This window comes from Alosa sapidissima, chromosome 22 (assembly GCF_018492685.1).
Source record: "Alosa sapidissima isolate fAloSap1 chromosome 22, fAloSap1.pri, whole genome shotgun sequence".
Classification (NCBI taxonomy): Eukaryota; Metazoa; Chordata; class Actinopteri; order Clupeiformes; family Clupeidae; genus Alosa; species Alosa sapidissima.
Window position 1 is genome coordinate 20023615 of NC_055978.1, and position 60000 is coordinate 20083614.

Below are 60000 nucleotides of genomic sequence, written 5' to 3' on the forward strand. Positions count from 1 at the left end.
ATGCAGGCAAATATAAACCCACCCACTGTTTCTCTGCTTTTTTGCCTCTCTCTCTCTCTCTCTCTCTCTCTCTCTCTCTCTCTCTCTCTCTCTCTCTCTCTCTCACACACACACACACATACACAAAGATACATATAACAAATTCACAGAGACACATGCAGGCAAATATAAACCCACCCACTGTTTCTCTGCTTCTGTGCCTCTCTCTCTCTCTCTCTGTCTTTTGCTTTCTCTCTCTCTCACCTCTTTATGAGACTATGAAAGGAGGCTTTTTATAGATGGCAAATGCCCCGAAGACAGTGAATTAGCCTGCTCCTTGATGTTCATCCCATCCGTACATTTATCATGTTGTATCAGCAGAAAATCCTAAATAAACCTTTTAAGGAGCATCTCTTAGTAACGCAGTAAATGTGCTTTTGATCTTGTGAGGCCGGTCGGTTTATCTTCTCCTTGAGAGCCAAAATGTTGAAGACCTCTGCCAAGCCTGCCAAGGTTTTTTTTCCCGTTCAGATTGTGGTGATAATCTCTCTCTCTCTCTCTCTCTCTCTCAATTTCAATTCAATTCAATTCAAGAAAGCTTTATTGGCATGAACGTTGCATGAACATTATTGCCAAAGCTCAATTACATGTACACATAAGAGGTAAAGAGGAAAAAATAGAACAGAAGATTAATTAGAAGTTTAACAGAATTGTGGAATTAACATACAGTATAAGAGGACATAAAGGTAGACATAGAAGACTTAAAAGTAAAACAACAATTCTAATAATAAAAACAAATATACAACATTGTAGGTGGTTGTGGCCTCACTGGCTGTCCCTCAGGTTGTGGCAGGCTCCTACAAATTTTGCAGCCAGAATGACCACATCCTCATTCTCTCCGAGGATGTAAGGCAATTTAGCCTCATTTGTCCAGGTTTGGAATTCAGGTGTTTTAAGGTGTTTTTGATCCATTCAATAAAGGGGTTTTAAAAGTCAAAAAGTCTCTCTCTCTCTCTTTCTCTCTCTCTCTCTCTCTCTCAATGCAAAGCCAGAGTGCATGATGGCAAAGGTAGCATCATGGATCATGGGAGGCATTTCATACCTTCATCCTCAGCTAGACCACATTGGGATTGCATTAGACCACAGATGTTTGACAAGGCTGTGCATCTCAGAATGAGAGTCACATGCTGTTGGACTGACAGAATCTTCACAGAGCAAGCACACAATGTGGCCTATAATTTGGCACATTCTCTCTCTCTCTCTCTCAATTTTTTTCAAATTCAAATTCAAAGGAGCTTTATTAGCATGACTGTTTGTATACAGTGTTGCCTAAGCCAGATAACACAGTAGAATAACAAAAGAAAGAAAATAGACATACAGCAATGCGGGTATAACATGTGAACATAGAATAAATAATAGCATATGAGTGTGTGTGTGTGTGTGTGTGTGCATGTGTGTGTGTGTGTAGGTCCGTGAGTACACATATATACATGTACACACATACATATACATATACATATACATATATAAAGTTCCTGTGCACAGCCTTCCAGGTGCTGGTGAGGTGCAGTCGTCAATAGATTAAAAGGAAAATGAAGGATCACCGCACACTGGTGGGATTTCTTTGCTGGTGGGATTACTTTTTATTTTTTAGTGAACAACGCGTTTCGCTAATGCTTCATCAGGTTCACTCTTAATCTCTACATGCCACTGACAGGTGATATAGGTGATTTACCAGGTCACATGACCACACCAATTAGTACAAGATACCACCCAATTAACAATCTGGGTTCATATAATCCAGTCTAAAGTCCTCACATCAAAGTTCACATACATTACATACATTAATATATATATATACATACACACATCTGTGCACAGGAACATGTAAGTGTTTTTTTGTTTAACAGACGTAAATAGCAAGAGTAATAATAGGATGTTGTGTGTGTGTGTGCGTGTGTGCATGTGTTTGTGTGTGTGTGATGTGTATAGTATGTTTCAGGTTGAAAGAAGTGCTCCTCTGTCTCAACCATTTCTGCCTGGCAGTGACCACATATTCTTTGTTCTCTTGGAAGCCAGGTGTTCCTGTGTCTGCCTGTTTCTACTGCTAGATTGTGGTCACTGAGCCTGCACTTGGTCAGGGTTTGCCTCTGCTTTGTATCTCTGACAGAGATGAGATACTCTGCCAATTCATATTCTCTTTTTAGGATCAGATAGGAATTAATTCTACTTTGGGTGGTAATTTGGTTTGTCCAATGTTCTAAATATTCTTCTTTTGCTTGATTCATTATTTTGTTGACTCTTATTGATGTTTGGGAAACAGACCTGGACTGAGCTTGATGTGTATTAGTTGTTGTTATTGAGTAAGTTAGCTTCAGTACCAGTTGGCTCAGAGGACTCTTTTCAGGGTTTATCTCCTCTCTATATCTCTCCCTCTCTCTCTCTCTCTCTCTCTCTCTCTCTCTCTCTCTCTCTCTCTCTCTCTCTCTCTCTCTCTCTCTCTCTCTCCCAACATTCCTCTATACAGTATATTCAGATATCTTCCTATTTCTCTCCAGTCTTATCATTCATCTCTATGTATTTAGCCTCTTTCTCTTAATTCGGCAACATACACTCCCCCCCCCAATCTCACCACTTTTATAGTCTACTCCTATCCCTCATTGCACCCCCCCTCCCCCCACACACACACCCCACCAACACCATCACACCCCTCACACTCCCCATCTTGAGGGCTGGGAGGTTTGCAGGATTCAGTGTGGGAGTGAGCTACTTATATGTTTACACAGCCTTTTCAGTCCTCTACCTACGCAGTGCCCCTGCGAAGAAAATGCCACACTTCTCATCATGTCATTTTCCGAAAATCTGTGTGTGTGTGTGTGTGTGTATGTGCAGCTGAGTCAGAGAGACAGAGACAGAGATTATTTACCTTATATCAGCTCATTGCATGGCTATTGAAAAGTTTGCGAGTCTACTCAAATGTCAAATAAATAATGTGATGCATTGAGAAAATATATCCATATAGGTTATGGGTACGACCAAACCACTGCCAGAGCATGTGGTAGGCAATGTTTAGATACTGTATTTGTCTTGGCTTTACAAAAAACAACCACCCAATTTTCTTCTTTTGCACTGTACAAACTATAGGCTCAATGATCTCAATGTGATAGCCTATATCTTTACACATTGAGCAATAGACTATAGATTATTCAATGGAATGGAATAACACGACACGAAGGTATGCCAACCGCCAATAAATTTAAAGAAGAAGAAGAAGAACACGACATGAATTTCACAGAACTGGGGTAATAGCAGAGAATGTCTAACTGTAATGCGTTTAGTCCTGTATGTCCGAATCAGCTGCAAAGAATGCTCTTCTCGAGACACCGTAGTTTGAAGTGCGGAAATATGACATTCTCTGGGCGAACTGAGGAAAAGTTGACAAACAAGTGTAAGTATCGCCTTTTCTTTGAATGAACGGCTTTGGAAATGTCATATACAGTACATTTCTTCCTATTTGAGGGTATAAATATGATTGATGTTGAAGTCAATCAGGTTCAGTGGGAGAGATTATTAGACAGTGGGACGTGCCACATCGGCTGCCTTCGACTAATCACTATGGAGTGCAGTCAAGCCCAAACCACGGTCTGTCAGCAAACTTTAATGATTTGTAGTCCTCGGTGGCTAAAAGCTAACTTGGATACATTTTAGATAGGCCTACGTCTTACGCGGTATAGCTTAAGTTTATCTTGTAAAGTAAAGACAATAAATGAGATGTCGTTGCAACAAACATTTACCTGACATGCTAAATTGAACCTAACTTTAGGTCAGTGACTGGTTAAAAAGTTTGGATGAGTAAGGGCATCTCCTAACAGCCACGTACACTCAACTTCTTTCTTTTTCTGCTTACAGATTTCTAACGTTACTTCTAAATTGTGATTGGGACAGCTATGCTAACTGTTGGTTTATTTTATCACATCTAACGTTAGCCTATAGCCACCTATCTGTTAGTAGTTTAGGCCCTGGATGATAACTTGGACAGCCTTATCTTGAACATAGTTTGTATTAACATATTTCTAAATTGTTATTTTCTTTAGTCGCTGTCATGTGAGCAAGAAGAGGCACCACCATAGTTGGACGACAAATTCGACTCCGTGTCGCCTTGTCTCAAACTCCACCTCGCTCTAAACCATGAGCAGCATGGAGGAAGTGGCCGAAGAGGATGCACCCGAGGATGCGCCGGAGGATGCGCCCAAGGAAGGGGACGTGTGGGGATCGTCGGTGCGCTGCCTGGGATACCTGTCTAGTCTGAACCTAATGGTGGCTGTCTGCTTGGGCATGTACGTGCGCTGGGAGCTCTCCTCTGAGCCCATGATCCTGGTCATCTTCATCCTGGGCCTATTCGTCCTAGGTATCGCCAGCATCCTCTACTACTACTTCTCCATGGAGTCGGCCAGCATCAGTCTCTTCTACCTGTGGTTCGGCTTCCTCCAGGGCCTCCTCTGCTTCCTCAACAGCCCTGCGCTGGACGCCGAGGTCAAGGAGCAGGTAACCAATTACCTCCTCCTGGCCAGCGTGTCTGCCCGCGCCCTCTGGGCGGTGACGGAGCGCATCGGGGGCAGCGTCCGCTACCGGCCGACGCTCCTCACCTCCGAGGAGATGCTGGAGCTGCTAGGCTTCGCCATCGCCAGCACCACCTTGCCGCTGGAGAAGTCGGCCGCGCTCCTGGCACTGGTGCTGGCCCTGGCTGCCACAGTGGTGGACTTGCGCATGAAGTCCCTTCTGGCCCTGCCCAATCTGGTTTGCTTCGCCGTGGTCACCTCGGCCTTCTTCTTCAAGGCCATGAGCGTCCGCACCAATCCGTTCGCGCTCGGCTGCTACCTGGGCCGACTGCTGTGCGACCCCCTGCTGGATGTCTACTTCAGTGGCCTGCCGCCGACCGACCGCTGGCGCCCGTTTCTCTCGCTGGGCCGCCTCTGGAGGAAGCTGTCCCTGCTGCCGCTGGCCCTGCTCGAGGGGGCCTTCTTCGGGCTGTGCGCCATCAAGCTGGGCCACCTGGAGCTGTGGTACCTGGTCATCCCGGGCTTCTGCGTGTTCGGGCTCTTCTGGGTGCTGTGCCACGCCGTGTTCCTGGCCTCCCTCTGGGGCTTCCACTCCAAGCTGGACGAGTGCCAGAAGGCCCACCGCGCCCAGGCGTCCGAGCTGCGGCCGCTCGACCGCGTCATGGGCGCTCGGGGCATGCGCCACTTCTGCCTGGTGTCCGAGAGACTGGTGTTCTTCAGCCTGCTGTCCACAGCCATTCTGGGTGCCGTGTCCTGGCAGGTAAGGGGGAACGGGGGCACTGGAGCTGCATATCAGTGGGCACATTGATCAAGACCGGCATACGAAGTTATTTTTTTTGTGTGTAGTGTAGTGTAGTGTAGTGTGTGTGTGTGTGTGTGTGTGTACTGTGTGTGTGTGTACAGTACTGTTCTCTGTGTGCTGGTCTATACAGTAGTTACTGTAAGAACCGCAGTATGATTAGGATCAGGCCTCAGGCTAGTTTCTCTGTTTATCATATTTTGTAATCTACTATGGGTGGATGACTGACGTATCCACTTCTGAGTGGAATCTGCTTCTGCAGGTTCGTCAATGGCACCATGTTGTTGCCCCGCCCTCACTTCAGGTCATTAACACCAGAGGAACCAGTGTAGTGAGATCATCCCCTCTACTCTCACTTACTCTCTCTCTCTTACTCACTTACACACACACACACACACACAGTTCACGTTCACACTCTCAATCTGCTTCAGCTCTTCTCACTTGCTCTCTTTGCTTCGGCTAAAAAGACCCCCCCCTCACTTTTCTGTTTCTCTCACTCTCTTTCTTTCTTTCTTTCTTTCTTTCTTTCTTTCTTTCTGTCTCTCTCTCTTTCCTCTCTCTCCTTTTCTTTTGTCACTCCTTTTTCACTCTCTCTCTCTCTTTCTGCCTTAGTGAGATCTCAGTTAAATGCTTCACTTGTCTTTACTGGTCACCTTGTCTAGCTCTGTATAATAATGCACATTTTAGCCTCCATTGATTGCTAGAGAAACGGTACTTTTTAAACATATTCAGTTCATTTCAGTATTATATTCAGACTATAGGCTATAGTGCCATAAAGTATGACTGTATGTCTCAAGGCGTTCTACAGGGCCCAGCTTGAACATGACACTTGATCACTTGATCCCCTGAGACTAGTGCACCATGACTCCTGTATTAGACAATAAAAAAAATCCCTCGTAGGATGAAAATTTGGGCAGATTCATGACTTGTGGGGGCGGGAGGCGTGCTGTGATCAGCTGGTTAAAGAGATTGATACATACTTTCAACAGAATAAGCATGTTGCCATGTCGACAGATACACAATACAACAAGCAGAGTTAGTATAGGATGAAAGCAGGGAGAGGCATTATTCAATGCAATGTAAACAAATTGCTATGATATATCAGTACTCTCACCAATCACCACACTCTTATTCAGGGGCCTGGTTGTGTATTATGAAGGTCCCTCTAGTGATTATGGTTCACCTTGGTAAGTATCTTGGTAAGTGTCTTGCACAATGAAGAACCTAGCTAAAAAACATTACTAATTGAACCGAAAGCCAGATTTTTGACAAGGTTATACCATACATTCTAACTGATGGGAGGTTTACAAATGAGGCTGTGATGATGGTGAAGATGCTGTTTGTTTTGCGCACAAATGGGTTGTTTTGTTGGTGTGGTGTCCGTGGCTTGGTGAGTCACGGCGTGCATCGTTGGAGTGTCAGATGAAGTGGTCTTTGTGGCTCGGAATTAAATGATCTCTCGCTGTTGGTCTGTACTGACAAAGACCGTCAACAAACCCTAGAGCGCCTCAAAATACACATGTGAATAGACAGTGCTGTCTTTTTCCTCTCCTCTCTCCCTCCCTCTCTCGCTCTCACTCACCCTCTCTCTCTCTCTCTCTCGCTCTCACTCACCCTCTCTCTCTGTCTCTCTCTCACACTCTCCCTCTCTCTCTCTGTCTCTCTCTCACTCACTCACTCACACTCTCTCTCCCTCTCACTCTCCCTCTCACTCTCCCTCTCACTCTCCCTCTCTCTCTCTCTCCCCCCCTCTCTCTCTTTCACACTCACTTACTCACTCAGTTATGTTTCCATCATTCCTCACTCCTCCCTTTGTCATTCTCTCTATGTGATTATGCAGCTCTGGGTAGTTTGATGAAGTGTTTTTGCGATGCTGCTCCCCCAACAAGCTGTCAAACTGTTTGGATTACTATCGTTTCTTTGTCCTTTTGTATTCGCAGACTTTGTCGCTTGTTCTGATTTCTAACAGTTGATGATTGATGATCGGCTCAGTGATTGATTGATAACCATGAGTGTAGGTCAGAACACTGCTGACACTGAGATGGCCATAGAGCTGACCTCTGGGGAAAATATTGGATGACCCATGTATACCGTCATGTCATTGTCATGTAGCCTAGAGCTGTAACATGATGTGCATTTACCAGTATATGGGGGGGGTGCTCCTCTGCAACGTAGTATGAGTTCATTTGTTCCCCTCTTTTCTAAAAGGCCACTGAGCTCATACGGAACCGTGACGTCTGCACTGGTGCATCCCATTATCAGCTCATGATGTCATGTCTGTCTGCCTTGCTTTGTTAGCATGACTGTTTGGATACCGTGTTGCCAGAACTAGAATATGTGAATGATAATCTAATCCTCTCTCTCTCTCTCTCTCTCTCTCTCTCTCTCTCTCTCTCTCTCTCTCTCTCTCTCTCTCTCTCTCTCTCTCTCTCTCTCTCTCCCTCTCCTCTCTTTCCTCAGCTCTCTAACGGGCTGTTCATGGGCGTGTTGCTGGTGGTGCTGCCGTTAGAATCCCTGGCCCACGGCCTCTTCCATGAGCTGGGCGGCTGCCTGGGAGGCACCTGTGCTGGATACGCCATAGTCATACCCACCAGCTACTACAGGTACACACACACACACACACACACACACTCACTCACTCACACTCTCACTCTCTTTCTTTTTCTCTCTCTCTCTCTCTCTCATTTGTTCACACAGACATTCACATAAACACTCTTGTGTTTGCTTATTATCTATTATTAAGAAAAACAAATGAAACGCTTGGTTCTGTTCCATACTGTAGAGTTATTCAGTATAGATCACTCAATCCTGATCCATCTCTTGGAAATGGAAGGGAATTTGTATTTGTGAGGGCATGCATTAAAGTTCAACAGAGCTCGGGTTTTCTGTTTAATGTTTCAGACACCAGATATTGTAAGAGCAGCTAGACTAGAATCTCAATCCATCTCTCTCTCCCTCTTTCTTTTTTTCTTCTTTTTTCTTTCTTTTTTCACTCTCTCCTCTCCCTCGCTCCGCCTCACTCTCTGTCACATCCACCCAACCCAAATACACAAACACTTAACTGAGTTTAAAAAGCAACTAATGGACATGCATGAACACAAGCTTGTTCTGTGAAGAGGGAGGCTTTAGCTGTCTGAATGTCAATAACTGGCTGTGTGTGTGTGGGGTGTATGGGTGTGTGTGTGTGGAGGGGGGGGGGGGGGGGGGGTGAGCAGAGCAGAGCAGCATGAGTTAGTGTCAGTGATTGGGCATGTGGGGCCATGTGCAAGCTGGGTGCTCAGTATTCCTCTGGCACCCCGTGAACAGGCTGAATGGCTGGAAGGCAAGCAGGCGAGGGCACACAAGTGGAATGCGGTGGAGTGAGTGTGTCTGTGTGTCTGTGTGTGTCTGTCTGTGTGTGTCTGTCTGTGTGTGTGTGTGTGTCTGTGTGTGTGTGTAATGTGTTGTCTGACAGGAGTGATCATGATTTCTACAATGATGAGTGCTTCTCAGGGACGGCAGAGGGGAGGTGAAGAGGGAGGAGGGAAGGAGAAGGAGCAGAGTGGCTGATAGAGAGCAGAGGTGGAGAGCTGAAGGGAAGAGAAAGGGAAGAACAGAAGAGAGAGGGAGGTGGAGAAAAGAGGTGAGAAGGTGAGAAAGATAGAGGAGAAGAGAGGGACATAGGAAAAGAGAGGGAAGAGGATGAGAACGGCTGACACAGACTAAAGACAGAGTAGGGCTGCACAATATGGGGGAAATAATTGTGTAAATAATTGTGATTTTTCTGACAGATCTCAGGGTTGTGATTTGATTTGCGGTTTCATTTTTGTACAATATGGGCTTTAAGTTGGGCCACTTCTGATTGGTAAGCATGCCTAGTGAATGAGAGGAACACCCCTCCTGATAGGTGAGCTTCACTGTCTGTCACACGAGGAGGATGACCTAAATATAAAAATCATAGATGAGAGAAGATGAACCACTATAACAGAGTTGCAAGCGGCATGATTAATTGCAGCCTTAGCTAAGTGCATCAGTTCAAATCAATTAATTGTGCATCCCTAGAACAGAGGTAGAGTACAATGAAGAGAATAGTAAAGAGGGATGGAGAGAGGAGGAGTGGAAGAGAGGCAGAGAGAGAAGAGAGGTGAGAAGGTATAGAGGATTGAGGTATGGAGGGAGATGATGAAGAGTAGAGCGGATAGTGTGGAAGGGAAAAAGAGATATGGAAGGTGGGAGATGGTTTGGATTGAAGCTGATGGAGAGCAGAGGGGATAGGGTAAAAAGGAGAGAGAGAGAGAGAGAGAGGGAGAGAGAGGGGGGAGAGAGGAGAGAGACAGAGAGAGACAGACAGAAGCAGAAGGGAAAGCGTAGAAGGGAAATGAAGAGAAAAGGGTGAGACCTTTGACGTTTATACACCAAGTAAAAAAACACTCCATATCCACCACAGGACATAGCCCCCTATTAAACATCACAGCCCCCTCTACACCTACCCTCACTAAAGCTCCTGGACCACACCACAGCTTTCCAAAGGCTGGGATATCATCCCATTAGCTTGCTCCAGCTTTTTATCCCATTCTTAAACATTAACTAGAGTGTAATGTTAGTGTGGAGAGAAGGAGAAAGGGGTGGTGTGAGCAAGAGAGAGAGAGAAAGTAAAGTGAGGAGAGGTAAAGTGTTTTTCTTAGATGAGCTGTTCTTTTATTTTACCCCCACCCTTGCTTTCTGAGGCCAAAGAGTCCAGTATAGCTGAAGAACACACACACACACACACACACACACACACACACACACACACACACACACACACACACACACACACACACACTAAAGACAAACGAGGAGTGTGACCAAGAGAGAGGTGGGCAGGGAATAGAGGAGAGATGACAAACATGTTAAGAGGCTGGAGGAGGTGGAGGAGGATGATAACACTAGCCCGATATACTGTACAGACATGGAGGCCAGTGGGTAAACGGGAGACGGTGGTAGTCTGTGAGAAAAGGTAGCTGGGATTGCTGCAACAGACAGATATACTGATGTCACTGACTTCATTATTGCTAACATCACTCGCAGGCAGACAGACAGACAGGCAGGCAGACTGACCTCACTCACTCACAGACTTATACTGTAGGCAGACAGACCTTACTCATTCACAGACATACAGGCAGACAGACAGACAGACAGGCAGACAGACCTCCTTCACAGACAAACAGATCTAACTAACTCACAGACAGACAGACATAAACTGCTGACATCACTTACTGCTCACAAACATATAGACAGATAGACAGGCAGACATTGCTGACATCACTGAGTCACAGACATACCGACAGACTGGCCTGAATGACATCTCTCAGTCTTGGCTTGCATCAGTCACAGGCACACACACATGGGCAGACAGACATAAGACGTGACTGACAGAGTTAGGATGTTCGAAAAGAGAACTCAGACCGAGACATGCAGACATTTCTGCATGAATAGATCAGTGGACACACACACACAGATACACTGTCAACAGAGGTCTTGTTAGATCCATGTTCACTGCCTGCAGCTTTCATCAGCTGTGGCTATCTGAGGTAAACTACACAGTGAAGGGGAAAACACTCTGCCCTTATCATAACACACACACACAGTACACACACACACAGACAGTACACACACACACACAGACATTTTCCCTCTCTTCTCACCTACTCTACTCTCCCTCTCCCCATCTCTAACACACGCATACACACACATTTAAACAGATCTAATTATGACCGCCGCGCAGCGAAGCTAGGTTTAGTCAGATTTTTTTTTTTTCTTTTTTTTTTCGCATGTCCAAATTTCCGTCAAGGATTCCCGGGACACTGTAAGACCGGGGTACACGAAACTTGGTGGGCATGTAACCCCACATGGATAGCATGGAACCTCCTGTTTTCATTTTGATCTGTAGCCCCCCCCCCCCGCTGGACTGGACCCCCCGAAAGGAGGGTAGGGCAGACACAGTTTTCTGTGAAATATCTCGAGAACCGTAGGGTTTAGGAGGACCATTTTTTTTTGTATGTTGATCTCAAAGGGCCATGTCAACCCATTCCATAACCACTCATTTCATGTATAGCGCCACCTAGTTAAACACAAAAAAGTAAAAATGAGGTGGTGTAATTGAAGGTATCTGTGACCTAACATAGTCAAAACTGCACGAAATTGGAAGTGTAGGATCAATATGACACCCTCTGAATGCACGCCAAGTTTTGTGGAATTCCGTTCATGGGGGGCCACACAATAAATTAATTTATGTTACTATACACCAACTGGCCTGTAGGTGGCCGAAGACAGTTTTCTGTGAATATCTCGAGAACCGTAGGGCCTAGGAGGTCCACCTTTTTTTTGTATGTTGGTCTTAAGGGGGCATGTCAACCTATCCCATTACCACTTATTTCATGTATAGCGCCACCTAGTTAAAATAGAAAGTGTGGGATCAGTATGACACCCTCCGAATGCATGCCAAGTTTCGTGGACTTTCGTTCATGGGGGGCCTTACAATAAAATAATTTATGTGTACATTTAGTGACCGTACACCAACAAGGATTCCCGGGACACTGAAAGACCGGGGTACACGAAACTTGGTGGGCATGTAACCCCACATGGATAGCATGGAACCATCGCTTTTCGTTTTGATCTGTAGCCCCCCCGCTGGACTGGACCCCCCGAAAGGAGGGTAGGGCAGACACAGTTTTCTGTGAATATCTTGAGAACCGTAGGGCCTAGGATGACCAATTTTTTGCGTATGTTTGCCTCCAGGGGTCATGTTAACCCATTCCATATGCACACATGTGCATAAACAGATACACACGCACACACAAACATTCACAGTAATCCTACGTATGACACATACTTACACAGTAGACATATATACGCATGCATGCACATGCACACACACAGGCACATAAACAGGCAAACACACAAGCACATGCACATGCACGCACACACACCCACCCACACACCCACATAATCATAAACATGTACATGCACACAATTCAAGAATTTCTCAGAATTATGAACAGGCAAGATGGGGGTGGGGTTGTATAAAATGTATATTACATGTGAAATCTATGAACTAATCATGTTTTGGTACTTGTTGTCTAGCAGATACCAGTGAGAATTGAGTGTGCATAATGCAATTCAGTGAGACAGTTAGAATCATATATGCCTTTCAGCGTGACTTATTTTTGTGGAAAACATGTGCTGGACTGGGCGGCGGTCATATTTTGTACCGCTCTGCGGTACATCTAGTTAAAAATGTTTTTTTTTTTCAAAAAATCTCTCCTCCTTTGATTTGGTCATTACAATATTTTCTTGACGGCATGCCATTTCTTTGTCTCTAATCTTAAACGTTCTCCCTCTTACTGTCTGTGTCAACTTCTATATGTGTTTGTGTGCGTGTCTGTCTCTATTTCTATGTCTAACTGTGTCTGGTTTGAATGTGTGTGTGTACACGTGCATATTTGTGTGTGTGTGTGTTTTTCTGTGTCTGTGTGTCTGTTTGAGAGATGAATGGCGTGACATGTTTATCAGAGCTTAATATTTTACCAGCCGCTCAGCCTTGACTCTTTGCTCTAATACTTGCACTTACCAGAGACTAATGTTCATGCATACATTCAGAAGGGTGATTACACACACACACACACACACACACACACACACACACACACACACACACACACTGGTGAATGTTTATTCATGTGTTATGTGTTTAAAGGGCGATGAATGTTTCGCCCTGACCTGTATACATACGGTCACAACACATATAATCTTTGCACACGCAAACATGCACACATACTGACTCGAGGATGTGCATTCAAAAACATTCTTTGTATGTTAGTTACCAAACCGTAATGCTTATGAATGCATTTAGAGGTGGCTTTGATGTCTAGCCTTCTAGCCCACCCCCCCCCCACACACACACACACACACACTAACTTGGCTACAATTGGTGACTCATGTCAACGAGTGTGTGTGTGTGAGGACGAGATGCTTCACCTTGATCTAGTCACAGTCTGCCTCTGCCTCCCCTGACAACCACCGCAGAACCAAATCTCTGAACACGCCGTGCCGATTTCCCCTCGCCCCCAACCATTAAACCCACAGTCATTCTCTTTTCTCTAAACCCACAGTCATTCTCTTTTCTCTAAACCCACAGTCATTCTGTTTTCTCATCCCCTCTTCCGTGTGTCTCATCCCTCCATGCTTCCATTCTTTTTCTTCTCTTCACAGCGACTCATCTTCTTCTCCACCTTCATTGCCCAGCTCGTCTCTTCATCTTTTGTCTTTTTTTTATTTTTATGAATGTTTCATTTCCCATCTGATGTACTTTTTAAATCACTTCCAGTAACACGCACGTCACTCTCCTCTTCTGTGTCTTCCTGCCACTAGTGTCATACCTGTCCACACACACACACACACACACACACAGACACAGACACACACTCTGTTCTCCCATCTCCTCTACTCAGCACTGATGGTCATCACAATTTGGCAGTAATGACACACACACACACACACACACATATTTAACGTTTAATTTGAACATCACATTCCAAAATGAAGGATTTAGATATTTCCAGACATACTATACACACTCTGACACTTGTGCAACATGTGCAGGAGCAGAACTCGCGCTCTATCGCCACTTCACACACACACACACACACACACACACACACACACACACACACACTCACTCACACTAATTTCCTAACACCCTCTCTCCGCCACAGTGCTGATGGCCAGCTGGTCCTCCTCCCCCCGGAGCAGGTACAGGAGCTGAACGCGCGCTCTACCGCCGCCCTGTCGGCCTTGCAGCGCCTCTTCTCGCACCACCTCATCCACACGTTCGGCTGCGACTACTCCACCAGCGGCCTGAGCCTGGAGGCCCTGCTGGTCAAGCTCAGGACTTTCCTGGAGCTGCGCACCCCCGAGGGGCCGCGCCACGACACCTACCTGCTCTACTACAGCGGGCACACGCTGCGCACTGGAGACTGGGCACTGGCAGGTGAGAGAGAGTGTCTGTGTGTGTGTGTGTGTGTGTGTACTGTGTGTGTGTATACTGTGTGTGTATACTCTGTGTGTGTGTGTGTGTGTGTGTATATATACTGTGTGTGTGTGTGTGTGTGTGTGTGTGTATACTGTGTGTGCGTACTAGAGTGTGGCTACCCGACCCGAGCCCGACGGGACCCGACGGGTTGGGTCGGGTTCGGACAAATATTTAGAAATTATAGTCTGGTTCGTTTCGGGTTCGGACACATGGGGGCGATATGCATTGGAAGCTTTACATTTAAAATTCCTTATTATGTTGGGTAACTAACAGGTCTGCTTTACATGATGCAAACGTTTGTTTTTGGAGAATAAAGTAAAATGTAATCTTTTGTGTGCAAGATTTGTTTATTGTGACGATACGCGTTGTCACGACTACATAAACAAATGTTTATGCACATTTCGCACATATGCACATAAGCACAGTCTTGGGTGACGGTAAAAAAAGTTGTTAGCCTATCAGGAGATTTTAAGATTATTTGCGTTGCATACTGTGGTAAAGACATAGGCCTAGGCTACCGGTAGGCTATGGTCGTCTCGTTCAACTGGATGAGGATTTCCTCGAGTTACCCCAATTAACGTCGATGCTGCATATGGATCAGTGACAGAGGCACTGTAGTTTCAAAGACTGTTTCATTTCAAGACTTTGCGTCAATGGGAAGACAATAGGCTATGCTTGCTTGGGCCTCTTGTGTTAATGTGCGCTGTGTGTGACCTGCGTGCGTGCACGCTCATCTGATTCTGTAGACAATTTGTTGTGTGTTCCGTTTAATGAGCTAAAAAGACAGGCTATCCACAAACGTGAACGTTTAATCACTAGCATGGGAATAACTGAGGCATCATCTGCGTCGGGCTCGGGTCGGGTTCGGACATTTAAAATGAAAATGCCTGTCGGGTTCGGGTCGTGTTCGGACGCAACTGTCGAATGCGGGCCGGGTTCGGACAGAAATTTGCGGCCCGATCCGCACTCTAGTGCGTATATATGCTGTACTTGTGAGTGAGTCATTAGGTATGTGGGGAAAGAGAAATGCTATGTCTTACAAAATGGTCATGTCGATTCAATAGCATAATATGTAAAGCTTCATTCATTCATTCATTCATTCATTCATTCATTCGTTCGTTCATGCCAATCAAACATCATTTGATATGAGGGATGGGGTAAACAACACCTACCTGCTCTCCTGCAGTCGCGCTAATGCTGGGCACCGCAGTCTGGATACTGGCAGGTAAGATGGGTCATATGGCTGTGTCATTAGTTATGTGGAGACAGAGAGGGGGGGGGGGGGTGGAGAGAGACTGAAAAAGGAACAAGAAGGATGGAGAGACCGAAAGGGATAAAGGGAAAGAGGCCCACATGGGCAACCACACACTGAGCACTGGCACATGTCACCCTGTGTAGATGTGTGAGGGAGAGAGAAAAAGAGTGTGTGTGTGTGTGCATTGGTAGTGGCATGGAGAATCACTACCTTCAACTAAAGTGTTGAGAACTGAAGGATTGGATTCCCTGGCCCCTACTCTGCTGCTGTTGCCAGATAAGGGCTGGATGGAGCTAGTTTATAGCCCAGCATGTCTCTATGCCATTAGGTGTGTGTACTTTGCTGCTCTCTATTTCAGTTTCATGGGGTGTTAATATTTGCTTCCTCGCAGAGAGGGAAAGAGAGAATTGGATGACTGAGTGTTTGATACCAGAGTTGAACACTAAATCATTTATTCAGTATCTCCCTCTCTTCCTAGAAGGGGCAGATGAGGTGCAGCCATTAAGGAGGGAGCCAGTTTGTTATAGTTTTTCTCATTTGTTTATGAATATATATACATACATTAGGTATAAAGGGTGTGATTTCTGGGGATGGGGGGGGGTAATTATTTACTACAACAACCCCCCCCCCCCCCAGAAATCTGCACCCTTTATACCTAATATATGTACAGTAAAGTGCTGAAATGTGAGAACAGTCTAGTAAATAATAATCGAACATCAGAAACGCACAGTCACTGTCAGCGGTCGCGCTGCTGACACAGTGGCAGCGTGATGACTGGTTCATTTGGCCTTGATCATGCACGACATTTCAGAATGCTGACTATGTGACCAATCATGGCTAGTTTCAGTGGAAAAGCTAGCTGGACAAATGAAAGAAAACGAGAAGGATTCAGTTAGGGATCGACCGATATGGTTTTTTCAGGGCCGATACCGATATCAATTATTACCAAAACAGAAGGCCGATAACCGATATGTAAAACCGATATTTCAGTTGTCAAAAAGGGGGGTAGATAGTAGCCTAGGCTATGGCGATATGCTGAAAATTTTCATTCAAAAGTATTTAATTATGCTAACTTTTCTTTCTTCTTTTAATATACAATTGTCTATCAACTAGCATCACAAGTGTAAATCCTGTGTATCATGTTAATCCAAGAGCTGACTGATAGCAATTATTTCCATAGGCATACACAATGGGCTATGTGCTTGTAAGTGACCCGTCACAAAAAGTGTTATGGTTGAATAGTTTAACAAAACAGTTTTAAAATAGTTCTTAGGCTATTTAAGCATGCAATTTGTGTCCATATGTAGGCTATAAGCTACACTTCTGTGAGCCTAAAAGGCACGTAATAGCCAGCTCAGGACGCAATTTAGTTCAGGTCTGATTAAATTACGGCTGACACTGGGTGCCTGTAGTCTTTTCTGACAGTCCGTCAAAAAGCAGCAACTAGACTTTTTGATGTTCGCTATCGCATAATTTAGGACTTGTATACTATGTAGGCCTAAGGGATAACGTCCGCCGAGGTGTCCCGTTATTCACAATTAATGGACGAGGCGGATGCAAAGAACTCCCGACGCGCAGCACCCGAGTTTGTAGGCTAACTAGTAAACGGTAGTCTATCACTAACGTGCATCAATCGAGAATTCGCTAAATGAAGGAGGTGGGTGCTTTAGGCTACTTATTGAGCCGGATCAAGGAGACAATAGCTTACAAAGTGGTGTTTTTTGTAACTTCAGTGTAGTAGATGATTGTGATTCACATTGCAACTTCAGCAATGTAAGGTAGGCCTACCTTCCTTACCTTCGAAAAATAGTTCCGTACAGCTGAAGCCCAGTCTACAGTAAGCCTCAGTGAGAATTCTAAACTTTCTCCGTGTTCAGTCTGCGATCCTGATTGGCTGCATTCGTGCTAACTAATAGACAACTAACAAATCAGACGGTGTAGTGGGCGGGACAATGCTCTCGACCACAGAGTAGCAAATGCAGGGAGTGAGAGACGCTCTACAGACAAAGTAGCGCGTTTCATTCTTTATCCATTTCAGTATCGGCTTATCGGTGGAAAAAATGACCGATACTAATTATTATAAAAATGCTAAATATCGGCCCTAATAATCGGCCCGGCCGATAATTGGTCGATCTCTAGATTCAGTGCAGCATATCGTCATATTTTAGAACCCTCGGAATCTGATAACTGACGCAACTGAGCTGGAGGAAGGACAACTCCACATAGAGTAGAACGAACAGGTTGTCTGAAGCAACTTACATTAGGTGAGAAGATACTTGCTGAACGTCACTGTGAAAATACGGCCCATGCGGTCCATACCCACACACAGGATCAGCGGCTAGGACTCACTGAGGTGAAGTGATGGGGTGAAAGACACAGTAAGGAAACATGGATTTTGGTGGAGAGTGCAGATTTATTTAGAGTGTGAAAATAGTGCCGACAAATAGAAAGCAAAAAAGACTTCAGACAAAACCAAAACATAATTCACTCATACTTAACTCAATAGCACAAAGTCACAGTTCTCAACAATCCTCTGTATCCAACCTCACAGCAAGTTGGCACTCTCCAGACTTCTCCTCATCTCACACAGGACTTCCCTCAATACTCTTTTAACAGTTTAAAACAGAAACATATCTAGGGGAAAAGAAGAGGTCCCCTTTTCAGTCACAAAATGTGTTGCATATTACAAATTGCTTGGCATCGCTTATTCAGTGGCTCTCTACCGGAACTACCTGTAGTTTGCGGAGGACGAAGACAAAGCACTCGTTTGATAAATCTGCCAGTAGACCTAGTGGAGAGAACTTTTAAGAAATAATCTGTAATGCAAAAATCAAATGGTGGTGGTGGCTATTTAAACTCTCTAGCGGGTGTTTTAATAGCTGCAAGAAATAGAGGCTTCATGGTCATGGCCCGTGTTCTGGTTCATAAATTATTTTCATAACTTCACTCTCCAAACTCTTCACTGCACTGTAGCCATTTAATTGCATGACAGTAAGCTATTTATTTTCTGTACAATACACTTTTTTTTTCCTTTTTGCAGCAGAATTACAGATTTGGCTACGGAACAGAATGTTTGCGAAGGAGAGAGAATGCACGAACGCAACAATTACAGAACTTGTAGGCTATTTGGTTACCAACAAACAATGTTAGCCAACTCACTAACTCAAGACTTCAAGGCCATCATATAAAACATTTTATTGAACAACAGGAACAGAAAGGATGGAGGCAGCAAAGGTAGAGGAATCATAAGTGTAGACTATGGACTTTTAGGCGGAGAATCAACAGCTCATAAGTCAATGGATTGAAATGTACATTTAAAGTAAAGAATTTCATCTGAAGAGTGGAGGGTTGTGGGCAGTGAGTGGAGTAAGGGAAAGGCCCACACACACACACATACACACACACACAAATAAAAAAACACCATTGCTTCTTTGTATCTAATGCACCACACCTGATTAAAGTCAGTGTTATTTACTGCCCTTAATTAGCCAAGGAAGGGGTTTGAAGGGTTGGAGTAAAGTGCTTAGTCAGCTTCATGCAGAACAGTGACGCGCGACACACACACACACACACACACACACACACACACACACACACACACACACACACACACACACGTTTACATTGCGTAATAATGACATGAAGAACTACTGTTCTAGTCTTTTTACTTGACACCGTTTACTACTAGTGGCCTTTCACTGTCTCTCACTGGCTGAAGCTCTGTCCAAGATGTGGACATAATTGTGTTAAATGTGCTGGAGCAGACTGTGTGTGTGCGTGAGCGTGCGAGCGTGTGCACTGCAGCTGAGTGCTCTGATAGGAACTGAAACGCGATCAGAAACTGTGAGAGCAGTGGTGATGGGGAGGGGCGGGGGGGGGGGGGGTAGTCGAGCTGTCAGATACAGCGAGCAAATTCCTCTCTGAACCATGACACCGTTGAACTCAGCCCGTTGTTTCCAGTCTCCATTACAGAGATGCCACTCTCTGTGCAACTGGAGTCGTCTGTGGACTCTGAAGCCTCAGGATGCGTCGTCCACATAAGTGTGTGTGTGTGTGTGTGTGCCTGTGCCTGTGCCTGTCTGTGTGTGACTGCACTGCATGTATCTGTGCTGCTGGAGTTGGAGTTATTTGTTGGTGTTAGGCTTCAAGCATGCGTTGTCCACACAGACTGTGTATGTGTGTCTGTGACTGTGTCTGTGTGTGTGTGTGTGTTTGTGCTGTGTTTGAGTTGGCTGTTGTCTCGTTGGCCTCAAGCATGCGTCATCCACACGACTGCAGAGTCTTTTGGCCCGTCTGACCTGGCTCTGGTATGGCCTACATTGTTGTTTTGTGAACAGAGGGAATACAATATAGTACAATGGAGGCTCTGCTATCTGAATATATAATTATCCTCCACTGATAGACGCTTGTATTGGTGGACAAAGAAAACAACACACTAAACCAATACCAAATGAGAAACTAAAGACAAGACCAGAACATTCACAATATGTCACTCGGAGCAAAACAGCTACACTGTCTCCCCACTGAGACGGCCCATGCATTGCACCAGCAGCTTATCAATTAATAACAACTGTCGGCCTGGAGAACAAGCACTTGGGTTTATTGAGTTCATTGTTTGAGTTTGGAGTTGTGTAGACGTTGCAGGGAAAATTAGATTTTTTTTTTAACCGAAAACTTAATCAGTTCTCTTAGGGGTGGTGAGGGCAATGTTTGAACGCCCATACCTCTCCGTTCCCTGTGGTTCAATACCTTGGGTCTTTAGTCTTGGATCATCAATGGCTGCCTCCACACAGGAAATCTGCTTTTGAGCCAAGGATGAGCATTAATATGAATGGGTAGAACTCATCAGAGAAAAGATTTTGCGGTGAATATTCACTAAACGAGAGGGTGGCCCAGGTTGCAAAATCTGTATGTGTCTGTCTAGGCGAGTTTCCATTAACCCTGAACATGCGCAAATCTAAAATGTGAAACAAAAAACGATTAATGGAAACGTGAATATCGCCAAAGCTCACAAATATCGCACAAATGTTTTTTACGCTGGCATGAGGTGGTTTTTCAGACCTATAAAACACTATTTTGTAAAAGTGACATGGAAACACATCAGTCACATTTAGGTGAGTTACATGACACTAAACACATTCAAAAAGGTGCTGCATTGTAGATCTGTTGTTATATTTATCTGAAATGACTATCGTGAGAAGACAAAACTCGTATACAGTATCATCGCATTGGAAACACAGTCCATTCGCAATTATGCTTTGTCGTGGCACTGGGTAGTGGAGAGGGAGACAGGAGAGAGTAAAGAGGCCACAGGGCGCCATGGGACAGGTGAGAGGAATGGCCCCTCCTGAAGGATTCTGGGTAGCCGCCCAGTCTCGTCCGAGCTCCTCAGTGCTCCAAGGGCAATTGCCCAAAACTGTAAAGAAGTATCTTATCTTGGCTCCGCCCCGACAGTGTGTTCAATCTTCCTGCCTGCCTGCGTCTGTGTGTGTGCGTCTGTGTGTGTGCACGTGTGTGTGTGTGTGTGTGTGGGAGAGCGCACAGCAGGGTATTAATCCTGATGAAGGATATTGAGTGTCATGCCCTGTGTCACTGTGTTTGATCAGAGGAGGCTGTCTGAATAACTGCCAGGGCCTTGGTGTGTGTGTGTGTGTGTGTGTGTGTGTGTGTGTGTGTGTGTGTGTGTGTGTGTGTGTGTGTGTGTGTGTTCCGGGGAGGGCAACTCTTCCTGGCACGCTCCCATAAACACAAAAACACATACACACTTGCTGATTCTCACTTAGAATCTCACATCATATTTCTGTTGCACAGTTCCCTGTCCACATAATTTCACACACACACACAGTCCACTACTCTCTCTTACACACACATACTGGATTCCCACTCATGTGGGGACTCCTGATCACTTACCATCACACATAAAAATGGCTGACGTAACTTAGCTCTCTATCTCTCCCTTCTTGTTCCAGTCTCACCCCATCATCACTCTCTCCTCTTCTATCCCCCTTTCTCCTGAACTCTCCATATGTCCTCTGTCACTCTCCTCCTCCTCTACTCCTCCTCTCCTCCTCCTCTACTCCCTGCTCCTTCAAGCTGCAGGAAAGGATTTTTTGTCTAAAACCTGTGAGCTAACTTCATATGAAGCTTGCAAAAACAAAATGTGCAAACACTACCAACAACCTGGTTGACATACAAAAGCTTTCTGAAATGCCATCATGTGTCTTCAGTGATGTAGTTGGCAAAATCTCATCTGTCTTTCTTCACATGAACAGGTATTATCAAAATGAAAGTTGATACAAAAACTGGTTGTCTGTAAAAACATACCTTAGATGGCATTTCTTTAACTATAAGCTATATCCTCAATTAAGCTACTTTCATTCCTACCCAGACAATCTGGTGGTGTGTGCTACAGATGTTAAAGATGTAAAAGATGTGTTAAGACCGCTTGGCTCAAGGCAGACTCAACATAGGGGAGACCACACTTTAGCGTAACGTTTTAAATGATATTTATTAACATAAAAGTAGAGAATGTCAGTTTAGGTCAGGGATGTCAAAGTCAAATACATTAGAGGGCCAAAAAAACAAATTTGCTACAAGCGGAGGGCCGGACTGGTTCAATGTTTATTAAAACATATTAAAATGACTGCACGTAACCTATTGAACCAATACGTGTACTGTATTTTATTTAATGATTAAATGAATAATGACTGTGACTGAAGTGTGGGCAAAGTTTGCACAGAAATGTACGATTTTTCCCATCCTCACCGACCTTGTCATAAAACTTGTTTAAATGATCATACGATGCCTCCTTGCTGCTTTGTCGTCTACATCAGCTTTTCTCAAACTTCTTTGACCTGAGGCCCAGTCAAGGCATACTTTGGGCTCATAGGGCCCACCTACATGAACCCACCCCCTCCTCCCACCCCCCATCAAATTATCATAATGATATCACAATTATTATTATTTTTATACTATATTGCTATACATGCACTTCAAAACAGTTAATGTTTAAAGTGCTAAGATTGTTCACAAAAGTTTGTGAAAACATGCACATCAGAGTACTGCTTTACTAATGTAAAATATAATTAGGCCTACAATAGTTTCATTGTTTTTGCATTGTTGCATGATGCTTGCATGAGAAATACTTCTCAAAACAACAGCAGTTATATGGATGCCGTTATTTTGGGATGTTTCCCTCATGCAAGCATCATACACTGATAGAATATTTATATGCTAATTACATTTCATTTGAATGCCTGAATGTAAGGATTCAGGAAACACAATACCAGCTTTTGTGAATGGTAAATGGCGGATCAGATCATGCGTAAATCACTGATCTGGAGATCTTTAACTAAGACTAATTAATAGCTTTTGGCTGACTTTAATACTTAATGCCAAACAGTGTTTTATATAGTCTGTGCTCTGTTTTTTATGGAAGTTGCATAAATCCACGTCGTTCTATTAAATGTCGTTTCATAATTAAATAGCCTTCCAATAGGTTGAAGCTTAGCTTTGCTACCAACGTGCACACGCATGCATTGAATAAACGCCCATACCACGACTTAATTCTATGCCTCTATGTTTGATGACACCAAACAAGTATTTCCTACTAATTGCAGAAATGTTTGTTTTCTTTTTCTGTCTGCGGCTCCTTGATCAATTGCGCAGCAAATTATCAAACGATGACCCGGGAATAATTTCACTCTGCAGACCATTGTCCACATTGCGGACCGCGGCCCATAGTTTGACAAATGGTGACCTGCATGCTGCCATATTAAGGCCTTTTTATGGTGTGTTTTAGCCGGGTTTTCGCGTGGAAGGCTCTGTAGAAATCTGACACCCTATTCAACGAAGTTAAACTGAAAGAGCGTGCCGTTCAGACACCAGAATGAACGATTTCACAGCAGTTCATCAGGCAGTAGTAGGCTAATACAGTACGTTCAGTTCACGTTCGCTCAAAATATGAACGAGTTCATGAACTTTCGTTCAATGAACGTGTTCAGGCACAACACTGCGGAGGGGGGTAGCTGAAAGTTGACATCTGCCCTGACTGAATACTGATGAATAATGAAGCTGAGGCCCACTTGCGGCGCCGCAGTGAGTTCGTGGGCTACCGTTGCATGGTGGGAAATGGAGTATTGGTGCATGCAAAACAGCAGCCGGCGGCTGTGGCCTGCGGGCCAGTTCTAATACTAATCAAATATCATCCCGCGGGCCTTGACTTTGACATGTCTGGTTTAGGTACAAAAATAAAGTGTTGTGCAATGTGTGTCTAGGGGTAGATGAAAAAACTAAATATAACGTGACGGAGACGCAGAAGGAGGCGAGATCCCCAGAAGGGCAGCGAGTCAAGGCAGAGCAGGCCAGGGAAATGAGTGAGAGAGCAACATTATGCCAGAGCCGGCCCTCTTATGGCCACGACAATTAACATCAGGAGGCGTCACCTCTGTACTCAGCAGCCTGTAGGAGACGGACGAGATAGCAGTAGCACAATAGGGGCGGAGCCACCACACAAAGACCCACCGGGTCGTAACAGATGTTACAGATGTTAAAATAAAAATTTCAAATCAAAATGGAGCAAAAAGCTGATATGCTACAGGAATTCAGAGATCTCTTTCTACAGGCTGCTGTCGGTGCATTCCCTTTACATGTATATTGTATCGGAGTTATGTTCATACTTTGTTGCAAAAGACGCATATTTAGTTTGTTTATTATTGCACTTCTGAACCGTAGAGGGAACCCTCACGGTTCAGAAATATCCCTCATGGAGTAAAAAGAGTATATATACTTATAGTAAAAAGAGTATATATACTTATACCCAAGAGCAAATCTTCTTTAGTGCTGCTTTAACTGTTGATCTCTCTGCTATGACTTTGTGATCAATAGTATTGATCATGGGCGCGTTTCCCAACCTAACAGGTTAGCAACTGTGGTTTTGGGAAACGCACCCCAGGTTGATTTTACAGGTGACCATATGATGTATTTAATTTGGTACAGTGCAATCATTGGTCATAGTGCCTCAGATATGGTCAGATATGGTTGGCTAATTGGCTGAAGTGAATACTATGGAGGATTCTTTTAGTGCTAAGTCTCCTCACAAGACAGTCTCGGTAGATGCTTCGCTAAATTGGAAGTTTTTGTTATGCCATGTGTGGCTCCACTTCTTTGTGACCTCCTACTTCTGAATGTAAGTGTAGACTGGAACACTGAGGCATATACTGCCCCCATCAGTTCCGGAAGAGTCACCGCACCGATTTACGCTGGCATCGGTGCTTATGATGCTTCAAAGAAATGGGCATCGTCTGTGTTTGTTTTCATTTTAAAGAATCGAAAGGTTTCGCAAGTATCGGTTCTCGTGACATCCCTAGTGTGTTTGTTTTCCCTGTCAGGTGGGGACACGTTGCGGATGGACCAGCTGCTGGAGCTGTGGCGGGAGCGCAACGCTGGCCACTGCTCACGCCTCATCCTGGTCCTGGACACGGACCACTCCCAGCCCTGGGTCCGTGCCGTGCGGCGCGTCGAGGGCCTCTACATCGCCGTGCAGGGAGCCCAGCTCCATCCGACCGCCGCCTCCGCCAGTAACCGCTCCGGCGACCTGGAGGCCGGCGATCCTCTCCTCAACAACGACGTCTCGGCGTCGCCACCATGCCTGGGTGACTTCACGAAAGCCTGGGTCGACTACAACTGCAGCGCCACCGTCGCGGAGGGCAACGGCCGGCCCTGGGCGGAGCAGGCGGGCGCCCGCGGCATCGAGGCGGACTACGGCGTGTCTAAGCCCTGGGCCGACTTCTCGCTGCACCTGCCCACGGGCAGCGACATGAGCCGCCACTGGGAGGCGCACTTCCCGCGGGCCACCTACCCGGCGCTGGCCGTGGCTAACTGGTGCTGCGCGCTGCAGCCGTTCTGGGCGTGTGGCGCCTGCCTCCGCTGCTTCCGCCGCTTCAAGCTGGCCTGGTGTCCACCCAGTGTGCTGGACACGGGACAGGGCATACGCCTGGTGCGCTCCTGAGGACTGTTTCTCACACACACACACACACACACACAGACATAGAACAGGGCATCTCACTAGTGTGCTCAAGGAAAGAAACATCCAACTAGTCTGCTTCTGAATGCAGGTGCTGTTATATGTGTGCCAACTCTGATTGACTGCACCTTAATGTTAGGCCAAACACCTAAGGACCCCCCCCCCCACCACCACCACCACCACCACATACACAGACACACACATACACGCATTCACACACACACCAAACACACACACACCAGGCTGTCAGCTACTGTGACATTGACACGCTGTGACCTTTGCCAGAGCCATCTTGCCATATTTTTATCGCCAGACTTTAATTGTTGTTACAGATGGCCAACACACCCTCTCATAAACACACACACACACACACACCGACATGAAGCACATACACACACAAACAGACAAACCACAGTTTTGTACTCAAGCATACATGTAAATCCATGCACACAGAACCACATGCCTTCAACACGTCACTCTTTCAACTTGACACACACACACACATACACACGCGCGTGCTCACACATACAGAGACTCAGAGACACACTGGTTCCCCAGTGGTAAGCTCTTGTTTACGGTCTATCGCTCCTATTGGTCTTCTCTCTCTCCGTGTAATGTTAGATTCTCCTCTGTGCCTTCTGCTTCTGCTCTGTCTGAACAATCAGAAAAGGGTGTCTATACTGCCTTACACACACACACACACACACACACACACACACACACACACACACACACACACACACACACACGAAAACATTATCCTGGATGTACATTCCCATTCTTTTCTCCAAGGCCAGATCTACAGCCTTTCTTTATTTCTCTTTAATGTTGGAGCCATTCCCATGAGCCAAGCCTTTTATTGTATGCCTTTATGTGTTAAAGGTTGTGTTGTTTAAAAACCTTCTAAGGGAAGCCAAATGTTTGATGATGCCTTTGTTTTTTTCCCCCATGAAAATAACAGTTTTATGCTGTTTTTTTCCCCTACCTCCTGGGTCACTTGAGGTAGCATATAAACCAGTATTTGCTCAAGGAGATGTCCTGACACAAAGGTCAACATGCAGAGAGAGACAGAGAGAGGCATGGGTTATCTCTTTAATTTGTACGAGCCACTATGACACTTTCCCTTCTGTCGACTGGATTCTCCCGGTTCACAAAAAAGATTAGCGGTTTCCTGGAAAAAGAGAGACGCTCCGTCAGACAAGGGCTTCTCATATTGACAGTTGATTCTTGAGCTATTGCAGAAAGGTTATACAAAGCAGACACTGGCCTTACTGAAGATCTTAAGCAAACTGCTCTACTCCACTTTGAGAAATTCAACCCTTGACCCCTCTAGTGCCCTGATCAGCTTGGGACTTAAAACCTATTTTTTTTTTTTCTAAAACGTGAAGATGAACAAATGTTTTCGATCTTCATAGTTTTTTTTCTTCATTTTTTTACATGCCAACATGCCTTATAATATAATTATATAATGAAAAAATAAATAAAATAAAGATATTTTATGTCCTTACACATATCACATGTGTCTGTCTATTTGTATGTGTCTGTTTGCACACGTCAAGGCTTTAAGGACATTGGGGGTGGAGTATAATGATCGTAGAGCTAGTTTTATGTTAAATAGTAAAGACTTGTGTGTGTTGTAGACCGCTATTCCCCATGAAAATAACAGTTTTATGCTGTTTTTTTCCCCTACCTCCTGGGTCACTTGAGGAAGCATATAAACCAGTATTTGCTCAAGGAGATGTCCTGTCACAAAGGTCAACATACAGAGAGAGGCATGGGTTATCTCTTTAATTTGTACGAGCCACTATGACACTTTCCCTTCTGTCGACTGGATTCTCCCGGTTCACAAAAAAGATTAGCGGTTTCCTGGAAAAAGAGAGACGCTCCGTCAGACAAGGGCTTCTCATATTGACAGTTGATTCTTGAGCTATTGCAGAAAGGTTATACAAAGCAGACACTGGCCTTACTGAAGATCTTAAGCAAACTGCTCTACTCCACTTTGAGAAATTCAACCCTTGACCCCTCTAGTGCCCTGATCAGCTTGGGACTTAAAACCTATTTTTTTTTTTTCTAAAACGTGAAGATGAACAAATGTTTTCGATCTTCATAGTTTTTTTTCTTCATTTTTTTACATGCCAACATGCCTTATAATATAATTATATAATGAAAAAATAAATAAAATAAAGATATTTTATGTCCTTACACATATCACATGTGTCTGTCTATTTGTATGTGTCTGTTTGCACACGTCAAGGCTTTAAGGACATTGGGGGTGGAGTATAATGATCGTAGAGCTAGTTTTATGTTAAATAGTAAAGACTTGTGTGTGTTGTAGACCGCTATTCCCCATGAAAATAACAGTTTTATGCTGTTTTTTTCCCCTACCTCCTGGGTCACTTGAGGAAGCATATAAACCAGTATTTGCTCAAGGAGATGTCCTGTCACAAAGGTCAACATACAGAGAGAGGCATGGGTTATCTCTTTAATTTGTACGAGCCACTATGACACTTTCCCTTCTGTCGACTGGATTCTCCCGGTTCACAAAAAAGATTAGCGGTTTCCTGGAAAAAGAGAGACGCTCCGTCAGACAAGGGCTTCTCATATTGACAGTTGATTCTTGAGCTATTGCAGAAAGGTTATACAAAGCAGACACTGGCCTTACTGAAGATCTTAAGCAAACTGCTCTACTCCACTTTGAGAAATTCAACCCTTGACCCCTCTAGTGCCCTGATCAGCTTTTTCTAAAACGTGAAGATGAACAAATGTTTTCGATCTTCATAGTTTTTTTTCTTCATTTTTTTACATGCCAACATGCCTTATAATATAATTATATAATGAAAAAATAAATAAAATAAAGATATTTTATGTCCTTACACATATCACATGTGTCTGTCTATTTGTATGTGTCTGTTTGCACACATCAAGGCTTTAAGGACATTGGGGGTGGAGTATAATGATCGTAGAGCTAGTTTTATGTTAAATAGTAAAGACTTGTGTGTGTTGTAGACCGCTATTATCAGACTTTCTTTTCAGATTTTTTCTTCAGTCCTGATTTTGTGAAACATTTCATCAACACACACTCTTAATAAGTAGAGACTGTGTTGTGACTGATGACCGCTCATGCCTGAAGGACCCTCAGGATGTGGGATATGGTGTGTGTGTTTGTGTGTCATGTGTATGTGTCTGCGTATGTCTGGTTGTGTTTTTCTGTGTGTGTGTGAAGGCATCCTCACTCTCTATAAATGGCATGAAATGGATGTGCGGTAGCCTCAGGACGTAGCATCCATGTCAGATCAAGGCATTGTTCTGGAAAGCCTCATCGAGACGCCCACTGCCACAGAGGAGCCTGTGTCGTGAGTACGCCGAGGGGTTGCCAATCACAAGACACACCCTTGATTGACAGGCACAACATCCTAATTTAGTTGCCTTTTTTTCCGTTTTTCTACTTTGGCTTTAAAATTTTCATACACTCCCACACGTCTCCTGTCAAAGATTTGGGTACACCTAAAATAAGCCTGTTTACAGTTTTGGCTTCAAATTCCTGAACCCTGGAGTGTTTTTGCTCCAAAACCTCAAATAGCAAATGAATACTTTTTGCCCTTAGACGTTCAGCAAAAATGGAGGGAGCTGTTACTCAAGACTGGCTGCAGTGTCTGCCAGGTCCGTACCACGTAAGAGTTTCAGTGCCCATGGGAACCCGAGTCAAGTCCAGCCCGCGGTCATTTTCCGATCTCTCTCCATCTCTCCCACTCCCTTCCTTTCACTCTTCACTCTTCACTTCACGAAGACCAAAAAATATACTTAAAGGAACCGTATGCAAGAAATGTATTTCAATTAATCATAAAATGGCCCTGATATGTCACATTAGAGACATTGTAGACATTAAGAAATCATGTTCATTTCAAATACTTATATCACTGACAACAGTAGTCCGGCCAGGATATTGTCATTTAAAAAGTGAAGTTGCAGCCCTCAACTGATGTTGATGTTGTGTTTTGTCATGTCATGTTGTGTTTTGGCCTGATGCGCCACCCTCCATCTATCTACTAATCACAAAGTCAGTAGTGTTTCGGCATCCGGGTTGCCAACCTCAGGGGGGAGGGGATACAACGCTCTAGAGTAATTTCAAATTGATTGCAGTACCAGTTTTGGCCACAATCTTACATATGGTTCCTTTAACACACACACAAAACAAAATCGGCATGAGCATCTTTTGACTCTTAAAATCCTAGGCTATTGAAATGACCATCTTTGGGGAATAAATTTGGTTAATTTTACCTGAGGCATCTTAAAAGTCTGTCAACCACTACTCTTAGTAGCTTTACACGTGACCACATAAGCTACATTCCAGACCGTAACCTGTAAGGATGCAAAAATGCAGAGTGAGATATGCAGAGTGGCATATTTTCTTACATGATTGATCCTTTCAGGGCATAAGAAACACTGTTTTGTGTCTTCATGTTTGTGTAACAAATTGTATTTATGAATAATTATGTTATTAAGCTCATTGGTTTTAAATAGCCTAGAGAAACCATAAGGAGAGCTGGAATCAGGCCAGGTCATCTGATTTCTCTCCGACCAACATGAAAGCCACTCAATTTAGCAAAGTACTAGTGTCGCAACCTGTTCCTGCGGCAAGGCTTTTAAGCTCCATTTTGAGTCGTTTTATTGACTTGCAACAACAGGTCACTGCACCGCCCGTACCTGAAGGTGCCATCTAAACGTTTGGGCAAGGGAGACATTTGTTTTGGCCCCCTTGGTCTCTGGGGCTATACCCAGAATGCATCGCTGTGAGCTTTTAGCCCACTCGCTCAACAAACAAACCACCTCTTAGTCTTTCCAAGCTCCGAGGAATAAGGTATTTCTTTCCTCGTCATCTTCTCTCTTCATTTGGTGCGGTTGGGAAGAGTGGAGCGAGCGGGTCAGTGATTCATGTATACAGCAGAAATCATTTATGAGGAAATTAGATTAAGGGTCGGACTCATCCTCTAAACTGGATTAGGTAATAAAAGAGTGTGTGTGTGTGTGTGGCACTACTGCTGTCCTGCACTGGACAGACTGCTGAGTCAGAACCTGACACTCACACACGCACACACACACACACACACACACACACTTATGCAACAAACACCCTCAGCCACACACTCTTCCACATACACAGTAACATACTCCGTCTCTAACACACATGCAAACACCCATTTACACACACATGCAAACACACTCTGATAAACACACAGTTGGATGCACACTCTTGCACAACAATGCATATTCTGTCTCTCTCACACACACCCACACACACATACTGTACACACATAGCCCAAATGTGCACAAAGGCAAACAGCAGTAATAGATGGCTTGCTTTTGCAGGCAGTCAGGGCTCATCTGGGCTGAATGACCAATTTAGATGCGTCAGGAAATCTCACTCTCCAGTGCAGGGCAGGGCGGGGCGGGCAGCATGGCGGCCGGTCCCCCTCTAGCGCATGCCAGTGTTGCACAGCACACGCAGAATCACAAAATTTATTGGAGAATTACTCTGCTGTAGACTCAGCCTTAGTAGATGTGCTAAGCCCTCTCCGTGTGACTGACTGAGCATCAGAGAGAGGGAGAGAGAGAGAGAGAGAGAGAGAGAGAGAGAAGGAAGGCAGTGAATTATGTGTCTGTGCAGAAGGGGTGGTTCACATGGCATGGCTGTGGGCTGACTGTACTTATTACAACACATGCCCAGGGCCTATGTAGTAGTGTAGTGTTGGAATAAGCAATGAACCAGAGGCAAAATTGATGTGTGAAATGAGTGATGAAAAATAATCAGAAATGGTCTTCATTGATCATACTTATGTGTTATTTGAAACACTTCATTATAATAATATTAATCAAATGAGAAGGGGATTCAGAGAGCACTGATGTCAATAACAAGAGTCCACTCTTGGCAAAAACTGTCCAGTCTCACACTGTTCTGGAATGTTCCGTGTTGTTCCGAGTCGTGGAAATTCTCTTTTCTACCTTCTATCTCACAGAAACAGCAAAGGGTTTCCTGATATGTATTCCGCATGTGAGTCAGAGGTGTCAGCTCCTAGTCACACCGAGACCTAGAACAAAGGTCTCACACACACTTTTATTCTATTCAGTGATAATACAAGTCATGTTTCAGTTGGGATGGAGAACTATACAATGGTATACCTCAGTTTCTGTGCCTCTAGGTCTAGGACATAAACATGGCTTGTCGTCTAAATTTTAGAGAGTGTAGGTTTCGACCTAGATACGAGTACCTGGGAATACCTCACCTTGCCCTTACGATTCCTAGCCACCCTTGCTGTCACCCGTGGAGTGTTTCTAAGAAGACAAACTCACATACTTACTATGAAAATCTCACACATAAAACATTAATTTCTATCACACACCCCTTGGTCTGGATCCACTCCCAAAGCTAATGGCTACACACACCACTACCACCGCGGCCTGATTACTTTCTGGCTGCTGACAAACAAACCAACAAACAGTAATGAAAACAAAATGTCCTTGGTAGAGTTTGCCAAGAAAGCTAGCAAAAAAAAACAAAAACAAACAAAAAAGCTGTATACTGCAGATTCTAATGTTCAATACTAAACCATGCCTATGCTTGAGCAGTATGTTGTGGAGTACACACTTGGTACTGCCTTCTCTACATAACATATTATTTCACAACTTAAAGCTACATCATCTTATGCCTGTGGTGACTTGATGGATCATTTAGTTCAGTGAGATGTTTTGAGCATTTTGAGAAATATAATGAAACACCATGGGGATATGTCAGATTGATATATTTCTTTGTGAACTACTTGTTCAGTCATGTAAACATGAGCATACGAGTATGCAAATTCAGATATGGACCCTTTCAAGAGAGTTCCATTATCAGCATCATAGTTGGCCCCACAAGACTTCCGTTTTAACATTCCATATGTTATCTTAATGCAGAGGAAGTAGATTGGGGCCCAAATAGAACGTTCAAGCATTGTTTTTGTTTTTATTGTTGAAAGGGTCTATACTTCTTGATTTGATATTAGACGAAATCCCTTAATTCCCTTATCTCTCTCTCTCTCTCTCTCTCTCTCTCTCTCGCTGTGTGTTTGTGTGTGTGTGCGTGTGTGTGTGTGTGTGTGTGCGTGCTTATGCATGTGTGCTTCTGGAAATGTAATTAGCTCATCTACAATGGCAGGTCTCAGGTGTGTGTGTGTGTGTGTGTGTGTGTGTGTGCGTGCGTGCGTGTGTGCGTGTGTTGGCCCAATTTAGACCTCATGTTCTTCATGTGTCTCTCTGTCCCACTCAGCTACCGAAAAAGCCACTCTGGATGCAACACCATAGCAACAGGACAGATCTCAGATCTGCAGAGCCCCACAATCTAAACTGTGCACTCATTTTAAGTAAATTGTGTGCTCTTGTGCTAATTTAGTAAAACAAGCATAATTTAGTGAAATGACTGCATTTTTCCCAAAATGAATGCACTATTTATCAATTTAGTGAAATGTGTGCACAGTTTAGTAAAATGAGCACACGATTTAGTAAAATGAGCGCAATAATTCTCTTGACATACAAAACATTTGCAATAACACCTCTTAGGCTCCGTACTGATTTACTAAAAGTCAGTTTTTATTCCACTAACTAATTAACAGGTATAAACAACAGCTAACTTTTCACAACTTTGATTGATCTCTGCAAGATATTCCTCAGGTGTGAACAGTCATTATTAGACTACCAGACAACAATCCTGTCAGTAAATAAAATGAGAGAGAGACGATGATTTAGTTCATCCTACATTTTATTGTGCTCCCCTCCTCCCCTTGGAAGTGTTTTCTTTGGTGGGGGGGTGGGGTGGGGGGGTCTTGGTCTGTGGCTGGCCACTCTTCTTATTATACAAGTAGAACTGTCTCAGATAAGCCTTCAAGGTCTGCAGGCTTATCTTTGAGGTCAACCACAACAGCAGCGGCGGCCCTAACTCTCTGCCCGAGGCGAACAAACAATTTGGTGTGCCCACACCATTAAAATGTGTGAGGAAATTTCCCTTTTATAATAGGCAGCATCTCCCTGGAGTGGTAGTACCTGAGGCGGTCGCCTATGTTGCCTATACTAAGAGGGGCTATTGCTTACCAAGGAGGGCAAAAGCAGATTCAGAAAGCAATGTTGTTTGTGGTATTTGATGTTGTGCCAAGGCGGATATGCCAGCAAAGCCAATTCTTCAGTTGCAAGGCAGCGTGAAAGCAAAGCGATATTTTCATCAAATGCTTTTAATTTTTGCTCACAATATTGCAGGTCACAGGTAACACATAAACACTCTATACTCTACACTATATTTAACCACTCTGTCATGTAAACCAATTTATAAGCTTTTTGCTCAAAACATGAGCCATTTGATAATACCGAGCACTTGTGTGGATGGTGACTCATTTGGGTTTCATAAAGCAAAAGGACCGTGTGTTGGTGGAAAGGCCATGCGTGTACATTGAGCTTGGTTTATAATAGCATGATACTGTCAGCTCTGTGTAAGTGAGAGCTGGAGGAAAATGTTTTATTATTATTATTATTATTATTATTATTATAACCTGTCCTCTGCCATTCCACTCTAAGGAATTTGGAGTTTACTTTCTTCTACTTCTACATCTGAGTATCTGAGAGTGACATTCAGCTTATAATAATACCCACATAGAGCCTGGTGGCAAAATTAACCACACCTGACTGATGTATTTAACATATCTGCTCTTATTTTTTTTCTTTTACAGAATAGCTGTTATTTCAAAACTTTAAATTTGGCACACTACTCATACAGTCCACAAAACATGTATATGCATGATAAAAACAAAATTACATTTCCCTTCCACATGGTTTTTGTTTTTTCATACATCTTGTGATCTTGGACAAATCTTTAGTGTTGTATCCTGGAGTCCTTGGGTGTTTTGGGTCTCACAACAGACACCCTCATCTAGATGCTTGATGGGGCAGTGACTAGCAAACCCCTTGCTGATTTTATCAGCAGTAGTTTAAAGATCCTGACTGTGCCTCCAGCAATATCTCTTCTCGCCCAGCACTTTGGGGCAGCTGCTCAAGTTGAGCTCATGGGTCACTGTCTTGGAACTGAGAGGATATGCAGTAGGGCAGATTAAGGTGGCTATGGGCCCCTAGGCTACATTTTCTGTGAGCCCTCCCCTCCACACACACACACACACACACACAAAATGGCCTACCAAATAAGGCAACATACAATTGAACCACCAGATACTCATACAACATCACTGCAACATTGGTACAGCAAGAGCTGAACACCAAACAGGCCTACTCACACCAGGCAGCATCCTTACAGAGCAGCAATTGACCCGCCAACTAGGCCTACTCACACATAAGCCAACGTCCTTACAGCAACAACTGGCCTACTCACACATAAGCCAACGTCCTTACAGCAACAACTGGCCTACTCACACATAAGCCAACGTCCTTACAGCAACAACTGGCCTACTCACACATAAGCCAACGTCCTTACAGCAACAACTGGCCTACTCACACATAAGTATAAGTATAAGTATATATACTTTTTGATCCCGTGAGGGAAATTTGGTCTCTGCATTTAACCCAATCGGTGAATTAGTGAAACACAAACAGCACACAGTGAACACACAGTGAGCTGAAGCACACACTAATCCCAGCGCAGTGAGCTGCCTGCTACAATGGCGGCGCTCAGGGAGCAGTGAGGGGTTAGGTGCCTTGCTCAAGGGCACTTCAGCCGCGGCCCACTGGGCAGGGCTCGAACCGGCAACCCTCCGGTTACAAGTCCAGAGTGCTAACCAGTGGGCCACGGCTGCCAACGTCCTTACAGCAACAACTGGCCTACTCACACATAAGCCAACGTCCTTACAGCAACAACTGGCCTACTCACACATAAGCCAACGTCCTTACAGCAACAACTGGCCTACTCACACATAAGCCAACGTCCTTACAGCAACAACTGGCCTACTCACACATAAGCCAACGTCCTTACAGCAACAACTGGCCTACTCACACATAAGCCAACATCCTTACAGCAACAACTGGCCTACTCACATCGGGCAGCATCCTATAATGCAGCAATTGAACCACCAAATACTCACAGACAAGACATCCTTGGAGACAACTTCGTTTCAGCAACCTGACGTGTAGGCACACGTGGAGCCCCTGCAGCCATATCTAGCCTATGCATTGATCCGCACCTGACACTCCGCCTGAATGTGTTGAAAAAAAAAAACCACACATCTCTGTGTCCAGATAGGGACAACACAGTTTGTGTTGTTTCCTTTTTTATTTGTTACACAATATGTGTTGAAAATAACTAGGGCTGCAAAATTTCGAGAATTTTCAAAGTTGGAAACCTTCCATGGGAATTAACGGGATTATACGGAAATTAACGGGAATAAACGGGAATTAATGGGAATAAACTGGGAATTTTTAATATGGCAAGTTAGTCTATAACAGGGAACTTAAATGTAGTTGACAAAACCCCATCTTGCAGCAGATAGATAGATAGATAGATATATAGATAGATAGATACTTTATTGATCCCCAAGGGGAAATTCAGGGGGTCTCAGTAGCATACAGACATCACACACAACATGCACTTACAGCAGAAATGGTAAATATAATTATAAGCATAAACATATAACCAAACTCCACTGTACAATAGAGACAGTAGGAGATAAGAAAAACTAACAAAACTAAATACTAAATTTACTATATAAATTAAATGTAAAAAATCCAGTGTGTTTGAGGGTGATCAAGCATGAGACGCTTGTAGTGACAGGGCCTGTAGTTCTGTGTGCATGGTGAGGTGCTTAAGAGAGTGAGTGTCATGGTGAGGGTGCAAAAGTAGTCCAACAGTAGTCCTTTAGTTATGTGTGCATGGTAAGGTGCTCAAGAGAGTGAGTGTCATGGTGAAGGTGCAAAAAGTAGTCCAACATTAGTCCAACAGTGCAACAGTGCAATAATAAGGTCTAGAGACCAGCATAAATAATATGGACAAATAGGAGAGTAAAGTATAATGTAGACAAGGTAATATAAAAAACTATTAAAAAAAACTATGTCAGTGCAAGAACAGGTTGAGGTAATAGGGTTACAGCCATTCAGTATTGTAGCAGAAGCCATTGATCATGCAGAAGCCATCATCACAGCATAAATTAGTTAAAACAACCTGATTTAATGCAATTTCAGTCAAATTTCTACCCTGCACATACGTCAATCCCATGCTCACAGCAATCAGCATAGGCTAGACATAAAGGAAACCTATGGTGCGTTCATGTGCATGGGGAAAATAAATTTCCAGTGAAAATGTCATCTCATGTGGGAATAACTGGTGTGAAACTGGGGGAAGTTTGCAAACAGAGTTGCCCAGTTATGGGCTTGTCGTCACTTTTGTCCTCATTCAAATGGGTGTACGTCATTTTGCATAAACTGTAATGGGACGATTAATCTGTCTGATTAAGATTGACAATTTATATATAATTTACATAATCTATAAGGTTTGGTTGGGGTGGTATGTTGTGTCATTATATTTTTATTTGTTTTACCATTTTCTGGGATTCTAACTGAACAAACTGATTGTCAGTCAATGTTCCAACCAATTGGATTTTGTTGTTGAGTGGCGTGGTGTATCTTGGGCAGTTCAGTGGTTTCAGTGTTGGGTAACACTTTCTATAAAGGTTGTATTTATAACGCCCTATGAATGCATTCATAATATTTTATAAGGTGTCTATAAAGCATTGTAATGCTCATTATTACCATCTATATGTATTCACAAGTCGTCATAACCAACTTTATGATGCATTATAACAGCTAATTATGAATGATTATAATTTTATAATCTAAGTAAAGTGACAAGAATATGACCCTATTATCCTACAATGAAATGAGAGCCTGGACAGTAAAGACAAAAGGAATACATTTAGTCCACTTTATTTTCATTTAAACCAAAGGTCTATTTTGATTCGAACGATCTTTCATAATGACCCAAGATAGATTTCAGTGGCATTGTGAGTTTTATTCCAATAATAACCACCACCAAAAAAATATAGGACCATGCCGTGCCACTTTTTTTGGCCTGTCTCATTGTGTTTGTGTAATGTGCTCAGAGCATTGATAATCAGTCTGATTATGTGTGTTGGTTTAAATGAAAATAAAGTGAACTAAATGCATTCCTTTTGTCTTTACTGTCCAGGCTCTCATTTCATTGTGCCTCATATTTGTTTATAATAACCTTATATCTATTTATAACAACACCTCATTTGCTCTACTTTACCTAAAGCTGACAAATAACACCTATGACATTAACATAGTAATTTATAATATTGTGCATATGGGGTAAAGATGCTAGACTCGGTACTTAGTTCATTGCACCCTTTAATTACTCAATGAAATTATATCTGTTAATAATAGGGTCATATTCTTGTCACTTTACTTAGAGCTGACAAATAACATTTATGATATTGCATAGCATAGCATAGTTTATAATTGTGTGCTGTACGGAGATGTATAAATTATTATAACTTTATTACATATACTCATAGCTATAGATATATATAGGACTACAGTAGAAGTCAAAACTCTTTATGCATCACTATATGCATTTAGCAAAGCAAAGTAGTTATGATGCATCATAAAACTGACAAGTGAGTAGGCAGATCTTGACATATTTAAGATCTGACATACTGTATAATGCATTATTCAAATTCAAATTATAATCATTCATGATTAGCTGTCATAATGCATCATGAAGTTGGTTATGACAACTTGTGAATACATATAGATAGTAATAATGAGCATTACAATGCTTTATAGACACCTTATAAAACATTATGAATGCATTCATAGGGCGCTATAAATGCAACCTTCATAGAAAGTGTTACCCAGTGGTGCTATCTTAGCACGCTAGTAAACCATAGGCAGAGAATGGGATTCCCGCTAGCTATCTTTGTATGCTAAACTAAGCGAAAATAAGAACAAACAAATCATATTGCTTATTACGAAACAAAATGTTAATGTCTGTATATGAAACAGTAGGAGTTACCAAAAATTCCCAGTTAATTCCCGTAAATTCCCATAATTTCCTTTAATTCCATGAAAGTTTCCAATTTGGAATATTTCCAAAATTCCCCAGCTTAACTTCCCATGGAAAGTTTCCAGTAAGTTTCCGGAAATTTTCTGTCCCTTTGCAACCCTAAAAATAGCACAACTTGCATTGAAAACACAACTTGCGTTGTTTTTTAACCCATCTCTGTGTCCAGATAGGGACAACACATTTGTTTTAAGAGTGAGGTGTTTCTGCCCCATGTGAACTGGTTGGATCCCAGATAGCAAAATCAGATTGGCAGATAGCGGACCGCTAGTGGTATGCCGCCGGTGGTGTGCCACTTGTGGTCCGCCGTTGGACCACCATATCTATAAATTTAACTTGTCATGAATATTAAGAAAAGTTTTTTAAAATGATATATGGAGTATAACTGAACAAATGAAAAAGATTTTAGATCAATAGTGGAAAAATATTGGGCAGTTTGTCTGCAACCTGCCAGTGGACCACCAGAGAACCGATGAGCAAAATGCCAGCGGACCACCAGATCTGCCCCCTGTGGGCCAACAGTGGTCAGCCAGCCACTTGCTATCTGGGATGGAGTGGGAAGGACTTGATTTGTTCTACTTCCAGATGTCCTCTCCATTGCCAGTTCTCATTTCATCTAGACACCCTATTGTTTTACTGTCCTGCATGAAGTCATATTAACTTCTTAACTCTCAAAAAGAATTTCAAGTTTTTGCCTGAAATTGCACTGTGCCTATTTACAAGGGCATTGTTCCCACCTCTTCTGGGGCCAACTATCAAATGTTGGACCTCTATAGAAAGCTGAGAACCTCTAGTTTTCGTAGGAAACAGTCACAATAAATGTGTGATGTACTCACAAAGAGTTACAGAGGCTAGAATATAGTTTTTTCTTTCTGCCGGATTACAAGTATCTCTGAACTGACCACATTTCAGCCCTCTAGGTCTCTTGATATCCCTTAGAAACACAACTGAGCCCTAGCACCAGGTCTTGTGAAGTTGTGTGCAAAAGTAGATCAATATAGAATGAAAATATGAGTGCTTTAGACTATTATTTGCCAAGGTATGCCCATGTGTTTTGTAAAATGCCTATGGATACTCCCCATAGGACTTTTTGTTATCCAAAATGCATACTGACAATCAAATGCTTACTGCACATGAACCCCTTTGTGTAGAAGCATAATCCTGGTCTCAAATGAAAGATAACACTTTGAGGTTTCATGCTTGTATTTGGATTATACTTCAGGGGTTCTGGATAGACTATACATCTGTACAACTAATATTGGATAACACAACATGAAGATTCAATTTCTATGGATTTTTGTGAATATTTCAGTACCCAATATGTTGCATCTACTTATTGTGCTGCAGCTACACTGCAGCCAGAAGTCAGGGTAGCACCAAAAGCGGAAGGGGGGGAGGGGGGCATTTTGGATCAAATTTAATTGAGACATAATAAGATTAATCTGAGAATGTAAAGCACTATACAGATTGTACATGAGGCAACTGCTGAACGGCCCTCCAAACTCGCCGATGATCCAAGCGAGCCAAGAGAATGTGTGTGTGTGTGTGTGTGTGTGTGTGTGTGTGTGTGTCAGTGTAAGTGTGGGTTCAAGTTACTCACGATCCACCGTCCCGACCTGGCGAATCAGCTCACAGCCGACCCTGGTGTTGGTTACCACTCAGTCGTCCTCAAAGCTAGCCGTTAGCAGTCGCAGCCAGTGGTGGCTCTCTGGTGGGCCCAGCACCAGAGAACAGAATACGCCCCTGCAGTGTTGGCTGGCGGCAGTGAGATGCATACCTGTCAACACTCCCGTTTTTCCCGGGTTTCTCCCGTATTTCAAGGTCATCTCCCAGCACCCTCCCGTTTTGTTATTTCTCCCGGAAAACTCCCGTAATTTGCATGGCCATCAAACTTCATTTTAAAATCATTGATCCATTCAGGTTGCCAGGTTGTGTATGAAATACACCCTACACATACACGATCACTTAGTTTCAATTTCAACTGTTTTGTCATAGGCTAAAATCTGGCAACCCAAAACCCAAATAAGGAAGCGGGTGCCAACTGCGCAGCCTGAGTCTCGTCGTAAGCAAGCGGGCTAGTTGAATGGCCTAGTACTCCAGAACTAGCTGTTGTGAAATTGTTGGGAATTTAATTGATTAACACATCACATAAACTGTTATTGAGTGTTGTCGATACACTGAACTTGTTCCCTCGAAACCAAATCTAACAGCAAGCAGCTTTGGAGTTTTAGAAGTAGGCTGCAGGCAGGCAGCTGGTGGATACATAACTGGCATGCGTAAGGTAATGGTAAGGTAAAAGCAACGACCGAAATGCAGTGTTGAAACACGTGTATGAAATGTATTAAATATGCAAACACAGATCCAGTATAAACACTAGTTTATCAAAAACAGGACTTCTCTCCTTGGAACTTTGACTGGGACTGAACTTTTAGCTCCTCTCCTGAGGCATTCGAATGTTCAGAGAGCTACGATTTCGCGGGCATTAAACATTTATAAATTATCATTGGATGATGTAAAATTCAAATAAAAACACAGAGAACAAACAAATCTGATTGGTCTGTACCGAATTCCATATAAACATATTGCAAAAACATAAAGCATTATGGTCATTGTAGTGACAAAAATGAAACAGTGCGGTAATAAACACTATAAACAGATTTTAGGTGCTTACATATATATATATATATATATATATATATATATATATATATATATATATATATATATATATATACATTTTTAATACCAAATTGTCATCCAAACTCTCTACTTTCAATGAGAGTTGTGACTGACTGAATGGATAAATGAAACAGTCAATCCTCATTTCATCCATGGATATACATTTATATTTCTAAAAATAGCAAAGCATGGATAGCAAGACACAGAAAAAAATACCTGAATGTCTTTTATAGATTTTGTCTTTTCTTCTACCTTCATTTCTCCATAACCAACTGAACATCACACTCTCTTTAGAAATGCTGTCCTTAGAAAGAAAAATAGCAGTATTGGAGAACAGCATTAAGTGTTGTGTTTTGGCTGAGTTTTTTTTTATTATGATTATTAAGTGTTCCTTTTTCAGCTTGTGAAGTCCCCAGAGAGTTATGGCCAAATCTCAGCAAGCTTTATTTATTTCCTTTTATATGGTTTCCTCTTCACATTCATTTTCTCCAAGATATTTTATTCATCAACTCTCCTGAACCGTGTCCATGATGATAACAGCAGTACACATTCAGCCAAGCAGTTCTCTCTCTCTCTCTCTTTCTCTCTCTCTCTCTTCCTCCCACTCCTCTTTCTCTGCCTGTCTATCTCCCTCTAAACATCCTTCTATATCTCCCACTCCCTCTCTATTTTTCACTCCTCCCTCCCACTTTCACTCCTCTTCTCTCTATCCCTCTCTCCTACCATCCCTCTCTTTCCCATCCTCCGTCCTACATTGTCACTCTTTCGCTATCCTTCTCCATCCCTCTCACCCTCCCTCTTTTTTTTTCTCTCCTGCAGTCTCTCTCTCTCTCTCTTTCTCTCTCTCTGATGCATCCACCAACCATCTGCCTCCACCACCACACCACCCCTTCTTTTCCATCATCTCTCTTTCTCTTCCATCCTTTCCATCTCACTTCCTTTCCTCGGAAAAAAATGATTTATTTCCCAGAATTCCTTTCCCCTCATTATGTGTGTGTGTGTGTGTGTGTGTGTGTGTGTGTGTGTGTGTGTGTGTGTGTGTGTGTGTAAAGGCTTGTGGGGGTAAGGGGTGGGGTGCACATTAGCTCATCTCCTGATGCCAGTGTGACATCCTTCCACCCCTACATGCCCGGGGGGGTCTGTCTGTCTGTCTGTCTGTCTGTCTGTGACTGCCTGATCGCTCCTCTACAGCTGGCATTGGGGTTGGCATTGCCCAGCCCCGACTCAGAGGACGGAGGAGATAGATTTGGAAAGGTGCAGTATGTGAGAAAAAGGAGGGATGAAGGATTGAGAGGAAGGAAAAGAAGAGTACTATAGGGATGGAGTGGGGTGAAGGAGGGAGGGAAGGATGGATGGATGAATGGATGTGTGGGTGGAGGACAGGGGTGAAGGACAAAGATGGTGTGAGAAGAGGAGGAGATATCTCCTCATGGTTAGAGGTAAGAAGAAGGGGAGAGAGATGAAGTGAGGGAGGAATAGAAAGATGGAAATGAGTAAAAGATGGATGAGGAAGGGTGCAGTTGAGAGCAGAGAGCCAGAGATGTTTGTTCATGTGTGTGTGTGGTGTTGAGGGGGGGCTGTGGTTGTGTAGTGAGGGGCAGTTGAGGTGAATCAGGTGCCTCTGACTGTGAGGATTATGATAAAATATGGTGTAGCAAGATGGGGAGGAAGGAGGGGGTACTTGGCTAAAGCAAGATCAAATGAGCAGGTGTTGTGTACACACACACACACACACACACACACAAACACACACACACACGTCCTCGCCCTGGGTTGGGCCAGGGCCATTATAACACAGCCTAGCTCTGCCTCTCTCCCACACGGCACTCACTTGCTCTCTTTCGCTGTTGGGCAATTGGGCACTGGGATGGAATAGCCTAATTTAGAAGCAAATGACAGCGGCTGAACTGGACCAGGGGTGTGCGTGTGCATGTGTGTGTGTGCGTGTGCATGTGTGTGTATGTGTGTGTGAGAGAGAGAGAGAGAGGGAGAGAGAGAGTGAGAGAGAGAGGTAGAGAAACATGAAGATGGAAGGAAGAGGAAGATAGAGAGAACAAGATAGGGAGAAAGAGAGAGGGAGAGAGAGAGAGAGGGAGAGAGAGTGAGAGAGAGAGGGAGAGAAACATGAAGATGGAAGGAAGAGGAAGATAGAGAGAACAAGATAGGGAGAAAGAGAGAGGTTTTAGAGGGAGAAAAATTGAAGAGTGATGTGGAGAGGGAGGGAGAGATGGAGAGAGAGAAATTAGGCTGTGATATGGGCAGACAAACAGACAAAAATCCCAGTGGTTGGTGCATTACCAGGTCACTCCAGGCACTCAGGCTGACCACGTTTGACTCACCAAAAATCCTGGACAGCACATTACACAACACAAGTATTTCAATAAATAACCAATGTTTTATGAGCTAGGTCATGGGGAAACAGGCACCAAGGCAACACTGTTTTTTTCCCCAAGAAAATTGAATACGGGAATTTCTGGGGAACGGGTTGACCAACCACACAGGCTGTTTGTTTTCATCTGCAATCAGTAAAAGAAACAGAGTGAGCCTAATAGTATTACTCTCACGGCGTAGAACAATCTAGAACCAATGGCACCACTAAGTGCTCAGATGGGCTTAATCTGACTAACCAGCCAGTCCACATCAGAGATGCTGTGCACCTCTCAGCCACAGGCACTTTTTACCCAGGGGGTATCAGGAGGGGAAAAATGGACCAATTAGGCTCCATGGTCCAGTCATGATATGTTGCCAAAGCACAAGTGCTCCCTCTGTTGGTGTGGGTGATTCATGATCCAGCTTAGACCATAAGCCAGCTAAGCAATAATTCAGGTGGACTGAAGGTGGAATTCAAGACTGTCAGTACCTTGAAATGGTTTATTTGGATGTTGGATGTTCTTTTCTTTTCTCTCTCTCTCTCTCTCTACCCTGTCCTTTTGGCCCTGCGAGAGTGGCATAATTACCGACCAGTGATGCACTGAAAACCGCGGATGAACTCGCTTCCGTGATTCCCATTTCCACTGCGGACAGGATCATCCCTCACACGCGACCCCCCGCTCTCCTGCAGAATGCTTCCAGTGACCGTGCCGACACTGTTGCTAAGCAGCCGGAGCCGACTGAACTATTTTAACAGCGACCACTGGATCGCACTTCATTTAATTACATTTACACCGGCTATGGGAGCACCCTCTATTAAAGATGATGACCCTTTGCATATGGAACTGGGTGTGATGAATAAAGTTAGTCTTTAATGAGTAATACGAAGTGTGAAGATGCATATCTTTTTGTAATAACTCTATTAGAGTTCAGGGCATTTTATCTAACCTAAACAGGAGAATCAAAATGCTGTAGGCCTTGTGGTCTACTGATATCCCTGAGAATCTGTAATCTTGATGTGTCACAGATGATCTGAGTGAAATATAGGCCATGGTTATGGTTATAGTTATGACAACACATGGGACTACTACTAGAACTTTAACCTGGGGCCTATTGCACAAAACTAGGATAAGGGATTAAGCCGGGATATCTTGGTTATCCTGGCTCAATTTATCCGTGATCCAGTTGCACAAAAGCAGGATAGGGGGCAGCAGGATATGTTATGGTATAAGTTACCATGGCGATTTATTCTGTGGAGCTAGCCTGCTCCAGACCAGGCTAAGTTCCAGGTTCCAGGATCTATTTAATCTCATCCCTTATCTCAGTCAGCAGTCATCACAAACGGAAACCAATAGTTATTCCACTGCCCACTACACATTGTTATCACATATAACTAGACCCACTGTCATTATTTAAACGTTTGTGATCATTAATTAACTTTTACATATCGCCATTTCCGACCTGTCATGCAACAATGTGACGTCACGGGAGTGCCTAACCATTTCGCACGTGGTGGTCGCGGCACTAGTTGCAATATTCTCCTAAACAGAGGTGTTGCTGTTTGCTGCTGTTGTGAAAAGGCTATCGCTTCCTACTTCTCACCGTGGAAGAAGCAATGAAGCCGCTTTAGTTATGTCTAGTTGCCATGGTGAATCAGTGAATCTGTGATCGTGGCGGGGTCTATTTGAGGGAGCCGTGAGCGCACACTTATCCAGGATAGGTTTCACCTGGCTTGATGAATCCGTGTCTGCTCATCCTGGCTTGCTCGTTATGCAACCAATTAAGCCTGTACGCTCTTGTTTTGGATTCATTGAGCGCAGCTCAGTAACTTATCCCGGATGTCTTAATTCTGCTTTTGTGCAACAGGCCCCAGGTTGGCAGGATAGGCCTACTCAGCCCAAATGTTTCAAAATAAATTATGCACCATTGATTGAGACAGAGTTACTGTCTTTAGGCGTTACAGTCCTCCTGTGAACCAAGGTTGTCTTCGCCCTAATACCTTCCTTGGTATAACTTCAACATATTGCATGATATTTTATAAACCTTGTATAGGCTAAGCAGTGGAGTGCGAGACTTCATGCTCCCTAGGCCTACTGTCAATATTTCCGCATAACAGGTGTTCTCTGACCACCTGAGCAAACAAAAGAGATTTGTTGACTAATGAATAATTAACGCCTGAACGGCTATTCCGCTCAGGTGAAGTCACATAATGAATGCGAAAGCATGCAAGACTTCCTAATAAATAACATATCCTACACCCAGGACTCCGATATTTTACTTATTTTATAAATGACTAGCTCTAGCTGAGAGAGACTTGGGGAGAAGCGATTCAAGGACGCAGAGCTATAGCCTGGAGGTCTTTTGTATGCCACGGAACCCGCTGTGCAAAGCCATCTATCGATTCCCATAAACTCGGAGTGAAGATTTAATGCGGGGGAAAACAGGTGGCATTTCCTCTCCGCCGCCATAAATATTAAAAGCGTGTGCCGTGATTTATGTTTCCCGAGGAAGATATTGTGCCGCAGACGTAGACTCAATTCTCAACTGGGGTTTAGATCGGGATTACACTGATCTGATGCTCAAGAATGGTTGTCATCGTGAAATATTAACATACCATTGGAGTTTGGGGTGGAGGTGAGCGTGGGGTGGAGGTGGCAAGGCAAAAGTGGAGAAAGACTTGAAACTCCTTGTTAGTGATGAGGCCTTTACTTTAGCCTTGGCCACTTACTTTGTATGCATGTTAAATGCATCAGTGTGGAGGTTCTAGAATAAGTCAAAGCACAAGTAGGCCTATTTGAGATGCCCTGCACATTAGGTATGCTTTAACTGGCTATGTGCACAGACCAGCAAATAATTTATTAGACCTAGAAACTCTAATTCAAGAAAAAAATCCAATAATGAGCTATGCCTTTGGTTTGTATCTTTTCTGTTACATTTGTGTCAGTTTCATTGAAACTGGCAATTCTCTCACTAAGGCATGAAACACTAAACACAATACGCACATTACATTCTAACCACTAAAACCAGAGAGTGTTAAAGAGAAGCGGAGTGGGTCAGTAATCAAGGATGTTTCCTAAAACCATTAAAATATCCATGGTGATGCTTACTATGTTTTATGGTCATGGCTTCTCTCTATGTAGCTCGGAAAACATCCCCAAACATTAGCTTTGGGCGAGCTTGGAAGTGTAAATTCAGAGCAGATATGCAGAGTTCTACAGACCAGCCAGAAAGAAAGAAGTTGCAGAGATTCTCCATGTCTTTCAGTTTGCAGTTAACATGCAGGCTGCAGGTGTTAAAGCTAATAACCACTTGTCTTTTAATTAGTGTCTTAAGTTTAGTTTTATTAGAGATAATAAGGAAGATGTGTGTGTGAGTGTATGAGAAAGTGTGTGAGCAAGCGTGTAAGCAAACATGTGTGTGTGTGTGTGTGTGTGTGTGTGCATACGTGTGCATGCATACGTGTGCCTACAAACACAAAACTAAACTGCATATCTGTCATTAAACTGTGTGTGTGTGTGTGTGTGTGCGTGTGTGTGCGTGTGTGTGCGTGCGTGTGTATGTGTGCGTGTGGGTGTATGTGCACACACGTGCACATGTATGAGTGCGCCTAGTTATTAATGCCCATATCCGAGACACAGAAAGCAGTCAAACATCACAATATCATTGTGTACCGTGTCTGTGTGTGCGTGGGCCTGCACGTGTAGTGCGAGTGTAAGCTACATGGCACTTATAGCACACACCACGTTGCTACCGTTGTAGCTTCAAGTAACGTTAATAGTGGGCTACTGGAATAGCATGCTTAGCAGCGAACTGACGCGAGCTTATTCACATTTTCTATACAGGACACTCATTAATCATTTATACAAATTGTAACAGAAATGGTAATAACATAAGAGAAAGAGTGAAACCTCACAATAGTAGTACATATACCTGCTTCTAGAAGATATTACATGCTAGCGGACACGCTGGTAACAACATATTCCTTGCCGTCTAATCTCACTTAGTCATGTCAACACAGTGCATTTCCCACCCGAATTAAACTCAAAATATAGCAACAACCAAAACAACCATGAGTATTTATCTGTATCTCATCTAGTTATCTACTTACTATTGACTTCTAACATGGTTTCAAGTCCCTTACCTGTGAACATATATAAAAAATGGCAACAGGTGAATAAATCGTGCTCACTCCAATCTCCATCAGCTATGCATCTGAATAGCGCAGTGTGAGTGAAGCGAAGCACAGTGGACGTTCCCACAGAGGTCATAGGTCAGAAAGTACTTTTCAAAAATAAATATTTTCCCCTTGTTCTATTACAGGTTAGTAATCTTTCTTTTCCTAATCCATTCTACTATTTGTAATTTTACCATTTCTACTGTCATGAATCAACATTTTTAACAAAAACAATATTTGCGGTTGCTACACATGCATACGTGCATGCGTGTGCATGCATGTGTGTATGTGTGTGTGTGTGTGTGAGAGAGAGAGAGAGAGAGAGAGAGAGAGAGAGTGTGTGAGAGTGGGTGTGGGTGTGTGTGTGTCTGTGTGTGTCAGTGTGTGTGTGTGTGTCAGTGTGTGTGTGTGTGTGTGTGTGTGTGTGTGTGTGTGTGTGTGTGTGTGTGTAGTTTATCGGTATTAACTGGCTCAGGCCGTCAGCTCAGCTTCGGTGCGTGAGCACTGCAGTATCACTCTTGGAGAGACCCTGGCAGGCTAGGCTGAAGACTGAGGGCTGAGCTAAGCTCTGAGAGACCTTCAATTAAAACAAGCCTTTGCGGATGGATGGGAAAGCAATGAGCACCCCTTTAATTAAAGATGGAGGTGACAGCTCTTTGGATGTGCAATTGCTCAGTGTAATTCCTCAACCCCCCCAAAACCCCCCTCACTACACAGACACACACACACACACACACAGACAGGCGTCACGCCTGAAGTCTCTGTTGAAAATCTGATGTTAAGAGCAGCTTGAAATGTATTGTTGGCTTGTTGACTTAGGGTTAAACAATGATGAGTCAAATTAATAATACACGTGATCTTGTTCTGGGATAGGTTTTCATACATATTGCAAATATAAATACCAGGGTAACACTTTACTTGACAGTATCGACATAAGAGTGACATGACACTGTCATGACACATGAACTCTAACCCTAACCCTAACTCTAACCCTAACCCTAACCCCTATCCTAACCCTAACTTGTTATGACAAAAACCGAATGACACTTAATGTCATAAACGCGTATGACTTGTTTATGACACGTTCATGACAGTGTCATGTCACTCTTATGTTGGTACTGTCAAGTAAAGTGTAACCAATACCTCACATGGAGCTAACTCTGTGGATCCAGCTTTGTGATGGACAATATTGAAGCCCACAACTAAACAACAAAACTATGATAGGTCAAGGGGAACAGAAAAAAAAACAATGATTACAGGGGTGTAGTTGTAAAATAACAGGTGGGTAAACTATGAATTCTGTGATCACGGTAAGGTGGACTGCGCCATGTGGTATCGAATTTTTAAAAAAGGCATTTGGAACATGTTTGATGGTGGTGGAGGTTATTGTTACATCCAATGTTTATAACAGTACCAGTGGTATTAAATGGTAGAGTGTTGACAGGTGTACATATTGTGAATGTGGATAATGCAGTGTGATTGTTGTAAATGGTGAATAAACTCTTTTGAGAGGTGGATAAACTCTAATAAGAGGTGGATAAACTATTTCTGAAGGGAGGTGGATAAATGTGTTTACTTGTATTTAACCTCTACAACCCTGTTGATTACAACAGTGTCATCTTTTATTGTATGGGTTCATTAGCAAGAGATACGTTCTCTCTATCTCTCTCTCTCTCTCTGTCTCTCTCTCTCTCTCTCTCTCTCCACACACACACACAGAATAAGATACAACAATTTTGCTGATCTTTCCCTTTTTCTCCACACATGTACTTGAGGTTATCCAGTTACCCAAGGTCACCAAACAGCACAATTCATTTCCGTCAGTAATGGTAATAACACGCCTGACCCTGTTGAAATTGCTTCTCTCCCCCCCCCCCCCCCCCCCCCCTCTTTCCCCTTTGTCTCCGCCCTGACAGAGAGACACTAACAATAATGTAGGTGGCCACACACAGATTCAATCCAGAACTTGGTGAGATGTTCAAAATCAGACCCCCCTCCCAAACACACACACACACACACACACACACACACACACATGCACACACACACTCACTCACACTCATACACAGACACACACACACACACACACACACACACACACACACACACACACACACACACACACACCAAGACATGGTGGTCACTGAGCAATGCTATACACTGTGGTGTTATTAGCCAATTGATTTATGTGACCAGAAACGCAGTGCACTCCCCCTAATAGAGGTTCAGGACAGGATGACAGAGAGCCGTTTGAATGCGCCGCTGTGCCGCGTTTCCCTCCGGTTAGGCGCGCGGAATTTATTGTCACTCCCTGCCGTGATATATGACGTGCACGCAGGCAAATTTCGCATCCAAAGCTTTTCACTCTAATCAACAGGCCCACCATCCCAGGCCAAATAATGTCTCCCCCACTGTGCGCGGGGCATTTAGAGTAGCGGTTTTATTATATTCCAGCTCTTTCCACGGAATAAACTGCAGCACAGCGAATTAGCGACTGACTTAGGAACGGATCTGCCGCAAGAAACGGCACCTGATCAGCACTCAAGCTGACCCAGATGAGGGACAAGGCATGTATTGAACTGCCTAATGGACATCGTCATGCCTCATGCTAACGCTAGAGAATGTCTGATTGCGAAGGGTTAAGCACTTTTTGCCAGATTCAACAAAAACCATCCTCTCTCTACCCTGTCTATGTATGTGTGCTAGAGAGACGTGTTCATGTAAATTTCCGAGTCTACTTCTGTCTTATTTTTCAAGTGATTGTGTCAGCTATCGCAGAAAACGTACTGACAACAAATCTGTTCAATTTTGGGTGAAGCTGGTGATTGGAGAAATCTGTTGGGGACTGATTTGCATATCTGTGTGTGTGTGTGTGTGTGTGTGTGTGAGTGAGTGAGTGAGTGTGTGTGTGTGTGTGTGTGTGCGTGTGTGTGTGTGTGTGTGTGTGTGTGTGTGTGAGACGGGGTGGATGGGTGTGTATTTTACGTGTGCTGATTGTAGGTGGATGATTGCGGAACACTTCACTAACGGTTTAAACTGAATGACCCTCTCTCTCAAGTTCCACTCCCGCCAAAGACACCCAAACTTGTTCCAACGAGGCTTCTGACGTAAACACCTCCTTAATCAGTGACAGCGACATTCAGGCATAATTATCTGCCAGTGCTTTGAATATCAAGACACCCAGCCAAACATAGTTGAATCCACAGACATCTACTCATGGGTGGCTCTTAAGGGAAGAGAGACAAACCAATTTCAAAGAGCTATCAACAATGATCGCCAATGAGTCGCCTCAAAATCGCCTAGGTCGTGTAAAAATATTTCTCTCACGAGCACAGCGCCAAGATTAAGGCTGACAGTCAACTAGCGCATACATTCAGTGTCTGCGTGACATGCAGATATAAAGAAGTGAATATCCAAAACATGAACAAAGAACAGCTTGCTTACCATTTTCATACCACTTCTGTTCATTACAGATAGTTTTGTAACATAGCTACTGTTAATCGAATATGTCAGATAAAAAGTTTCAAATGGTTGCTTGGCTGTGGAGGAGGGGGAGGCAAAAAAGCAGTAACTGCATTATTATTCAAATCATCCAAAGGCAAAACAATAACTATGGGGATTGTCTCTCCGTAGGGGATTCGGAATGTATAATGATCTTGCCAACAGGTAGACAAGATGAGCAGCCAGTCATAGCTACTGTAGTATTGCTCTCATTCACCAACAGCTCTTCATGGTGCATCAGCCAGAGACACTCTGACAGATGTGGGGCCACTGCCAAATGATATGGGACGCACAGCACAAAGACTGCATTCACACTGCTACATTTTCATTTGAAAACGAAAGACTCTTTTTTTTTTAAGTATATTTTTGGGCTTTTAATGCCTTTAAATAGATAGGATAGTGGAGATTGACAGAAAGTGAGTGGGAGGGAGAGTCGGGGTGGGATCCGGAAAGGACCACGGGGCGGGAATCGAACCCGGGTTGCCGGCATACGGTGCAGGTGCCCCAGCCAGTCGCGCCACTGCTGGGGTGAAAACGAAAGACTCTTGTGACAATTCCGCCTCTATCCATTCTAATCCACACTACTCTGGCATTTTCGAGCGTTGGCGACCCCATTTTCCTGTGAAAACACAGGCTTGAGTAACAGGCGCTCACCAACTGACCCGATGTTAGCCAACTTGGTTTTCCAGGGTAGGGTGTGTGTGTGTGTGTGTGTGTGTGTGTGTGGGGGGGGGGGGGGGGTCTAAGCCACAGCCTTGGAGATCCGACTCATGGATGACATTTTGAGGTGAATCCAGAACCTAGACCTCACTGTGGCTCCAGCAGCGCATTTGTACAGTTTAGGCCTCGTGGTAAGGCCATAAATCACTGCAGTGGCACACTACCAGAACCCCCATACACAACACACAGCGCCCATCTCTTCAGAACTCTGTACGGCAAAGATGTGTGTGTCAGTTTGCCAGCTCTCGTTACCAATTAGCGACCATACGAGATGACACGCGTCGGTCTCGGTCGAACAAAGCCATAGAGGCGGAGGCTGTGTGCTGACTTGCTGTCTTGCATCGCTCCCTGTGCTTTTCTTTCTCTCCGCAGTCCCTTGCTCTCCTCTCACTCGCTGGCTGACTGTCTCTCTCTCTCTCTCTCTCTGCCTCCTCTTTCTTTCTCTCTTTCTTTCTCTCCGCAGTCCCTTTCTCTCCTCTCACTCGCTGGCTGGCTGACTGTCTCTCTCTCTCTCTCTCTCTGCCTCCTCTTTCTTTCTCTCTTTCTTTCTCTCCGCAGTCCCTTTCTCTCCTCTCACTCGCTGGCTGACTGTCTCCTCCTCTCTCTCTCTCTCTCTCTCTCTCTCTCTCTCTCTCTTTCTCTCTCTCTCTCTCTCTCTCTCTCTCTCTCTCTCTCTCTCTTTCTCTCTGCAGTCCCTCTCCCCTCCTCTCTCTCGCTGGCTAGCTGACTGGATGGCTCTGTTGGCACAGTGCTTATTTGTTGCATCAGTGGGCCGTTGCCTGGGCTGGAGGGTAGAGTGTAGTAGAGGGGTGGGGGCGGTTGAGGGCAGGTGGGGTTGAGGGTGGGGATGGGGGGGGGTTGAGGGCAGGTGGGGTTGAGGGTGGGGATGGGGGGGGGGGGGGGGTATGCGACGACCTTCACCGACCTTCAGCAGCGCTTTATTGGCTCTTCTAAATGGCTCTGCAGGGTGTCATCTTCAGCAGTCCCTCTCCACTGGCTGTGGGCCAGTTCTCTCTTTTTCTCTCTCTCTCTCTCTTTGTCGCTCTCTCTTTCACCCATTCTCTCTCTCTCTCTCTTTCTCTCACTCTCTCTCTTTCTCTCTATTTCTACATTACTACTCTTGCTCTCTGCCACTTTCTCTCTAATTTCCCATTCCCTTGATCTCTCTCTCTCTCTCTCTCTCTCTCTCACTTTCCCTCTTTCATTTCCTCTTTTTTCTCCTCTGTTCCCCCAATTGCCCTCCCCATTCTAACTCTCTCTCTTTCTCTCTCTCTCTTTCTCTCTCTCTCTCTCTCTCTTTCTCACTCTCCCCCCTTTCTGGCCATTGTAATAGGGTCCAGGCCATCAGGTTCTGTAAGTGCTGGAGAGAGGGGGGGTAGTTTGGCTCCGCTATGTCATTGGAATGATGTTTCTGCTGATAGCAATGCATCAGAGCGGGATGCAGCCTGCCGTTCTGCCTGCAGTTGTAAAGAGAGAGCATTCTGCAGTATCAAAACATCAACTCAATGAGCACAATCAGGCACCAAAATGTGGCAGGCAGTAACCAAGAAGGCATGGCATCTACCAAGACTATGGTCAATACAATTTCACAAGGGTCATTGAAATACGTTGAATTGGGAAGCTTTAGATTAAAAGCGTTAAAAACACCCTATTCTTGTGTAGCCTGACATGATACATGATACACACACACACACACACACACACACACACACACACACACACACACACACACACACACACACACACAGCAGTATCAGCTCATCAGCATCACATCAAGTTTGGCACCTGTTTGTTATAAGACAACAAAACTTGATTATGTTGTTGAGTTTACCTGGAGACAAATTAAGCAGCTATGCATATCTGTGAGATAGGGGAGACATGGGGATCCCACATACCACAACAATTGTTATGAAACAGTATGCTGTTGGGGTGAGTTTTGGGAAATATTTTCTTTCTTTTTTACCCAAAAGTATGAAGCTGCGTCAACGTCAAACTTCTCAGCATACAACCGCAGCGGCTCATTTTCAGTCCTCCGTTCACATCTCAAGGATATGACACATCTCCCTTCCCGCCTCTGCTTTGTCAAGTCCGTCCGCGCTACCGTGACACTCTCGTCTCATTTGTGCATTCATGATATGCGTCCCGACCGACTCCCCCCCCATGTCCTCCCATCTTATCTCTCCATTAAAAGCCGCTTCGCCCTGCAGTATAATTACATAACATCACCTGTCGGACACCAGGGCCGTGTCAATCGCACCCCGAGGAATAGCAAAGTGCCATTAGCGCTGTAGGCACCATAATATTAGGACAGAGTGGATGTGCTAGTCATACTGACTGGGCCTGGTGTGCTGCACTGACCCTATGGCTGTGTTTTTTTTTTTTTTTCTGGACATCTAGTCCTCGACTAAAAGAGAGCTTCAATGAAGATCTCTACTGAAAAAAGAAAAAAATTTGTTCAAGACACATTTACAGTTAGTCCCACGTTTGACAGCAGTGAGGTCTTATTTGCTGGGTTAAGATGAGAGATCTACACACACACACACACACACACACACACACACACACACACACACACACACACACACAAACACACACACACACACACACACAAGTGTGTAATTTGAGTCAATGAGTATATTTAGTGTTCCTATTCATCATGATCATCATTAGATGGTAGCACTGTAGAGCATGCATTTGTATTTGTGAGCTTGTGCAGTATGAGTGTGTGTACGTGAGTTGATTTGACATAGTGTATACTACTTTTTAAAATGTATTGATGACTGTATGTCACTGTTTGTGTGTGTTTGTGTGTTTGTGTGTGTGTGTGTGTGTGTGTGTGTGTGTGTGTGTGTGTGTGTGCGTGCGTGCGTGTGTGCGTGCGTGTGTGTGTGTGTGTGTGTGCATGTGTGTGTGTGTGTGTGTCTGTGTATGTGTGTGTGTGTGTGTGTGTGTGTGTGTGTGTGCGTGCGTGCGTGCGTGTGTGTGCGCGCGTAGTGCTATTCTCTACAGGGGTGACTATACTTTCTGCTGGATGCATGCCTCTATACACTCCTACAACAGATGAGTAATCAGGATTACTTACAGTAGAGCTGATTCACTTTCTCAAACACTCGTCCAAACATTCCACTCGCTCTTTGTTTCTCTCTCTCTCTGTCCATCTCTCTCTCTCTTTCTCTCTGTCCATCTCTCTCTCTCTCTCTCTACTGTACTCTGCTCTGCCCATCTCTGTTTTCTGTCTCCCTTTGGTTAAGTGCTGGATTTTTATTTCATTTTGTGTGTTACATCACACTGTTGGTCTTCATCTGTAAAAGACGGCCATGATGATCCTCTAATGCAGCGTCCTTGCTGCCCTTGTTGCTTGTTTGTGCATTAAGCCAAAGAGCCATCATGGCGCTTTGGAGATTCTGTCAACAGTGTGTCATGGGCTTAGTGGACTGCGTGACTCATGTGTTGTGGATGGCTAGCCATTATGGCATGGTCGTAAAACTCACTCTGCAGCACCCACACTGTTTTCCTGTTTTAATATGAAGGATTCGTTCAATTACATATGTTTTTTTTTTTTTTTTTTTTATGGGTTTGCACACATATTTTGGTTCCAGCTGTATCCTGAAGGGTCTATGAATGTGTAGCCATTGGAGTGATTGTTATTGAGGCTGGTAAACTGCCCACACTTTTGTTCCCTGTACCGTGTGTGTGTGTGTGTGTGTGTGTGTGTGTGTGTGTGTGTGTGTGTGTGTGTGTGCGTGTGTGTTTACCCAGATATCCCTCCTTGATTACTGTATGTATAGCAAATGGTCCAGGACTGGTGTTCTCATTAACCCTCTCCAGTTCCGTAATCACCCTGTCGTCCTCATCAGTAGTGTATCAGCACTGCTTCAGCACGTCTCTCTCTCTCTCTCCCTCTCTCTCTCCCTCTCTCTCTCTCTCTCTGTGACGACCATCATTTAGGATGTAATGAGGCATCACACATCAAAAGCATATGAACCCTTATCACCTCTACAACCTCTAAGATACATTTTTGGCCTGTTTAGCCTGTATTCAACAGGACAGTGAAAGGAGGGCAGGACATGAGAGGGAGAGAGATGGGGAGTGGGTCAGGGAAATGACCCATGGTCAGACCTGGGTCCCCGTGGGCACATAATCCTGCCGCTGCGTTACAGCTTACCCCTAATTCAACACTCTTAAAGATGCTGGGAGAGATGACCCCTTCTGGAATACTTAAAGCAACAATATGTTCATTCTTATCTTTTGGGACCTTTAATCTTTTTTTTTTTTTTTACAGGCTGGTGGCCTTCGCAGAAGCAGCTGTTTGGCTGAAGAAACACAGTTTTCTGTTGGACTCCCCTGGGTGCAATCAGCAGCTCTGCTCTCAACTGCTCCGGCAGTATCAACCAATCAGGAAGCTTCCGAAAGGACAGGCAACAATTTCTACCAATCACTACTTGCGCTCACCATCATATGGGCTGCTGAAGGAAATGGTGAATTCCTAATGTGTTTAAGTCAAGCGGCAGGTAGCCTGAAATATATTATGAAATTATATTTTCACCTTCATCATCATCATCATCATCATCTGTATCTTCATTATGCTTCATGCTCATGTCTTACAGATAACTGTAGTGAAATATATTATGAAATTATATTTTCACCTTCATCATCATCATCCTCATCCTCATCATCATCATCATCATCTGTATCTTCATTATGCTTCATGCTCATGTCTTACAGATAACTGTAGTGAAATCTCTTATTGGCGCTCTCACTCCACACCAGGTTTTGCGTCTCATCCAGCTGTCACAGTTGATTGAGCTTAATTATTATGAGCACAGTAATTGGACATGTTCAGTTCTTGGACTCCTCTGAATGCTAATATATGGCGAGGATTAAGCGGGGAGATGTCGCTTTATGTATTTGTTCCTCCAAGAAGACAAAGCGTCGACCTTGGCTGTTGGCCGCTAGCAGCAGTACGCTCAACCAATTCAACCTCTGAGACACTGAAGGTTAATCAAGGCAGTGAACCATGGTAAAGTAACCCCAGACCTGCCAGTGGAGGAACTAATGTCTCATCAGAACACCGCGACCTATATGGCGGGGGTGTGGGGTGTGTATGTGTGTGTGTGTGTGTGTGTGGGGGGGGGGGGGTGGTGGCACCTAGGGGTGATATTTTCTCAAGTGTTGCTGCAGGCTGAAGGCCCGGGAGCTTCTGGTTGTCAAGAGCCTGCCACGTGAACTCTCCACTGCCGTTCCCACGTTCCCATGCTTGGACATGTCTCCCAATGAGGGTACCCCATCCTGACAAGCACCCTGAATTCACCCCCGACCACACACACTCACACACACATACACACCCTCACCCTACCTCCACCTCAGTTCCATTCCCGCCACGTGGAACCCTAAATCAAGCAACACAACGGAATGATTCTGCAATTTGGGCGAGGCCGAGCGGGGGCCACCAGTGAAAAACGGCTCCAGTGGACGGCGACCGCAGCCTGGAAGAAGACTGATTAGAGCACATCCATGAGAGCGGCCGCCGGAGAGAGACACGCAGCGGCCAGAGGGGCGCAGAGGTTAATAGATAAAAGCCTGTTAATCCCCCCCCCCAACACACACACACACACACACACACACACACACACACACACACACACACACACACACACACACTCCTGAGCAAATTCACACACTCCTCTGAGAGTACTAAACAATTTCAGGCCCTCTCTCTCTCTCTCTCTCTCTCTCTCTCTCTCTCTCACACACACACACACACACGCGCACACACTCATACACATACACACACTTATACACACACACACAAACAGTAGTCCGGCCAGGATATTTGACATTTAAAAAGTGAAGTTGCAGCCCTCAACTGATGTTGATGTTGTGTTTTGTCATGTCATGTTGTGTTTTGGCCTGATGCGCCACCCTCCACCTATCTAGTAATCACAAAGTCAGTAGTGTTTCGGCATCCGTGTTGGCAACATCGAGTCAGGGGGGAGGGGGAGGGGATAAACCACTCTACAGTAATTTGAAAGTGGTTGCAGTACCAGTTTTGGCCACAATCTTACATATGGTTCCTTTAAGTTATTTACATTTTGAAATAATAGTGACTTTATGAATGTCCATTTTAATGGACACCAGGACCAAAATATTTTGATTTTTGGGGAAATTTAGATCATTTGTATAGGATGAATGAGGGGGGGGTCAGATTTGGAGCTCTCAGGTGATGAGTGAGTGAAACAGAGATGAGGACTATGAACCTGTGCCTCAAGAAGATAGCGAGGAAGAGTAAGACTAAAAAATGAATTATCGCAGATGAAAGAAAAACATGAAAATGAAATGAACAATCCAGAAAAAAGAAATACAACTGTCCAAAAAGGCAAATGAAGTAGTCTAGAAGGATAAATAACCTTTTCCCTTATATTTGGTTAAGTTTACCCTTAATTGAATACCACTAAAAGCATAATTTGCCCATTTTTGTCTATTTTCATGGCTACCTTTTCATACTAAAACGGTCCTTTTGTCCACCACAGGGGACATGCTATAAAATTTAAAATAAAAATAAATAAAAGAATAAATAAAAATTGTAAGATGTTTTTTTAATCCTAAATAGAAAGGAAATCACAACAAAAAAGAAATTGTTGGACACTTTTTTTTCTTGGTTCTCAGGAGGATAGAGATATGATAGTAAAGAGTTTCTTTAAAGACTGCCTAAGTAGTTTCAAAGCACTCATTTTCCACCGGAACACAACATGAGGTTTAAGCTTTCAATCAAGTCTTCATACACACACCTTTCACAAAGTCTGCAAAGCACATCCTAACCAATCAGCTATGATAAACCATTCTAATATTGTCTAAGAAACAGCAGGGCTCATAACTAATAGACTGTCCTACCGTATAGCTTCAAAGATATTTATATTTTAAAGTGGCCTCGATATGATCTCTCTCCAACCGTGTTTCCGTAATCAGATTATGTCAGCAGATGTTTTGGAACAGGCAAGATATGCTCCACGCTCTGTGCTTCCAGACTGACAGTGCTAATAATTTTCAGCTTCAGACTGCTAAACTCTGCCTCAACCCCCAAACCCCTCCTGGCTGGGTGTGTGAGGGGCATGCCCAGAACATGTGGTTTATAGAAGGAGGATGGACGTATCTTCTCACGGTGGAGATCATCCCCCCCCCCCCTCTATTGTACGAACACATACAAGTGCTTGTGTGGCCTTTGGCGGTTGGTACCACTCAATCAGGCAGTCAGAGAGAGAGAGAGAGAGAGAGAGAGAGAGAGAGAGAGAGAGAGTGTGTGTGTGTGTGCTCATGTGTGTGTGTGTTGTGTGTGTGTGTGTGTGTGTGTGTGTGTGTGTGTGTGTGTGCTCATGTGTGTGTCCGTATGTGTGTGTGCGTGTGCTCATGTGTGTGTCCGTGTGTGTGTGTGCTCATGTGTGTGTGTCTAGACATAAGAGGGGGACCCCGGGCTCGCCTGCAAAGAAGTGAAATTAGGCAATCTGTAGCTCATCCCATGAGCTATTAGTCTCTAATGATGTTCTCTTATGTGCATTTGGAGGGTAATTTTTAAAATTGGTTCAATCAAGCACTGGTACACACACACGCACACACACTACTCTATTCTACTCTCCTCATCCTTTCTCTCCTTCTTTCTTTCCCTCTCTCTCTCTCACCCAGATACACACCTCTACTCTCCACAATCTCCAACTCTCCAATTTATGACCTCTCCTTCTACCTCACCTTTGTTCTCTCCTGCACTATCACTCAATCTGAGGAGGAGAGCAGA

At 44.0% G+C, this 60000-nt stretch overlaps 1 protein-coding gene across 2 annotated transcripts; it reads left to right on the plus strand.

Annotated features, from left to right (window-relative positions):
- The first annotated feature begins 3300 nt into the window (after window positions 1-3300).
- On the plus strand, window positions 3301-26842 carry tmem168a (transmembrane protein 168a). 2 transcript variants are annotated; one of them, XM_042079010.1, is made up of 5 exons: window positions 3301-3427; window positions 4074-5298; window positions 7798-7940; window positions 14073-14347; window positions 25034-26842. In XM_042079010.1, exons 2-5 carry the CDS (start codon window positions 4168-4170, stop codon window positions 25651-25653), a joined length of 2169 nt encoding a protein of 722 aa, XP_041934944.1. In that variant the 5' UTR covers window positions 3301-3427; window positions 4074-4167; the 3' UTR covers window positions 25654-26842. The 2 variants fall into 2 exon arrangements, with proteins under 2 accessions (XP_041934944.1, XP_041934943.1); XM_042079009.1 differs by lacking the exon at window positions 3301-3427 and adding an exon at window positions 3719-3802.
- Window positions 26843-60000: the final 33158 nt, after the last annotated feature.

Coding starts and splice junctions, on each gene's coding strand:
- tmem168a (XM_042079010.1), top strand. CDS start 4,168: ATGAGCAGCATGGAGGAAGTGGCCGAAGAGGATGCACCCGAGGATGCG. Junction 5,299..7,797: donor TGGGTGCCGTGTCCTGGCAG/GTAAGGGGGAAC, acceptor CTCTTTCCTCAG/CTCTCTAACGGGCTGTTCAT. Junction 14,348..25,033: donor TGGAGACTGGGCACTGGCAG/GTGAGAGAGAGT, acceptor TTTCCCTGTCAG/GTGGGGACACGTTGCGGATG.